We start from the raw sequence: 72,089 nt of genomic DNA, 5'->3' as shown, positions 1-72,089 counted from the left end.
CAGCACAAGTTCAATTACTGCACCAGCTGAGGTCAACTTGGGAAATCATGTCTTATGAACTTGATTGAGTTTTTTGAAGAAGTAACGAAGAGGATTAATGAAGACAGAGCGGTGGACGTGATCTATGTGGACATCCATAAGGTGTTTGACAAGGTTCCGCATGGTAGACTGATTAGCAAGGTTAGACCTCACAGAATACGGGGAGAACTAGCCATTTGGATACAGAATTGGCTTGAAGGTAGAAGACAGAGCGTGGTAGTGGAGGGTTGCCTTTCAGACTGGAGGCCTGTGACAAGTGGAGTGCCACAAGGATTGGTGCTGGGTCCACTACTTTTCGTCATTTATATAAATGATTTGGAAGTGAACATAGGAGGTATAGTTAGTAAGTTTGCAGATGACACCAAAACTGGAGGTGTAGTGAACAGTGAAGAAGGTTACCTCTGAGCACAATGGAATCTTGATCAGATGGGCCAATGAGCTGAGGAGTGGCAGATGGAGTTTAATTTAGATAAATGTGAGGTGCTGCATTTTGGAAAGGTAAATCAGAGTAGGACATATACACTTAATGGTAAGGTCCCAGGGAGTGTTACTGAACAAAGTAACCTTGGAGTGCAGGTTCACAGCTCCTTGAAAGTGGAGTCGCAGGTAGATAGGATAGTGAAGAAGGTGTTTGGTATGCTCTCCTTTATTGGACATAGCATTGAGTACAGGAGTTGGGAGGTCATGTTGTGGTTGTTTAGGTCATTTTTGAAATATTGTGTGCAATTCTGGTCTCCCTCCTACTGGAAGGATATTGTGAAACTTGAAAGGGTTCAGAAAAGATTTACAAGGAAGTTGCCAGGGTTGGAAGATTTGAGCTACGGGGTTGGGGGGGGGGGGGGGGGAAGGGGGTTGCTGAACAGGCTGGGGCTGTTTTCCCTGGAGCATTAGAGGCAGAGGGGTGACCTTATAGAGGTTTATAAAATCATGAGGGGCAGGAATAGGGTAAATAGACATGGTCTTTTCCCTGGGGTGGGGAGTCCAGAACTAGAGGGCATAGGTTTATGGTGAGAGAGGAAACATTTAAAAGGGATCTAATGGGCAACATTTTCACAGAGTGTGGTGAGTGTATGGAATGAGGAAGTGTGGAGGCTGGTACAATTACAACATTTAAAAGGCATCTGGATGGGTATATGAGTAAAAAGGGTTTGGAAGGATATGGGCCAAGTGCTGGCAAATGGGACTAGATTAAGTTGGGATATCTGGTCAGCATGAATGAGTTGGACCGAAGGGTCTGTTTTCCTGCTGAATATCTCTATGACTCTATGACCTTGAAAACCTTGCCTGAGGCACAGTGACCCTCAGGTTAGCCTCACCATATCTGCATTCTCTACAATGAGAGAACTGACTGTGGTGATGTTCATCTTTCATGTTCCATCAGTAGGATTGTAGTTACACATGCCCTGAGATATCCCAGGCCAGTATTCCAATGTACATTGGCTCAAAGCACAAGCTAACACATGAAGTCAGTCCTGGAGAGGAACCAGAGCAAAGATTCAAAGTTAAAGCAGAGACCAAGAAAACAGTTGAAGAAGGAGAACTCCGAAAGCAGGACATGATTTTGGAAAACGTTGACCAAAAGCAGTTGGAAAAAAAAAAATCAAAATGACCTCAGAAAACTTTGAATACAGCGATACAGAGTGGGAAGTGCGGGAAAGGATCTGGAAGACTTTGAAGTTCCGCTGTGAACTAGAAATACCCTGGAAAACTCAGCATCAGAACTCATCGATAGTAAGAAAGATAAACCCAAGGTCAGTCAGGCATGATAGTTCATTGGGGGAGGCAACTCTAGCAGAAGCATTATATTATCCCAGCCATTTAACAGCACAGAGGGCCCACAATGAAGCCAGAAGTGCGAGATCTCACTGGCACTCACTGCTATAGAACAGCTTTCAGTTTACACATGAAGCACCACCATCAAGTCAGCATGACTTTATATGCTGTAGGTCTGATAGCTGATGATTAAGACAATGTGTGATGGAAAGTACAGTTAAGTATGATGCATTAGTTCAAGCATTCAACACATAGTTTAGCCCTAAAAGCATTGTTATGATAGGTGGGTAAGATTTAATCAGCAATCTCAGCATTTGTGGGGACCCAGTCGTAGCCCTTGTAACAGATTCAACTCATTTGGTAGGATATAGTGGGTACAGAGCTTTGAATAAGACATGATGTAGTAATAGTATGAGGGTTGCAAAGTTATCAGAACTTAGAAAATAGGAGCAGGAGTAGGCCATACCGCCTTTTGAGGTTGTTCTGCATTTCAATATGGTCGTGGCTGATTATCCAATCCTGTTCTGGCTTTCTCTCCCATACCCTTTGATTCATTTTACCCTGAATTACTATGTCTAACTCCTCCTTGAAATCATTCAATGATTTGGCCTCAACTACTTTCTGTGGCAGAGAATTGCACAGGCTCATCACTCTCTGGGTAAAGACCTTCCTCCTCATCTCAGACCTAAATGGCCTACCCCATTTTATTAGACTGTGACCCTGTTTCTGGGCTCCCCAATTATCAGAAACATCCCTCTTGTGTTTACTCTGTCTGGCCCCATTAGAATTTTATAGGTTTCTATGAAATTGCTGACTACGTTTATTAAACCATTTGGGCAGCTTTGACTCAACTGCCTAACATTTGGGACCTCCTCTGCTTCAGAGATTTACCAAAGATGAACATCTGGAATAATAATATCATTGACCTTGTGGATGACATCCTAGAGGGGGTGGTAAAAGAAGGAGGGATGTGATAAGAGAGTCAGTCTTAAAGACACTACATAATGCAAGCTGTAGACTAAATGAGAAATGCCAGTTGTGTAGAATGGTAATTATATGTCAAGGACATACTATCCAAAAACAAGGCAACATGGTGGGTACAAGGAGGATAAAGTCCATCAGTGAATTTCCAGCAAAGAAAAATAGAGATGAAGTACAACTTTTCTTAGGGATGATAAATCAAGTGTGAAAGTTTATTCAAATTAGCCATCACACTCTATCCATAAGAGTGCTTTCGTAGAAAGGTTGGCAATGGTTTATGGATTAGAGTCAGGAACAGATTATAGCTTTTGAAAGGATAAAAGAGAAGCTACTTTTCTCTGATATTATAGTACATTGCAGTCCACTGCAGTAGTCACAGATGTATCATGTACGGGATTAGAAGCAGTCCTTATACAAGGGCATACAGATAAAACATAAACACTGGTCTACTTTACATCAAAAGGCCCGGCAGAGACTGAACAGAGCTATGTCACCATAGAGAAGGCAGTGTTGGAAGTTACACTGGGGATGTTAAAGATTCATAGATGACCTCTTTGGACTGAAATTTCAGGTAGAGATAGACCAAAAAGCTTTCAGTAATATTATTAGGGTCAAGAGATAGCTCAAAAATGCCTCCACCATTTCAAAGATTCAGGCTCAAGCTATACTAGGCAAAAGGGAGGACTGCAGATGCTGGAAATCAGACTCTAGATTCGAGTTGTGCTAGAAATGCACAGCAGATCAGGCAACATCCGAGGAGCAGGAAAATCCCTAGGATGCTGCCTGACCTGCTGTGCTTTTCCAGCACCACTCTAATCTAAACTATACTATTCAGGCAAGGTGTACAGGTAATTGCAGGTACACTGAAGGACATTGGTGGATCAATCAGGCAAATAGCAAGAGTTTATTATTGTAGATGAAGTAGAGTCTTATTTTTCTGTGTTTTGAATTGTGGACTGAAATGGGAAAAGGATTGTTTTAAAAATCAAAGGTTATGGAAGGGATTACTGCATTTTTTAAAAGCGAATGAGCTACAGGTTGCTCTGTGCCTCCTGTAAGTGAAGGTATCTGGAAAAGGGACCTGGGGGGAACAACTAGTCCTGACAAACTAAAAGGCAATCCTGACAGTGACTGTTGAAAACCCTTCCCACTTTTACCCTCCATTCATGATAGCAATGTTACTTTTTCTCTGTCTTTGTCTGCATGTGTGTAGGGGGAGTTTTATAAGGGAGTTAGCATTGTAGCTAGTAGAGTTAAATGTTGACCATTCATAATTGTTTACCTATAGCTAAAGTCTACTTATTTGTAGTAAATGGTCATTCTTGTCAAGTACAGAAACCTGGTCCGTTCTTTGTCAACCCTGGTCTAAGCAAACTGGTAAATTTGGGAGTTTTGATTATCTGTAAGAAATTTTTAGCTTTTGAGATGGGAATAGTGGGGATTGATTTCCAGCATGTTGCCTCAGTGAGGCATGACAGTACAGCAATAACCAACACTTACCCGGCAAATGGGGGCAAACTCAGACAAATTCGTGAAGCTCAAAACTCTGACAAGAAATCCATAAAAGGTCAAACAGGTCTGACTGTGGCGGTGGTCAAAATATAATCCAACAGACCGAGTACTGAGAACATTTTACAGACAGAACAAAGACTTGATAATAATAAAAAGATTTTAGAGACGTGCAGACTTATACTCACTAGGCCAATATACTCTGAGGACATGAGCTTAAATGCTAGTACTTCAGATTAAATTGGTACACAATTAATAAACTTGGAATTAAATGGTGACCATGAAACTGTTGTCATAAAAAACCGAGTTGGTTCCATACTGTTCTTCAAGGAGTGAAATCTGCCATCCTCACCCAGTCTGGCCTATATAAAACCTCAAATCTACAGTAAATAGTTGTCTCTTCAATTACATAGTTATATCTAATGGTTGCAAAGCCTAATAAAAGGAATGAGACTGGAAGGACTGTCTGGTGTCAACTACGGCTCTGGAAACAAGATGGAATTGCCAATAGTGCAAAGTCCTCCTTATGAACATCTGGGGTCCAGTGCCAAGATTGGGAACAGAGTCCCACAGACTAGTCAAGCAACAGCTTGATGTAGTCATTTGCACAGAACCTTACCTTGCAGACAATGTAACCCCATTCACCATCACCACTCTGTGTATCTCCCATCCAGAGGTGGCAGCAGTGGGAATTGCCATCAACATGAAGTTCATGGAATCACATCAAACACGGACAAGGGAACCTTCTGCTGATTGCCACCTACAGATCCGCTCAGTGGGCGAATCAGTTCTCTTCCATGCTGAACACCACTTGGAAGATATGCAGAAGATGTCCAGGGCACAGTATGTACTTCAGTAACTATTGTCAAGAATAGCCTTTCTGGTGACCAAGCCCTCTCTTCACACTAAGAATTTTCTCCATTGTTGTCTGGTACTACCAATGTGCTAAATGAAATAGATGTTGACTAGACCTAACATAAAGCGCTCAGGGCCATTAGCAGCAGCAGAATCATATTCTAACACACTCCGTAATCCCATGGCTTGCTATGTCCCCACTCCACCATCACTATCAAAAGAGGGGATCAACCCTGGTTTCATGAAGAGTCAAGGAAGGCAGAGGCAGAGCTGTACCAACATACCTACAAATGAAGTGTCAGTGTGGTGAAGCTACAACAAAGGACTACTTGTGCCAAACAGGGAAAGCAGCATGCAATGAATAAGTTAAGCGATTCTGTCCAAGGAATCAGATCTAAGTTCTACAGTCCTGTCAAATCCAATTGTAAATGTTGATTAACATAGAAACATTGAATATAGGAGTAGGCTAATTAACCCTTCTAGTCTATTCCGCCATTCAATTTTACCATGGCTGGCCATTCAATATGACCATGACTGAACATCCAACTCAAGAGTTTCTGGTTTACCTCCATATCCTTTGATCTCTTTAGTCCTACATGCTAGATCCATCTCCTTCTTGAAATCATACAATAATTTGGCCTCGGTAAAATCTTGGTAGTGAATTCCTAAGGCTCACCGAGGAAGTTTCTCCTCATCTCGGCCTAAATGGTTTACTGTGTATCCTTAGACAGTGACCCCTGGTTCTGAACTCCTCCGCCATCAGGAATATTCTTCATGCATCTAACCTGCCTAATCCTGTTAGAATTTTCTAGATTGCTATGGGAACCCCTCATTCTTCTCAACCCTGGTGAATATAATCCAACAGATTAAATCTCTCCTCACACTCCAGTCCAAGCAATCAGTAGAGTTAACTTTTACTGCATTCCTTCTGTGAAAAGAGCTTCCTTCCTCAGCTAAAGAGACCAAAACTGTACACACTGTTCCAAGTGTTGTTCACGAAAAGGGCTGTATAATTACAGCAGGACATCCCTGCTCCTGCAAATGAATCCTCTTCTCTATTAATGCCAACGTACCTCTTGCCTGCTTTATTGCCTGCTGCACCTAACTGTTTACCTTCAGTTAAGAATATTAAACAACTCATTGGAGAAGGAGACCCCCACTAATATCGCCATCCTGAATATCGCATGAGCCCAGCACAATGGAGCAAAGGTAAGGCTACAGCATTTGCAGCAATTTTCAAGCAGAAAGTGCCAAGTAGCTTTGGCCAGAGATCCCCAGCTTTCCGTCAATTCGGTTCCATCCATGTGATATCAGAAAATGGGTGGCACGGTGGCACAGTGGGTAGCACTGCTGCCTCACAGTGCCGGAGACCCAGGTTCAATTCCCACCTCAGGCGACTCTTTGGTGGAGTTTGCACATTCTCCCCGTGTCTGCGTGGGTTTCCTCTGGGTGCTCCAGTTTCCTCCCACAATCCAAAAAAATGTGCAGGTTAGGTGAATTGGCCATGCTAAATTGCCCGTAGTGTTAGGTGAAGGGGTAAATGTAGGGGAATGGGTCTGGGTGGGTTGCGCTTTGGCGGGTCGGTGTGGACTTGTTGGGCCGAAGGGCCTGTTTCCACACTGTAAGTAATGTAATGTAATCTAATCTAATCTAATATAAAAATGGCTTAAGTCTATGTATGTGACAAAAGATGTTGGGCCTGACAACACTCCATCAATAGTACTGAAGACTTGTGCTCCAGTAAAAGCAACATCCCTAGCCAAGCTGTTCTAGTACAGGGTCAAAACGTGTGGTGCTGGAAAAGCACAGCCGGTCAGGCAGCATCCGAAGAGCAGGAGAGTCGATGTTTCCAGCATAAGCTCTTCGTCATTCCTGCTAAAGAGCTTATGCTCGAAATGTTGACTCTCTAGCTCCTTGGATGCTGCCTGACCGGCTGTGCTTTTCCAGCACCACACTTTTTGACTCTGAACTCTAGCATCTGCAGTCCTCACTTTCTCTCTGTTCTAGTACAATTACAACTCTGGCATCTACGAGGCAATTTGGAAAATTGCTCAGGTATATACTGTCCCCAAAAAAACCAGACAAATCTAACCTGGCCAATTAATGTCTCATCAGTCTACTCTCAAGCATCAGCATGGTGTATTGAGAAAATTGGTTAGCACACAGCAGACGGTGAGTCTTTTTCTGAATAGCAGGCAGTGACTACTGGGGTACCATAGAGATCAGTGCTAGGACCCAGCTATTTGCCATACATGGTAATAATTTAGATGAGGGAACTAAATGTAATATGTCAAAATTTGCAGATGAGACAAAGCCAAGAGGAAGGGTGATCTGCGAGGAGGATGCAGAGATGTTGCAGTCTGATTTGGACGGGTTGAGTGAGTGGGATAAATGCATGATGCAGTATGATGTGGATAAAGGTGAGGTCTTCCACTTTGGTAGGAAAAATAAGAAGGCTGGCTTATTACTTGAATGGCGATAAATTGAGAGAGGGAAATGTTCAGTGAGACCAGCATGTCCTTGTGCACCAGTCACTGAAAGTACATGCGCAGGTGCACTAGGCAGTGAAAAAGGCAAACTCTATGTTATCGTTCATAGCATGAGGATTCAAGCACAGGAACAAGGATGTCCTCTGCTACAGTCTTTGTCTTTTCTATCCCCCAAAGAAAAAAGCTTGACTTTATGCGATCAGTGAAATGACATTGTTGCACCTTTTTTAAAAATTGTTTGACCTCGCCTTCTTGAATACTTAGGTGGCCATGATCTATGCCTTGTAAAAAGGATCATTGGCAAGAATGCTTTTGAATTATTCTGCCGCTACCTGAGTTTTGAGATGCTATTTAAAAGTCATTGGAACTACTTTGAATACAATTTCCATGGTTATCCTGCGGCAACTGTCTCATGTAACATTTTGTTAATCCATGCAATTTTGCAAACCTTGTGTTAGAATATACAGCAGTGAATCACTTCATCCCATTTTATTCCAAGCAAAAGAAAATAATTTATTAAAGGTGCCAGGAATGGTAGATACAAACTACTCAGTGCAACAGCTAATGTAGCTCTTGTCCGTTCTGAAGAAGGTTCACTGGATCGGAAATACTAACTCTACATTCTCTCCACAGGTGCTGCCAGATTTACTCAGATTCTCTACCAACTTCTGTTTTTGTTTCAGATTTCCAGCTTCCGCAGTTATTTGTATTTTTAAGATAATGTAGCTCCCCCACCATTGTAATTCATAGATTTAATTTCCTGTTCGGCCCATTGAAATAAGGGGACCATCAAATCCAATGATAATGTAAGTCTTCATCACGGTAATGCCTTGGATTCTGTCCAGTTTTTTTTTCCCAAGGATGAGGCATTTTGCCAGTTTGATCCATAATTTGAAACAGATGGCAAATGTCAAGCTGAAGCTGACAAATAATAATATCACCGAGCAAAATATCTTTTCTTTCATTCCCACCTGCCCACCCCCACTCCCCGCTGTTTCTGAGAACATTGCACCTGGTCCAGACCAACCGTGATTATTATGTTTTGGAGAGAAAAAAAAATCAATGGTAAAATGCAACATTGAATAGAGAATATAACTGTATTGCAACTTGAAATTGAGAGAATATCAGTATTTCAGATGCAATACTGGCATTTTTAACTCGTATTCCATAATGGATCAAGAAATTCTTCAAAGCTTTGCTGATAGGTCAGAGGACAGCATTCTAGGTGCCTTTCCAAAGTTATCATAGAAACCAGAGGAATCTCACAAAGCTGGAAGTTATGTAAAAATCCTAAGATTATTTTACAATTTCACCTCAGCAGTGAGAATAAAAGCAACGTCCACCAGGTTCAGTTGTTTTAATGTTTTTCAACAAGACTTCACAGTTAAAGTCAACTTCTCAAGGGAAATCTTCCTTTTATCATTGTTTCTCCTCATTTTTAAAAGTGTCTTCTTAGGATTTGATTGATGCTAGGTGCTGAGTCCTGTAGTATGTGCATCAATGAAGCATGCAGTTTTATCCTCAGGGCTAACGACTCGATTGAATGCTATTGGAGCTGCAGTCCTGTGGGCAGCTGGGAGATATTCCTTCATATTGCTAATGTGAATGTTTGAAGGTGATGAAGAGGCTTAAAAAGTTCAGGAGGTGAGAAACTTATCATGGATTTTCCAACATCTGCTGTGCCTTTGTAGTGCTTGCTAACTGAGTTCAGCCTTTTGTCAGTGCTAGTTCCCATGAGATGGTGGGGAAGGGCTGCTGAATGAGATAAATTGGATTGCTTTCACAAAGAGACAAACAGCCACAAAGGGTAGAACACTCCAGAATTGAAAGTGGGTGCCAATCCTGCTTATTGGTTTGGTGCCAGTCCACATTCATGTGTTCCAAGTGCAATTGCATAGTGGCGGTGGGCAGAACGCGTTTATCTCTGTTGTTAGTTGTCTCGATTTCTCGTGGTTAAGTCGATGGGAGAGGGAAGGTGATACAGAAGGGCTATCTCTGAAAGCATCCAGTCTCTGAAGTCAGAAGCACTAATGTCCATGGGAGAAGTGATCTACCTGCAGGATCATCTGGAAAGCTTTTGTGTGGCTTACAGCTTCCATCACCCACTTAACACCTTCCAGTAATTAACTACCAACACATCTCCCTGTCATCTGTTAAGTTATGTTCTTGGAGCCCGCAGCACTCCCCACCTTCATACGGATGGTTATCATCCCAGGCTACCATCACAAACTCGCTTTAATAAAAATATCCTGTCACTAACAAAAAATGCTCCCATTCTTTAGTGATGCTTTCCTAGGGGTTCTCCACGCTGTCTGGGAATAGTGGGTGGTAGTTGTCCTTGACCAGGGAAGCTTGGATGCAGTTTACTGAGGAAGGGAGCTGCAGTTGGGCCAACCCAACATCCTGGGTCCAGTGCTTCAAATGGATGAATGATCTCCCCAGTTCAAACCAGGATAAGTGGCAATGTAGCACTGTTTCAAAGGGCCTCTCATGAAGCTATCAATCCCAGGGACTTCGCCATGCCAGAAAAGTTTTGTTCAACATTGATACAACATGACCAAAGAGATCAGACCAAGTGACAGTTGTTATTGTGTGGCCAATGTGCAGCATGAGAATGTGTGGAGAATCGGGAATTAGATACCTTTCGGCTTAGTAATAATTCTCTAACTTCTCGTGCAGAAGAGGAGACATTCAATTGTAGAGAGAAAACCAAGATATAACATGGAGTGATAGGCACTGAGAAGGATCAGAGGGTTTGGAGAACATGGAGTCTGCCTGAAAAATAGAACAAGATTTGATTAGCCAACCCACAGCCTCCAAGCCGGTGTTGAGAAATCTGCACAGTAGAGGAAGATGTAAACCTCTGGGTCTCTGATAAACTGAACTACTCCTTCATGTTTTTTTGTTATTTCCCATCACAGGTCATGACAACAGGCTGAAAATACCAAAGGCGATAGGGGTCAACCTGCAAATCCAGGCCTGGAAAATGTAAAAACCACCAGAGGATGTAACATCTTCTATCTCTCTCTCTCTCTCTCTCATTTCCTGACAGCACAGCAACACAGAGTTTTCTTAGGGATCATGTGTAGAATGGTGGTCACATGCTAGTGATCACCTCATAGATATAGCATAGTAGCTGAGGTCCCTGACAGTGCTAGGTCTGTTTGGGCATCAGGCCCATGTTGAGCCCAGTAATGCCTGCTGGATATGGCCAAGGGAAGTTTTGACAGTGAGAGCCAGACTTCACCAACAACCTTGTGAACCTTCCAAAACATCCAAGCCTTGAGGTCTGCCATGGTTCCAGCATGTGAACATGCCTCCAGCTATGGAGAAGTTGCTAACCGTAATGGAGAGCTAGGTTATCATACAACCAACATGTTCAAAGGTCTGCCTTCTAGTTCTATACCTTGGGCTCTGAATACAGCAGTGTCATGGCAAAAGCTAAATAAAGTATCTGTCCTCCCTGCAGCATCCCTTTTCCATAGAGATAGAGGAATGTGTTATTAAATGCAGAGAGAGAGGTGTGAGGAGGGCCAACCAGCTTCTCATTTGGATCCTCCCAGGGAACTCTCAGGGTGAATGCCCACCCCTCATGTCCCCTGAAGAGAGCCCTCTTGCTGTTATTGTTGAGCTCAGTTATGATGCATCTGCACCAGTGCAGGAAATCCAGGAGATCAGGGCCCCAAAGGCATAAAACAACCAGAAAGGGCATGCCCAAGTCATTACATTTAGAGTCATAGAGTCATGGAGATGTACAGCATGGAAACAGACCCTTCGGTCCAACCCGTTCACACCGACCAGATACCCCAACCCAATCTAGTCCCACCTGCCAGCACCTGGCCCATATCCCTCCAAGCCCTTCTTATTCATATACCCATCCAAATGCCTCTTAAATGTTGCAATTGTACCAGCCTCCACCACATCCTCTGGCAGCTCATTCCATACACGTACCACCCTCTGCGTGAAAAAGTTGCCCCTTAGGTCTCTTTTATATCTTTCCCCTCTCACCCTAAACCTATGCCCTCCAGATCTGGACTCCCCGACCCCAGGGAAAAGGTTTTGTCAATCTATCCTATCTATGCCCCTCATAATTTTGTAAACGTCAATAAGGTCACTCCTCAGCCTCCGACACTCCAGGGAAAACAGCCCCAGCCTGTTCAGCCTCTCCCTGTAGCTCAGATCCTCCAACCCTTTTCTGAACCCTTTCAAGTTTCACAACATCTTTCCGATAGGAAGGAGACCAGAATTGCACGCAATATTCCAACAGTGGCCCAACCAATGTCCTGTACGGCCGCAACATGACCTCCCAACCCCTGTACTCAATACTCTGACCAATAAAGGAAAGCATACCAAACTCCTTCTTCACTATCCTAAATACCTGATACTCCACTTTCAAGGAGCTATGAACCTGCACTCCAAGGTCTCTTTGTTCAGCAACACTTTATTGTAGGTTTAGAAGAAAAAAAAAGCTTCAGACATAACTAACAACAATTGTATCGACAATAATTTTTTTTTCAGATTTTAGAAATTCAAATTAAAGTTCAAGTCTATTTCAGGATGCACAAGTTTGAGTTTATATCATACTAACAAAAGCCAAATTCTATCCAACGTAGAGTTGGGGGGGGTGGGGGGGGGGGGCGGGGGAGGGGAGGGTTAGGGGTCCTGCCCCTTTAAGGAAGCTAGTCAGTTGACCCAGAGGAAGGAGCTTCGGTTCTGCCCAGAACTGGCTATGGAGGTAGCAGCACTGTCAATAAAGTGTTCCTGTTCAGACTTACCATTTGTCTACCTGGTATAGAATTCCTGGTTCCATCCTGCTGAGAGAAAACAATTATCCTCATCTCAATCTTAAAGGGGAGACCCCTTATTTTTAAACTGTGTCTCCTTATAAGAGGAAACCTCTCAGCATCCACCTTGTCAATCAGATCACCTCTTATTCTTCTAAATGTCAATGCATATAGGTCCAAATATCTCCTTTAATTTGAGTGGGTGAACAGAATTAGTTTGACATGAATGATTATAGTGGTGGGGTTTTGTGGTAATGCTGAAAAAGGAGATTTTCTCATTGTTTTTGACTGACAAGTCTCTTCTATTTTGCACTCCACTAGATTCCACAACATTTAAGAATAAGGTTAAATGAGGAGAGACTTACTCCTGTTCATTGCTTCATACTGTACCACTATTTTCAATTGGAATTTAAGTACTACCATGTATACTCTGTTTCCCAGCAGATGGTTAATGCAAACCATATCCAAGCAAGTCTTTGCCATCAAATGTTTACTTGTCTGAAAGACTCAACCTTGCATCATCTCCTTCCACATTCAAGAGATTTCACAGACCTGATTATTTGATATGCTTTTTGTCATTTCTCCTTAACTTTTGTTAAAAAAAAAACAACCTGCTCATGATCCAAAATTTTTATTGCAGGCTGAAAATTTACTGAATAAATCAGCACCCATGACAATGTAACTCACTAATCCTCAGCGACAGAAATAGTTGTGTGTCACAGCGAGAAAGCAGTTTGTACCTTGACAGGCACTGCTGGAATGAAAACTGCTCAGAAATTGATGAAACCACATAACCATGAATATATTATAGAAGAAATGAAAGCTCAGAATCACGGTATGGCAGCTGAACTGGTTAGATGCAAATTGGACACTCTTGCTTGTAAGTAGATCTGAATCATGTTATACTGATTCACAATGTCACAATAACTCATTTTCTGTTCTTTGCTCAATACTGTCACTTTAGAAAAATCGTAGCTGGACTCACAAAATGATGAAGAATTACACTTGGATTACTAAGCTATCTTTCTGTTTTGCAGATGCTGACAAGTTTACTATGTATTTCATTTAAAATATGAAGCATTTGCGAGTTTGTTTCATCCTTTCTATTTGTTAAATCCTATATGCCTATGAAATTAAGCTCATGAAGGGGAATTTAAATGACTATATTAGAGGTGGCAATCCCTTCTAACTTGTATGACCGACATTCAACCATTTTCTGCCAATTAAACAGATAGAATAATAGTCCTTAGGCTTCACCTCTTTCTCCAAAAACATGATATGAATATGTCAGAGACAAGAAAAAGTCAACTTAGGTAGACTTGACGCTGCTTTTGCAAAGCAGCACGCAGCAGTCAAAGAATGAGTGGGTGAATTGGAAACATGAATATGTAACTGGAAAAAGAAATGGGTATTGCACAGTGGAAAAAGCTACAAGAAATGAGTATCAATGCTGTGTCAAGAGTGGGAAACATATTGATACCAAGAGTACAGGTATTTGGAGAAATGCAACCTGATTGATATTCCTTGACACCACTACTGAAGGTAGGAAAATAACAGCCCATAAAGTAATCATCTAAACCAATTTATTATCTTCGAAAACTGAAAAATTGGAAAAAGTAAAGATTAGCATAAGTTTTAGAGAAAAATCCCTAATCCCTTCAAATGATGATGGGTTTATGCCCGAAATGTCGATTCTCCTGCTCCTTGGATGCTGCCTGACCTGCTGTGCTTTTCCAGCACCACAGTCTTGACTCTGATCTCCAGCATCTACAATCCTCATTTTCTCCTGCAATCCTAACAAACTCAATCTCTCCTCATATGTCAGTCCTGTCAGCCCAGGAATTAATTTGGTAAAAGTGCACTGCATTCCCTCTGTTACAAGAGTATTCTTCCTCAGATATGAAGATCAAATATTCTAGTCCCATTCGCCAGCACTTGGTCCATATCCCTCCAAACCCCTCATATTCATATACCCATGCAGCTGCCTTTTAAATGTTGCAATTGTACCAACCTCCACCACATCCTCTGGCAATTCATTCCATACATGCTCCACCCTCTGCATGAAAAAGTTGCCCCTTTATCTCTTTTATACCTTTCCCCTCTCACCCTAAACCTATGCCCTCTAGTTCTGAAATCCCCCACCCCAGGAAAAAGACCTTGTCTATTTACCCTATCCATGCCCCTCATGATTTAATTAAACTCCATAAGGTCACAATTAAGCTTTCAATGCTCCAGGGAAAACAGCCTCTCCCTATAGCTGAAATCCTCCAACCCAAGCAACATTCTTGTAAATCATTTCTGAACCCTTTCAAGTTTCACAACATCCTTCCAATAGGAAGGACAACAGAACTGCATGCAATATTCCAACAGTGGCCCAACCAATGTCCTGTACAGCCGCAACATGACCTCCCAACTCCTGTACTCAATACTCTGACCAATAAAGGAAAGCATACCAAATGCCTTCTTCATTATCCTATCTAACTGCGACTCCACTTTCAAGGAGCTATGAACCTGCACTCCAAGGTCTCTTTGTTCAGCAACACTCCCGAGGACCTTACCATCAAGTGTATAAGGCAAAAGTGAGGACTGCAGATGCTGGAAACCAGAGTCTAGATTAGATTGGTGTTGGAAAAGCACAGCAGGTCTGGCAGCATCCAAGGAGCAGGAAAATCGACATTTCGGGCAAAAGCCCTTCATCAAGAATGGAGACAGGGAGCCTTCATTCCTGCTGAAGGGCTTTTGCCTGAAACATCCATTTTCCTGCTCCTCAGATGCTGCCTGACCTCCTGTGTTTTTCCAGCACCACTCTAATCTAGACATCAAGTGTATAAGTTGTGCTAAGATTTGCTTTCCCAAAATGCAGCACCTCGCATTTATCTGAATTAAACTCCGTCTGCCACTTCTCAGCCCATTGGCCCATCTGATTAAGATCCTGTTGTAATCTGAGGTAACCTTCTTCGCTGTCCACTACACCTCAAATTTTGGCGTCATCTACAAACTTACTGACTATACCTCTTATGCTCGCATCCAAATCATTTATGTAAATGACAAAAAGTAGACGACCCAGCACTGATCCTTGTGGCACTCCACTGGTCACAGGCCTCCAGTCGGAAAAACAACCCTCCACCACCACCCTCTGTCTTCTACCTTTGAGCCAGTTCTATATCCAAATGGCTAGTTCTCCCTGTATTACATGAGATCTAACCTTGCTGACCGGTTTCCCATAGGGAACCTTGTCAAACGCCTTACTGAAGTCCATATAGATCACATCTACCGCTCTGTCCTCATCAATCCTCTTTGTTACTTCTTCAAAAATCTCAATCAAGTTTGTGAGACATGATTTCCCACACATGATTTCCTTGCCTTTCCAAATACATGTGCATCCTGTCCCTCCGGATTCCGTCCAACAACTTGCCCACCACTGAGGTCATGCTCACTGGTCTATAGTTCCCTGGCTTATCCTTACCACCCTTCTTAAACAGCGGCACCACATTAGCCAACCTCCAGTCTTCCGGCACCTCACCTGTGACTATTGATGATACAAATATCTCAGCAAGAAACCCAGCAATCACATCTCTAGCTTCCCGCAGAATTCTAGGGTACACCTGATCAGGTGCTGGGGATTTATCCACTTTTATGCGTTTCAAGACACCAAACACTTCCTCCTCTATAGTATGGACATTTTTCAAGATGTCACAACCGATTTCCCTACATTCTATATCTTCCATGTCCTTTTCCATAGATATTTTTTCACTCCACCCGTAATATTGTTTCTTTGTGTGTATTTGCTTACTTGGGTCACCTAAGTCTATTTGATAGATATGTTGGGATCTTTGGGTAATTTGATAAAATCTTTAACTGTTTCGGTGACTCTGGGAATAGCGGGGCTTGATTTCAAGTGCACTAGCCCAATGGGACATGGTGCTTAAGGGGCTCCTCAAATGGGTAAAATGTCCATATTTTATTCTGGGTATTATGAGTTATACTTCAGACATATAGAAAGAAACACCAGTTTCTATGAGTGTAAGAGTTTTGTCTGTTGTTTTAAAAAGTCTGTTCTTATGCTTCCAGCTGCTTACTGCAGCTGTATTTCGTTTTCTCAGTTGCCACACCCAGAATTAACTGATTGTGCAAAGTAAACAGAGGTACCAAACATATATAATCAACCTCAGTAAAAAAAGTATGGTGCTGGGAAGGCACACTGGTCAGGCAGCATCCGAGGAGCAGGACAGTCAACATTTTGAGCATACACTCTTCATCAGTAATGTTGGGGGTGCCCAAGGGGGCTGAGAGATAAATGGGAGGTATGGGGCTGGGGAGTAAGATAGCTAGGAACCACTGAAAACGTGAACAAGTGGACACTGTGCACATGGCCATCTGCAGGCACTATTTAAATCACCGTTAAAGATCACAACTTGCAATTAAACTTCTTTCATCTTTTGGGCTGGTTTGACAAATTACATTGAGATATACAATGCAAAACCTAGGCCTCTTTTTTGTAAACTGCAGCTTTTGAAATATACCTCTTTCAGCATTGATTCAGCATCTTTTTGAGGGGTTAATTTGATACTTCCTCAGTTTTATATGTATTAACCTCAGAACATGTCTGATGTTTCCATAGAAACAAAAGCATCTGTATATTGCTTACAAGGACCTTGGGAAGGGTAGTGTGACTTAAATAGTGATAACAAATAGAAAAAAATTCAATATATGTGAAAAGAGCTATTACAATGTAATATTACATTGCAGTTCAGAGAGCAACAACTTATCTAATTAAAGCTGGATAAACAGTTTAAAATGGTTGAAAATGGTGATTGCTTTGAAAATGCCTGAATCATATTAATTTAAGGTTGAAGTCATGAAAACTGACAGAATAAGAATAATGTCAGATCTGGTTCATGCACACTCACCATTTTACAAACTACAGTCATAAGTATTGACGCCATCTCCTCGACAGAGTTACAGTAGGTCATTGACTCTGTAGGCTTTCTGTTCAGCATTGAGCTAGTAGCAGGATTGTTGTCGTTGGCTGCCATGACACCCACAATCCTTCATCTCCAACATGAAGCAGTTTTGCCTGTAGCAAGCAAACTCACTTATAAGATGTTTCCCCTTATCTCATTGAAGGCCAGCATAAGGTTTATCTAAAACACCAATGGAAATTTGAAAGATAATAGCTCTGGAATGTCTGTATCAACTTCTCCTAAACTAGGATATTACAGAATCTTTGGGTGGAAAAGAAGGAGTCGAGCCTGAGGTTCTGATGGAGACAGATATGTCATTGCTGTCTCCAAATAGTCTTTGTATTTATGCCTAATGAGTCAATGTGACTTACAGCTGTAACAGAAACTGAAAATGCTGAAAAACCTCAGCAGGTCGGGAAGTTTCTGCAGAGAGAAATCAGAGTTAACATTTTGGGTCCAGTGATCCTTCTTCAGAACTTCACTGGACCTGAAACATTATCTCTGTTTTCTCTCCACAGCTGCTGCCAGACTTGCTGAGGTTTTCCAGCAATTTCGGTTTTTGTTTCAGATTTCCAGCATCCATAGTTCTTTCAGTTCTTTGACTCTGTACCTGTTGCTATCATTTGTTGTGTAAGACAAATAATTCTTCTTGTTAAAACTCAATGATGAGGTCACCTTCAATGGGGAGATGATGCAGTAATAATAGCATTGAGCTGGTTATCCAAAAGCTAAGGATCTCAGGATGCATGTTCAAATCCCTCTATGGTAGCTGGTGAAATTTTAATTCACTTATTAAATATAGAATATGAAGCTAGTCTCAGTAACGTTGATCATAATAACTATCATTGATTGTTGTAAAACCCCATTGAGTTCACTAATAGAACATAGAACAGTGCAACACAGGGACAGGTCCTTCAGCCCACTATGTCTGTGCTGACCATGATGCCATTCTAGACTAATGCCAAATGCCTGCACATGGTCTGTATCCCTCTATTCCCTGCCTGTTCATGTGTCTGTCCAAATGCCTCTTAAATGTTGCGATCGTATCTGCTTCTACCATCTTCCCTAACTGTGTAGTCCAGGTACTTACTATCTCCCATGTAAAAAAACTTGTCTTGCACGTCTACTTTAAACCTTCCCCCTCTCACTTTAGACTTATGCCCTCCCAGTATTTGACATGTATACCCTGGGAAGTTTACTCTAAGAGTCCACCCTATCCATGCCATTCAATTTTTTAAATTTCTATCAGGTCACCTTCAGCTTCCAATGCTTCAGCAAAAACAACTCAAGTTTGCCCAGCCTCTCTTTATAACTAATACATTGCAATCCAGGTAAACATTGTTTGCATCACCTCCAAAGCCTTCACATCCTCCCCATAGTGTGGTGACCAGAACTACACACAAACTAGACTAATTAAAAAGTTTTATGCAACTGCAATATGACTGGTCAGATGTTATGTTCAATGTCATAACTGAAGGCAAGCATTTACTGAAATAGGAACCACCTTATCCCACTTGTGTTGCCACGTATAGGGAGCTATGAAATTACACTACAAGATCCATCTGTACATCAATGCTCCTGCTATTCACTGTAAGAGGAACCTAGATTATCCGAATACCAATTATCCGAAAATCAGATTATCCAAAGGAGATCTCAAGGTCCCGGCAGAAACATTACATCAAAGACATGTGTCCAACAATGATCACGTTTTTTGTTTACAGTGATTAAAAGTGCTGCTGAGAACAGTCCTGGACTGATGGGAGTGCAGGCAGCGTCTCTAAATGTCTGACCTCCCACCCTCTCTCACTCTCTCTCTCTCTCTCTCTCTCTCTCGCTCTGTCCCTCTCCTCTCTCTCTCTCTGTCTTTCTCCCTTCACTTACTTTCCCTGGAGTTCTACACAGGGGTGTACACTAAACCCCCACTTCCCCAGATGATCTCTCCAGCATTGTCCTGTACAGGGCAAAGATGGAACCTGTCAAAAAGTTGGAGTAAAATATTGTGTGAGAGTGTGTGTGTGTGTACGTGCATGTGTATGTGTGTGTGTTGTGCATGTGTGTGTGTGTGTGCACGTGCGTGTGTGCGTGTGCACGTGTGTATACATGTGCACATGTGTGTACGTGCACGTGCGCGTGCGTGTGTGCGTATATGTGTGAGTGTGTGTACGTGTGCTTGTGTGTTGTGTGTCTGTGTACGTGCGCATGTGTGTGTTGTGTGTGCACGTGTGCGCGTGTGCATAGCGCGTGCGTGTGTGTGCACGTGTGTGTTTGTTGTGTGTGTGTGTGTGTTGGTGTGTGCTTGTATGTTGTGTGTGTGTACGTGTGTGTGTGTTGTGTGTGTGTGCGCGTGTGTGTGGGTGTTGTGTGTGTGCACGTGCGCGCTCGTGTGCGCAGGCAGGGGTGGTTTTGGACGGGGTTGGGAGGCGGATGGGGGTTGGTTTTGGATGGGGTTGGGGGTGGTGGGTGGTTTTGGACAGGGTTGGGGGTGGGGGATGGTATTGGACAGGGTTGGGGGGGTGGGGGGTGGTATTGGATGGGGTTGGGGGGCGGGTGGGGGTTGATTTTGGACAGGGTTGGGAGGTGGGTGGGAGGTGGTTTTGGACGGGGTTTGGGGTGGGTAGGGTGTGATTTTTGGACAGAGTTGGGAGGGTGGGGGTTGGTTTTGGACGGGGTTTGGGTTGGGCGGGGGGTGGTTTTGGACAGGGTTTGGGGGTGGGTGGGGGTTGGCTTTGGATGGGGTGAGGGGTGGTTTTGGACATGGTTGGGAGGCGGGTGTGGGGTGGTATTGGACGGGGTTGGGGGGGCGGGTGGGGGGTGGTTTTGGTTGGGGTTGGGGGTGGGGTGGTGGTATTGGACAGGGTTGGGGGTTAGGGGTGGTATTGGATGGGGTTGGGGGCGGGTGAGGGGTGGTTTTAGATGGGACTGGGAGGCGGGTGTGGGGTGGTTTTGGACGGGGTTGGGGGTGGGTGGGGTGTGGTTTTGGACGGGGCTGGGGGTGGGCGGTGGTATTGGACAGGGTTGGGGTGGGGGGTGGTTTTGGAAGTTGGGGGCGGGTGGGGGTTGGTTTTGGACGGGGTTGGGAGGCGGGCCGGAGTGGTTTTGGACAGGGTTGGGGGGCGGGTGAGGGATGGATTTGGATAGGGTTGGGAGGCTGGCGGGGGGTGGTTTTGGACGGGGTTGAGGGTGGGCAGGGTCTTGCTTGCACTGTGCTGCTGCCTTACCTCCTGAACAGGGAGCAGATCTTACAGAAAACTCCGAGCCCAGAGGAAAGACATTGAATCGATTAACTGAATAATCTGAACAAACTAGTGTCCGCCCACCTTGTTCGGATAATAGAGGTTCCTCTGTGTACCTGTACTTTCCTCTTGCATTTGACTTCCCAAAACACATCACCTCACACTTGTCTGGATTAAACTCCCTCTGCCATTTCTCTAACCAACTTTCCATCTGATCTATATCGTGCTATATCTTTTGATCACTTTCCTCACTATCCACAATTCACTAATTTTCATGTCCTCTGCAAACAAAGTAATCAGAGCACTGACATTTTCATCCACATATAAAAAACAGAGGTCCCAGCACTGATCTTTGTGGAACACCATTGAAGACCCCACCTCCCAACCCCGTCCAAAATGACCAATCTGAATAACATCCCTTGCACATCAATCCTTAGTCTTCTGTGATGAAGCAAGTTTGCATTCAATTTTCCAACTCACCATGGATTCCATGTGACTTAATCTTCTGGACCAACCTCCCAGGAAAGTCCATGAAGACAACATATACTTTCCTACTCTCATCAATTACCTTTGTCACTCCCTTGGCAAACTCAATTAAAGTTGAGACAAGACCTCCCCTTCATGAGTTAAAAATCACACAACACCAGGTTATAGTCCAACAGGTTTAATTGGAAGCACACTAGTTTTCGGAGCGACACTCCTTCATCAGGTGATTCAGTCCAACACCGGCATCTCCAAATCATGTCCCCTACATGAAGCCACGTTGACTATCCTTAAGAAGTCTATTCTTTTTCAAATGTGAGTAAATGCTGTCCCTAAGAATCTTCTCCAATAATTTACCTAACACTGATGTAAGGCTCATCAGTTTATAATTTCCAGGATTATCCCTGTTGCCCTTCTTAAACAAAAGCACTACAATGGCTATTCTCCAGTCTTCTGGACCTCAAATGTGGCTAAGGAGGATACAAAGATTTCTGTCAAGGCCCTAAAATTTTTCTCCTTTACCTCTCTCAATATCCTGGGTAGATCCCATCAGACACTGGGAAATTATCTACCTTGAGTTTTCTAGACACCTCACGCCTCTTCCTTCTTAATATTGACATGCCCCAAATATTTACATATCCCTCCCTAATCTTACCGTCATCCATGCTCCTCTTCAGGATAGGAAATCTACCCTCCTTACATGATATATGTGTACTTGAAGGCCCTCAACAGTGTGGCTGACTCTTAACTACCCTCTGAAATGGCCTTGCAAACAATTCAATTCAGGGGCCATTAATAATAGGTAACATGTCTCTTACAAGAAATGCACATCCCATGAAATAGTAAGAGGACTGCATATTAGATAGGCCTTTAAAGTTAACATTGAAAGGCAGATTAGTGACAGCACCCAATCCCAACCACAAACCACAACCATTGTCACCCCAACATGTGACATTATCCAATATGTTGGCCACATATTTTATCAATCAGGTGATTGATACATGGTTGAGATCTTCTTTCCCACTGAATATCAACACAACGATCACATCCCTAAATGTCACAGCACAGCTTAAATAAGGATGTTATTGATGCATGTAAATGATTGATTTGGACAGAATGATCATGTACCTCCTCCATTTCCACTATTTATCATTCCTCCCTTGGTTTTATTTTCCCACTCACTATGTACATCTATTGCAATGTTGAAGCCAACTTGCAGTTACATATATTGGTGAAAGGGACAAAACATACTGTAGGTTGGAGCAATATCTCGGGAAATGTTTCAAAGCTCTTGTGACCAATTTTAGGGGTTGCCCTTATTTTAACTGCTTGTTTCTTACAAAAACAAAGCATCTTGTCCTTTATTTGCCAGGCACAATGGGAGGATATTTAATTGGGGAAAAGGAAACTATGATGTTATCAGACATGAGTTGGGAAGCATGGACTGGGAGCAATTGTTCCATGGAAAGGGCACTATGGACATGTGGAGACTGTTTAAGGAACAGTTGTTGTAAGTGATGAATAAATATGTCCCTCTGAGATGGGCAAGAAGGGGTAAGATAAAGGAACCTTGGATGACGAGAGCGGTGGAGCTTCTCATCAAAAGGAAAAAGGTAGCTTACGTAAGGTGGAGGAAGCTAGGGTCAAGCTCAGCTCTACAGGATTACAGGCAGGTGAGGAAGGAGCTCAAAAATGGTCTGAGGAGAGCCAGGAGGGGTCACGAGAAAGGCTTGGCAGAACGGATTAGGGAGAACATAAAGGCATTTTACACTTATGTGAGGAATAAGAGAATGGTCAAAGAAAGAGTAGAGCCGATCAGGGATAGCATAGGGAACTTGTGTGTGGAGTCTGAGGAGGTAGGAAAAGCCCTAAATGAGTTTTTTGCTTCTGTCTTTACTAAAGAAAAGGACCTTGTAGTGGATGAAACCATTGAGGAGCAGGTAAGCATGCTGGAATGGATAGAGATTGAGGAAGCTGATGTTCTGAAAGTTTTGACAAACATTAAGATTGACAAGTCATCAGGGACAGACCAGATTTGTCCTTAGCTGCTTTGGGAAGCGAGAAATGTGATTGCTTCGCCGCTTGCGAAGATCTTTGCATCCTCGCTCTCCACCGGAGTTGTACCTGAGGACTGAAGGGAGGCAAATGTAATTCCTCTCTTCAAGAAAGGAAATAGGGAAATCCCCAGCAATTACAGACCAGTAAGTCTCACCATGATTTATGACCGTCTGGGAGAGAATGGCTTGATTAAATGCAGTCAACACGGCTTTGTGAGGGACAGGTCATGCCTCACAAATCTTATTGAGTTCTTTGAGGATGTTACTAGACAAGTTGATGAGGGTCGAGCAGTGGATGTGGTGTATATGGACTTCAGCAAGGCATTTGATAAGGTTCCCCATGGTAGGCTCATTCAGAAGATCAGGAGGAATGGGATACAGGGAAATTTAGCTGTCTGGTTACAGAATTGGCTGGTCGACAGAAGACAGTGAGTGGTAGTAGAAGGAAAATATTCTGCCTGTAAGTCTGTGGTGAGTGGTGTTCCACAGGGCTGTGTCCTTGGGCCTCTACTGTTTGTAATTTTTATTAATGACTTGGATGAGGAGATTGAGGGATGGGTTAGCAAGTTTGTAGACGACACAAAGGTTGGAGGTGTCGTTGACAGTATAGAGGACTGTTGTATGCTGCAGCGTGACTCTGACAGAATGCAGAGATGGGCTCAGAGGTGGCAGATGGAGTTCAACCTGGATAAATGAGAGGTGATGCATTTTGGAAGGTAGAACTTGAAAGTTGAGTACAGGATTAAAGACAGGATTCTTGGCAGTGTGGAGGAACAGCAGGATCTTAGTGTGCAGGTACATAGATCCCTTAAAATGGCCACCCAAGTGGACAGGGTTGTTAAGAAAGCATATGGTGTTTTGGCTTTCATTAACAGGGGGATTGAGTTTAAGAGTCGTGAGATCTTATTGCAGCCCTATAAAACTTTGGTTAGACCGCACTTGGAATACTGCGTCCAGTTCTGGTCGCCCCTATTATGGGAAAGATGTGGATGCTTTGTAGAGGGTTCAGAAGAGGTTTACTAGGATGCTGTCTGGACTGGAGGGCTTATCTTATGGAGAGAGGTTGACTGAGCTCGGACTTTTTTCATTGGAGAAAAGGAGGAGGAGAGGGGACCTAATTGAGGTATACAAGATAATGAGAGGCGTAGGTAGAGTTGATAGCCAGAGACTATTTTCCAGGGCAGAAATGACTAACATGAGGGGTCATAGTTTTAAGCTGGTTGGAGGAAAGTATAGAGGGGATGTCAGAGGCGAGTTCTTTACACAGAGTTGTGAGAGCATGGAATGCATTGCCAGCAGCAGTTGTGGAAGCAAGGTCATTGGGGACATTTAAGAGACTACTGGACATGCATATGGTCACAGAAATTTGAGGGTGCATACATGAGGATCAATGGTCGGCACAACATCGTGGGCTGAAGGGCCTGTTCTGTGCTGTACTGTTCTATGTTCTATGTTCTATATTTAAGAGACTGCTGGACATGCATATGGTCACAGAAATTTGAGGGTTCGTACATTAGGTTTACCTTACATGAGGATCAATGGTCGGCACAACATTGTGGGCTGAAGGGCCTGTTCTGTGCTGTACTGTTCTATGTTCTATGTTTATTTATAAGAGAGCCTATGGGAAATTGAGCCTGGAAGTCTCCTCTGGCCTTTTCTGGTTGTCCTTTTTTTGAGCATGCCCACTGTGGTCATCACAGGAGGAAGGTAAAAATCACACAACACCAGGTTATTGTCCAGCAGATTTATTTGGAAGCACTAGCTTTCAGGGCACTGATCCTTCATTAGGTAGCTACCCGACAAAGGAGCTAGTGCTTCCAAATAAACCTATTGGACTATAACCTGGTGTTGTGTGATTTTTATCTTTGTCCACCCCAGTCCAACACCGGTTCCTCCACGTCATCACAGGAGGAATTATTGCATCATCAGTAGGACTCCAATTCTGTAACATAAAATAATTTACTCTCTGGTTGACGAGTCTCTCATTTTGTTTCAAAACAAATGGTCATTCTAATAATATTGCAGGTCACTAAAAGATTCAGCAACACTTTGCACTTATGTACTGTCATCAATTCAGGGGAAAAAAAAATCCCATGATACTTCACATTGGCACATAAAAGAAATGAACATAATTAAGAGAGGTGACAAAAGCTTGTTTTGTAAATCTTTTTCTGTTATTTTCTGATAGTCCTTACTAACCAGTTTTGCAACTCCTTTTGTTCAAAAATGTTCAGTCTAATTTCCTTTCTTACTCCTTTTTAACATGTTTTGAATGGGCCTTAATGTCACTGTGAAGTTATCTTTGAAATAAATGAACGGATTTAATTTCTCTCCCTTCATTGGTTTGAGGCTTAATCTATTAAAACATCAGCACCAATATCTATGAGAATTCATATTGGGTTATAATGTTACAAAATGTACGATATATGTCACAGTGAAGATGTGGCAGTTACTTTTAACCTTTGTTTTGCCTTTTAGTGGAATTTTTAAAGATTAGTCTCAACCTTTGGGCAAACTTATGAATTTAATATCTATTAAAAATTCAGGCAAAATAATTATTTATAGGTAGATGAGATCCATAATAATTTGCACTAATTTGGTAGTTTCTACAAAGAAGGTATATCACAAGGATACATTCAGCTGAAAATGCCTGCTGTTATCTGATCATGGAAACTAAGCAAACTCAGGCTTGATTAAAACTTAAACAAGACACTGTCTGGGAATGCCAGGGTCAGTGGACTTTAGATCTCTTGTGGCGAACTGGTAATATCTCTATCTCTGAACCAGGAGGTCTTGGTTTAATCCCCACCTGCTCCAGAGGTGTGTATTAGCATCTCTGAACAGGTTGATTAGAAATATGCAAAATTAGACAACAAAATGAATCAAGTTGTTACCACGATCAATAATGTTCAATGAAATGCTATTTTAGCTAATACATTGTGTGGAAAATAATCAGGACACAAGTTCATGTGAAAACATCTTCCAGTTTATAGATGGACATACTTGAATGTAACTGCTGTGCACTTCCAAATTAATACCGTTTGTGTAAACCACCAGAAGGTAAAAGTAGCTCAGAACTTGTTGCAAAGAGCAATTGCATTTTTTGACAATAACATAATTAGTTCAATTACTTTGCTGAGGAAATTAATGAACTGGATCCTAGTGTCAAGAACAGACTTACCAGTCTTACCTGTTCTGGAGAAGGGTCAATGGACTCAAATGATTAGCTCTGATTTCTCCACAGATGCTGTCAGACCCGCTGTGGTTTTCCAGCAATTTCTGTTTTCGTTGCCAGTCTTTATGCCCACTCCCAGACGAATTCCTGATGGGGCTTTTAAATCCTACTGCCGATTTGCAAAAGTAATGTTCCAAATTGGAATAATTGGTCGACATATGCCACATCTTCACTGAAAGATGTGTATTAGTCAGCCAAAGCACTTCATCAGGAACATACCCAAACTTGGATGATAAATTCAGACTGAAATTATTCTGCTTGATTGATTGGCGAGATGCAGCAAGTGACATGCAAATTTTAATGGTCCAGTAGATTGCAAGTAAAACAAAAACATTACTAATCAAACTCATCTGCTTAAGCCTAAAATGTTGAAGGCTGCAAAGTTTGGTTCTGTAGTGCCCACATTTTTGATACTGTGGATATATGTGCACACATCTGATGCAAACTATGCCATATGTGATTAGCATGGGTGCAGGGTACGTGTACCCTGGGTATGCAGTATAGGTAGTTTGAAGTCAACAAACCAGAGAGTCGGCTGCTGCCTGACCTGTTGTGCTTTTCCAGCACCACTCTGATCCAAAAACCAGAGATTGGCTGATCATGTGGTCATAGGTGCACAATTCATGAACAGCCTACATGTCACTAAAATCATGCTGGCATGTGAAAATTGATTGAGCAAACCACTTAGGAACTCAACAATAATTCCATTGCCTATATCACTCTGGAGAAGACATAAACTATTTAACCGACACATGACCTAATTTGTCGTAGCCTGCAGGCTGCTGCACAGCCTCACCATCATCTGAACAAAGCCCTTATTACAAGGTATATGGCCAATCTTGCCACCATATGGTCAACTTTAAAGCCAGGTATGTGGTCACCCTTAACATCAGATATATGGTCAACTTTACCAGTAGGTATATGGTCAACTCTACCACTAGGTATATGGTCAACTCTACCACTAGGTATATGGTCATCTTTACCACTAGGTATATGGTCAACTCTAACACCACCTTTTCATTTAGAAATGGGTCATGGATGTTCCTGGCTCGGCCAACATTTATTGCCCATACCTTGTTGCACTTCAGAAGGTGGTGGTGATATGTCTTCTGGAACCACTGCAGTCAATGTGCTGTGTGTAGACCCACAATTCCATTTGGAAGCCAGATCCAGGATTTTGACCCAGTGATAGTGAAGGTACAGCAATATATTTCCAAGTCAGGATGGTGAGTGGCTTGGAGGGGAACTGGCAGGTTATGGTGTTCTCACATTGCCCCTATCTTTCTAGATGAAATTGGTTGTGGCTTTGAAAGGTGCGAAGGAGCTTTTGATAATTTCTCCAGTATATCTTGTAGATAATGCACAATACTGCTTCTGATCATTGGTGGTATATTTTGTAGCTAAAGTGTCAGTCAAGCAGACTGCTTTGTCCTAAATTGTGTCAATCTTTTTGAGTGTTGTTGGAGATATACTCATCCAGGTAAATGAAGAGCATTACACTTCCCTCCTGATTTGTGCCTTGTAGAAGGTGGACAGACTTTGGGGAATCAGAGGTGAGTTGTAGGATTCCTAGCCTCTGACCTGCTCTTGTAGCCATTATATTTATATGACGAGTCCAGTTGAGTTTTTGCTCAATGGTAACGCCCAGGATGTTGATAGTGGAGTATTTTATGATGTCAAAGGGTAAATTGTCTCCTAATTGAGCCTGGCATTTTGGTGGTGCAAATTTTCCTTGCCACTTTTTAGCCTAAGCCTGGATATTGTCCGGATCTTAATGGATATGAACTGCTTCAGTATCTGAGGAGTCATAACTGGTGCTGAACATTGTGGAATCATCCGTGAACATCCCCACTTCTGACCTTATAATGGAGGGCGGGTCATTGATGAAGCAGCTGAAGATGATTTGGTGGAGGTTCCCTCACTGAGGAATTCCTGCAGAGATGTTCTGGAGCTGAGATGACTAACCATGAACAATCACAACCATCTTTCTGTATACCAGATATGACTCCAACCAGCAGAGAGATTGCCCCACCTGATTCACATTCATTCCAGTTTTGCTGGGGCTCCTTGATGCCATACTCGGTCGAATGGGGCTTTGATGTCAAGGACTGTCATTCTTACCTCACCTCTGAAATTCAACTCTTTTGTCCATGTTTGAACCAAGGCTGAAATGAGGTCAGGAGCTGAATGGCTGTATGGAGCCTAAACTGGGCATCACTGAGCAGGTTATTGCCGGGCAGGTGTGGCTTGATAGCACTGTTGATGATACCTTCCACCTCTTTACTGATATTGAGAGTAGATTGATGTGATAGTTGTCCAGGTTGGATTTGTCCTTCATTTTGTGTACAGGCAATTTTCCACATTGTCAGGCACTTGCTAGCGTTGTAACTACTGGAACAGCGTGGCTAGGGGTACAGCAAATTCTGAAGTGCCAGTCTTCAGTCCTATTGCCAGAATGTTATCAGGGCCTATAACCTTTGCAGTGTCCATTGCCTCCAAGCATTTCTTGATGCTATGTGGAATATTCAGCTTGAGTAAAGGCAGGCATTGTGATGCTGCAAGCCTCAGGGGGAGGCTGAGATGGATCATCTATTTGGCACATTGTTGCAAAAGTTTCAGCCTTAACTTTTGTACTGATTTGCTGAGCTCTCCCATCATTGAGGATAAGGGTATTTGTGTAACTACTTCCTTCAGTGAGTTGTTTAATTGTCCATGACTGCATATGATAGAACTGCAATGCTTAGATCTGATCCATTAATTGTGGAATCACTTAGTTCTGTCTATCACTTGCTGCTTATGCTGTTTGGCATGCCTGATAGGTAGTTACACCAGGTTGACACCTCACTTTTAGGTATTTTTCCAGTTATTCCCACAATCTGTCTACTTCCCGCACTTTGGCAGGTAGAATATCTGACCTTAGGTATTGTTTCCTCTTTCTATAGCATCAAGGTAAAGCACATGGAGAACCTTGGCCTGGATTGACCTAAAGGTCCAATTTCCATTACCAATGACTGAGCTTTCAATAACTCCCAATCAGCTGTTCATTTCAACTCCTCCACCACCACATTCATCTTGGCCAGGCCTTTTTCAACCTCATCCAGCCTGAATTGAGGTCTTTGATGTGGAATCCTGCTTGAATATGTAGCTTTTTCCTCATTGATCTCCTCACAGAGATATCACCTGCAAAACTGCTCATCATGTACAGAAGTGTACTGCCCCTGCTTGTTGTTTACCTTTGTAACTAGACACAGTGTGATAGGGTACCTTGTAGAACTTTGGCACCAATTCAGTTACACTTCAGTTTGATTAGGCCCTGTGATTTGCTTGAAGTGTCTGGTTCACAGCTGTGTGTTTTTCATTGTGTTCTTCTCTTTTAACCTACAGTTCTTCCACCTGCTGTTTGTTCACCCACTGGCACCACATATTATCATCAGTTGCCTTCGACAATTCCCTTTCTGTTGCCAAGGAATACTTACTGAGTCTGCTGCAATTGGATGAAAAACCTTAACTTCTGTGTACAAACTCAACTAACAGTAACAGCAACCAACAGGGACTCTGACTTACCATGAGGGTATAGGAGAGCAAGACCATTCTCATAGCAAGAGACGCTGCTTTACTTCCTCAGAAGATATTTACTTGTATAGTTTGCATATCATATAGTAATCCCTTACACTTCAGTTCTATCATGCACCCAGTATCAGTTCAGTGATATCAGTTTGGAGAGTGATTGATCTTAATGCAACGTTCCAATTAGAATCATACAATCCAGTCAGGAAGAGGCCATTCAGCCCATCAAATCCACACCAACTTTCTGAAGTGCAACCTATCCAGAACTAGCTCCCTACCCTAACTCCATAACTCCACAGTTACAATGGCTACCTCATATAGCCGACCAATCCCTAGACACTACGAACAATTTCGCCTGGCCACTCTACCTAATCTGCACTCTTTGAACCACGGGAGGAAACCGGAGCACCAGGAGGAAACCCATACAGACACAGGGAGAATGTGCAAACCCCATGCACAGACAGTAGCCTGAGGCAGGAATCGAATCCGGGTTCCTGGAGCTGTAAGACAGCAATGGTAACTATTGATGTGCCACGCCCTGAATAATTGGCTGAATAAAGATGCAACTGAAACCCTACAGCCTGTGCTAAATTGCTATGCAAATATAGCATTTTTCTCGCTATTCACAGTTAAAATCTTCACATTGCGTGAAGACTGAAGCCCAAGTTTGAATGAGGAGTCCTCAGCGCACAGTGTTTTAGTTTTGCATATGGACAAATGAAGTTTAGGTGCGTAACTGCTTAGGGATTAGGCATATCACAGAGTTTTTTCCTACATTCAATGAGTCTTGAATGAAAACAATCTGAAATCATGGATAACTGCATCAGAGATTGAATATGGTATTTTAAAATAATCTCTTTTTACTTATTTGAATGGACAATTCATAACGTGATTTGCTATTACATGCAATGTTTGCTATCATCCTGAACAAAAAGAGGACAGCTTGGGTACACAGGATGCTGTAGAGCTACAGTTTTCGGATTACGCAGATTTACTTCCAAAGTTGCTGAGGAATTAAGGAACGGTATTTCGGGAACGCTTACCTCTGTTGGCAACAGTGTGATTCCGGCGGTGATCATTCCGTGCACTGCATACGCCGAAGTCCACGCTAATCTTTGTGCAGTTCTGCACATGTGCCAATATCAGCTGCCCACAGAGCAGCTTCCTGAGGGAGATGCATTGAGCAGCTTCCTGTGAAAGGTACACTACTCCTAGATTATCCCTGTTTTTGAAAAGGTGAAGGGACATAGTGACAAGAATATTAGTAAGAAGCATCCTGGTGATAAAATTGTGAGTGGTGAATGCCAAAGAAAGGCTATAACACTGGAAGAGAAACTAGACATTATTAAGCGTTTTAAGCATTAGGGAAGAATATGTGATGTAGCTCACTTCACATGAATGAGGAGTGGTTAGGCCACTTTTGGAATCTTGCATGGCAATTCTGGTCTCCTTCCTATTGGAAAGATGTTGTGAAACTTGAAAGGGTTCAGAAAAGATTTACAAGAATGTTATCAGGGTTGGAGGGTTGGAGCTATAGGGAGAGGTTGAATAGGCTAGGGCTGTTTTCCCTGGAGCGTCAGAGACTGAGAGGTGACCTTATAGGGGTTTATAAAATCATAAGGGCATGGATCAGGTAAATAGACAAGGTTTTTACCCTGGGGTGGGAGAGTCCAGAACTAGAGGGCATAGATGTAGGGTTAGAGGGCAAAGATATAAAGAAGACCTAAGGGGTAGCTTTTTCACGCAGAGGGTGGTGAATGTGGGGAATGAGCTGCCAGAGGAAGTGGTGGAGGCTGGTACAAGTGCAACTTTTAAAAGGCATCTGGACGGATATATGAATAAGAAAGGTTTAGAGGGATATGTGCCGGGTGTTGACAGGTGGGACTAGATGGGGTTGGGATATCTGGTTGGCATGGATGAGTTGGACCAAAAAGTCTGTTTCCATGTTGCACATCTCTATGACTCTATGAATCGATCTTATGCATCATGATGACCCTCTGTCCGTGTATTAACAATATTTTTTAAATGTACTATGTTAAATTTACTTTTGTTTCATTGTTATGTATGATTTATACTTCCATTCAGGCTGTGCTTTCTTTGTGTTAGTGTTTGGGTGATTTTTGAACATCGTGAGTGATATTCTTTGCTTGTCTGCACCAACCCCACCGTTCCCATAGTTATATTAAGCAATTTTCTATTAAGCGAGGTTTCACTGGAACACAGCTATGGCATTTTAGGAGAACTACCTGTTGTTTTAACACCAGTGGTGAATGAAGTAGAATTTCCAATATTTAATCCCTAGATTGAAAGTGTTTTGAATGCAATGAAAGCTTCAGAATCATCTAAATTCAAAGTGATGTTTATGTTACTGAGACAGTTTTTATTGGATGGTTCAACACTGGCATGTTTATTGTTAAAGATTCAATGCTGTGCTATAAATGATGCATTTTGGTGGATCTGAGCATCGAATTTCTATTCCATTCATCCATTCCTTCGTTTTTTTACAGATGAACAAAAGCACACTCCAAAAAAATCAAACAATTCTGAAAATATGAAGTAAATAAAGAAATTGGGAAAACAAGGGCACGTATAGGAAAGTAAGCAAAACAGAAAGGAATACTGAACATGAAGCAAATAAAGGAACTGGTTAAAGACTGAAAATCTTTTTCTTTTAAAGCATGAGCACTAAAAGATTAGACAAGACAAAATGGCAAATAATGGTGCATGAGAGGCATAAAGTTAATCGGAACTAAAAAGTCTTGAAACTGATATCTATAATAAATTAAGTTATAAGAGAGTATCATGAAATGGCAACAAGTGAAATCAATGAGAGAAATTCGGAATAAGAATAGGCCATTCAGCCCATCCAGCCTTCCATTCAACATGATCACGTCTGATTGAACAATTCAATGCCTCTTACTCACCCCATTCTGTTAGTTTCTATATTCAAATGGAAATTACAAATCTATTAGTCTTTACTTAAGCACACAGGAAAACTGAGTTTCATAATCCGTGTGATAGGGAATTCCAAAGGTTCACCACTCCCTGATTTAAACAAAAAAACATATTCCTCATCTCAGTCTTGATTGGCACGTACTGTATTTTTTGGATTGTCCTCCATGGTTCTAGACATAGGAATAGTGTGTCAGGTTTTCTGAGGAGTGGGAGTCTCTATCAGATTGCCACTTCATTCCTCTTTTTAAATGTAAAGAAATTCAGGAAATTTAAAGAAATGTCAGGAAATTCTAATCTTTCCAATCCCTCAGAAATGCAGAACAAGCATTCAATTTAACAGGTCTCACAGAGTACAAGATTGTCCAGGAAGAGTAATTTCTTTTTCATAGCAGAAGTCACTGCAATCTGTAATTTAAATATTTAGCATCACAGACTGCCGCTTTGAGAGCTCCTGTGAGAGAGTACTTACAGAAGGCAAGTATGAGGTTAGGGGAGGGGTAGGTGGATAGGATACCAGGGTCACAAGGTAGGAAGGGTATCACATAACTGATGGAGTATGAACAGTACTGAAACAGAGAAGGGGGTATATTGTGTCTAGTGTCAGGAACAGGGGAGAGTGCTGATAGATTAGGGGAAGGGTGTAAGATCCGGCAGCCAAGTTGACAGAGCCATTGGCAGTGGAGGGTGATTATTAGATGTGGCAGTGGGGAAAGAGTTGGTCCAGTGGCAGGGATGGGGTATCTGCCTTGTCCAGACTCAGAGAAGGGTAATGCCGAGTCCCAGGGAGAGATGGGTGTCATGTCCCAGGGTGGAGTATTTAGTTTGATAGTGGAGGAAAGAGGCTTGTCTCATGCAGGGAGGTGGTCGGGAAGATTTTGAGACTGAGGTAATGGGGATCTATGAGCTCCTGGAAGCAGGGAGTTGGGTTCAGTTGGGACAGACCTTGATAGACAGGGGGCTTTCAGGTCAGAGCTCTGGTGTTGTAAGCCGTCTGGGGGAGGTGTAAATTTTTCTGGAGGGCTAGTGGTGTGGTGCATCACTTCAGTTGTTACGCGGGAGTTATATTAGATTTTTAAGTGGTCTAACTTTCCCTGTTCAACTGTGAAACACAATCCTTCGAATTCTCTGATTTAAATTAATATTTTTGGAGAGTTCCTGGCACAGGGGAATTACATCATGAAATCTTCAATTTCCTAGGGAATTCCTTTGAAGTCTGACTACAGTGGAGAGGTCAGGCAGGCTCCCTATGCACAATTTTCATCAGCATTTCTGAAATAATTAACTGGATATCGGAAAATCCAAACATTAATTTATAGTTTGCATTTTTTAAGGGAGAAATTAAGGAAGTAAACCATAACTGACTTGGAATTGATGGAAGGATTTGCAGGTTAACAGACAATCTGCCTTCCTTGGCCATTATGTCCTGGATGTAACTCTGGGGCCATGGCTCAGAGGCAGAGGCATGACTGGGCTGCAGCGCCTTCTAAAGAAACAATGCAAAATTTTAAATGCAAAGTTTTAATTGAACTATCAGGCGAGCCTAAAGTTACTGAGAATTTTTATACTGGAGAAGAAATGCCTTCAATTTAATTACAATTTTCAGCCTGTATGTGCTGTAGAGAAATTGATCCCTGTGAGAAACAGAACTCACTCACAAATCAGCCTGAGATAAAGCCTTGGAAACAAAAACAATTTATTACAGCCTTGCAAGTACCGGACGCTTCTGCAATCAAGCAGAAATGCGTGCGAAAACAAATCATGTAAGCACTCTTATTCAGTTTGCAAGTTGCGGAATCACGCCTCCCTTTTCCCATCCTATCATAAGCCGATTACCTCACCTGTTTTTTTTTCTAGTTATTTTCTTATCTGGCCATCCTGCTGTCCTTGTATGTCTGCATTCTTTGTTCCTTGTTTGTTACAGCTTGTTCTTTTATCCAGTTTCTCTTATCATACTATAAGCTTTATTGTGAAATGCCCCTGCTGCTTCTTTTTGTGGTCAACTACAACACTTTAAAGTTATTTCCTAGCTTAAAACTATTTTCTTTAAAAGACCCTCTATATTCATTAAAATCTTAGCCTTAAGTATGCTACATGCTACAAGAATTCCGTGACCGTTTGTGTAATGTCCCATCCCCTGCAACACCCCACTCCCCCCGACCCCCCACCTGCAGAAACTACATTTCTAACCTCCCACATCCCTAATAAAGTGTTGGATACAATAGTAGGCAATTTTCCCATGCTCTCCTTAGTGTTTGAATCTACATTCACTAGTTACAGTAATTTAGATTTAATTGCCTCACACATATGGTGCTGAATGAATGGTAAATTCTACATTACTAGACAGTGGAGGGAGTTAATGCCATGAGATTCAGGAGGGAAGTGGACATTTATTGAAAGCATAAGAAATTAAGTGCCAGAATGAATCAAGGGCAGAAATTGTAACTGTGGTTGGATTGACCATTAGAACAACATATTATTATAGACGTAGAACATAGAACCTTGCCAAAATTTCTATTCAATTGACTTTAACTAGAGAAAGAAATTCAGGCAGAATGCATAATGGGTGGTCTATCAGTTATTATCTATACTACAATCTTGGCAGATTTGAAAGACCCACCAAAAGTTATGTAATTTTTGTTTTGAACTTCTAGACCAATGGACCACAATAATTATCCCATTCTTGTAAAAAATTACATCCCAAAGCATTAAAATTAATAGTATCAAAAATTGCAATGAAAACCAAATCTTAGGACCTATAAACTAATAATTTTGTAAAAGTGCATTTAAGCATTTGTAATGAATAAATCGTCACTGCTAATTTTCAACTGTATCATCTGCAGTAACCAGGCAAAATAACAGAGTCAGAAAGGTTCTACAATGGATGGCCAAATTAGTTCCCCAAGGTGACCAGACTGACTAGAATGTGAGATTTACCTACATGATCACTGAATCTGAATGTATCTGTGTCATTTGTCATCTGCATTTCTTATTCCATGTTGCTTGCTGCGTTTTCTCTTGATCATTTTGGATTACATTCTATTGGGCCGTGCCAACTGCAGTTTTGGAATAGTGTCATGTAAAATGCTGTTGATTGATAAACATACTAATCTGTGGATGTTTGTTCCTCTTTATGGAGATGATTATTTTCATTAATAATGTTTATTATTGCCACGTGTCAATTTGCATGTGGTATGAAATGTTGCATTCATTTGTCAGGTTTGCTCCGTTGTTGCGCTGGCTGTCTGCTTGATATTTGAAATTCTCATTTACAGTAAGTTTTTCAGAGATATGGTTGAGTCTGTCACCTCATATCATTTGAGATAGCATTTAGGATTTTTAAAATAGCCTAATTTCCTAAAAGCAGCATATGCACTGGGCACACTTGTTTTCTGACTTTTGATAATATCTCGGATTCATATTTTTTGTTTTTATTTGTTTCCCTAACTATAATGCCTGAATGTCCTTATAATTTGCTTCCCCTGATTTGACAATTGAAAGCACCTTGACAACCCTTGCCTGACCAAAATTGATAACATAGATTTCTGTATAATCTTGATAGTCTGGGAGCAAGCATTTTAGATCTTTGTGACTACTTTTGAACGATAAATCCTGTAGATTTTGCTTCACTCTTTACATTAGCCCTTATGAAATATGTGAACTTAAGTATGACTTAGAAAATTAGCAACTTTCAACTGCTATTCTTCTTTCCACATGTTTTTCAAAATCATTTTTAGCAAATGAAAATGACGTCATTGTTTCCAGCTTTGTGAATCAAAGGCAGTGTTTAAAAGAAGATAAATATATTGTGTCCATGTTTTAGCTGACTCTCCACAGTATCGTGCTTCAATCTCATTCCCAGTTATATCCAATGGCCTGTCTCTGTTCTATAGTGGAGTGCTGTGATAATATAAATTTTTTCAGTGTCTATTTGTGTTATGTGGGAAAAGTTGCTGGTTCTTATCCTGACTGTGACATGCATTTGGTGGTTTCATCTGAGATTGTAACTATGTAAACACCTCCATACCTGAAGGTGTATTGGAACAGATGTTTTCAAATACAAAATGGTGGCTGATACATTTTATATCTAGATTATTTTACTTAAACTATGTCAGCATTTTCGAATGATCACATTACATTTATCATTTTGTCAAGAAGGTTCTAAACATGTCAACATCCATTGCATAATCAGTGATTTTTGTTATTTCCATGTAGACCTCATTTACAGGCTCTTTATGGAAAAATACAGATTGAATATAAATATTATATGAATTCGAAATTTGCTCTCCAGCTTTCCTTCAAATAATTTTGGTTAGTGGGAGTATCGTAGGAACCCATAATATTCTTACAGGATGAGATAAAGTAAACACAGAAAGGACTTTCCTGATGACTAGAGAGTCCAGGACCAGAAATCACAGTCTAAGAACGCAGGGTAGGCCGTTATTTAGGACTGAGATAAGGAGAAATATCTTCACTGAGAGAATTGTGAACCAATGGAATGCTCTGCTACAGAAAACACTCGAGGCAAAGACATCAAAAGTTTCCAAAAAGGAGTTAAATATATTTCTTATGATTGAAAGGATCAAATGGTGTGGGGAGAAATTGGAAACAGAATATTGAGTTGCGTGATCAGCCATGATTATATTGAATGGTGTGGGTTTGAAGGGCCAAATGGCTTAAAGCTGCTCTTATTTTCTATGTTTTTATATTCCTATGTCAAACAGAAACTACTTTCATCAGTGCAACTAACTGAATATTTTCATTGGCATCCAGGAACCTAGAGTTTATGTTACAAAGAACCACAGTAGATTTCAGAGGCTACCTTTGTTGCTGAGATGCCCAGCAGGCCAGATGAAAATCTGACTCAGTTAGTTTCCAGTGACTCATGGGTGACCGTCTAAAATCATGAGGAACATTGATAAGGTGAACAGCCAAGGCGTTTTCCCAAGGGTAGGGGAGTCCCAAACTAGAGAACATAGGTTTAAGGTGAGAGGGGAAAGAATTTAAAGGGACCGGAGGGGCAGCTTTTTCACACAGAGGATGGTGCGCAAATGGAATGAACTGCAAGAGGAAGTGGTAGAGGTGGAGACAATGACAACATTCAGAAGGCATTTGGACAGGGACATGGACAGGAAAGGTTTCAGGAATTTGGGCCAAACACAGGCAAATGGGACCAGTTCAGTTTAGGAAGCCTGGTTAACATTGACAAGTTGGCACTAAGGGATTGTTCCCGCTATGACTCTTAAACAGTCAGTCTACCTAGTTTTTGCATGCAGCATTGTTAATTAAAATAAACTCACTGATGTCATGTAATTTTGCTCATGAAGTGATGCACTGCTCTGAAAGTCTAAAATTAACTTTAGCTTAAGCCATCTAGAGATTACACTTTACAGTTTAGCAAATAGCAGAAGACTTGTATTTTTCTGTAAATGACCTTTGGCATAAAACTAGTGTATAAGAGAATCCATTTCGAGCTTTCCATTTTCCATCTTTTTTTATATGAACATCAAATCATTTTGTTTTATGCTTTTCATCTTATCCCATTCTCATGTTCAATAATGTGTTGAAACATTATTCAGTAAAATTTAGAAAAGATAGACAAATGGCTTTGTATTAACTGTGTTGTGAAACAGGGCAGAATTTTTTAGGAGTCTGAGCGATGTGCGTTAAAGTGGGATGTGTGGCAGAATTGGGCAGCAAGGGAAGTAAGGGACGCCTCCAAGTCAAGAGAATCCTGTGCTGTTTTTAATGTGTATCACAAGCAGTGAGATGCCAATTGAGGGAGATTAACACATTAAATATCATGTTAGCAGCACAACTTGCTTCATTAATATTCAGCCTCCGTACTTGCCAAGCAAACTAGATGACAGGATGTGGCCAAGCGACGACGGGTCCAAATTCAGACATTCAAACTGAGTCACAAGTGGAGAAATCAAACCTGACAGAAAATTGGCCAAATTAAATTAACCAGCAGCTAGCGGCTATAGAGAACAGTGGAAATCAAGGTCAAAGCTGTTGCAAAGATCCAGGGCAAACCAGTTTCAACCAGTCCAAGGGTTGGGTATTGGAGAAGTATCAATCAGACTTTCTGGTACCTTGACTTCTAGCCAGTGGCTGAGGACATGCAACTTCCATCTCCCCAACACGGCAACAGTGAAGAGTGTTGGCATGACCCCATTAGATACTTAGAACCCATCTTATGATTCCATTGGCCAAAAGCCACAGAACATTGTGGAAGGTGAGGGGCAAGCAGGGATAAGGAAACAGACTTTGCAATGAAGTATCACAGCAAATATTCATGGCAGAATGGCAGAATAACAAACTAAGTAGATCCAGGAAAAGACCTGCCCTGATCTGGGTGATCCACCTTTGTGGAAGGGAACCAGAGAGGAATGAGACTTCAATGGCCCAGTTCAAACACATAGATTATTTCAGGTATTATCCTTTATCAGACAGATAGAGCCAGATAAAGAGCAAATATCATGGAAATTTGGTAAATGCACACATGATGTTTTTAATAAGGACTATTTTAAATAAAATCAAGTTAAGCATAAAACTGAATTTCTTGTGCCTTTGTCCATCTCTCTGACAAGAACACTTGGGTAAAATGTTTTTTAATAAATAAATTGATTAAAGTGTCACAGCATGGACAAAAAGCAAAAGCTGACAACAAACCAAAGCAAGCACCTGGCAAAATCTTGCTCTGAATGACCTCCATGTTAGAAACTGGGCAACAATATTTCAGGGCACATTGCATGGAAACCATCCACAACATGCACCCCATGTTATAGTCATTGACACCTGACATTTGCCAGCCATTGAGAATCCTCAAGGCACATTTCTAAACTATTTACAGAATACATCTGCACCTCAGTGCTACAGCTCAGATTGTTCCAGCAAATGTATAGATTAGATTAGATTACAGTGTGGAAACAGGCCTTTCGGCCCAACAAGTCCACACCAACCCTACGAAGAGCAACCCACCCAGACCCATTCCCCTACATTTATCCCTTCACCTAACACTACGGGCAATTTAGCATGGCCAATTCACCGAACTTGCACATCTTTGGATTGTGGGAGGAAACCAGAGCACCCGGAGGAAACCTACGCAGACACAGGGAGAATGTGCAAACTCCACACAGACAGTTGCCCAGGGCGGGAATTGAACCCGGGTGCCTGGCTCTGTGAAGCAGCAGTGCTAATCACTCAAGGATATGTACTCAACTCACACTGGACCTGATTGCATCTCTGGGCTTTTCACTTGCTTTCATAGCTCACTCACTCTGAACCTACCTGGATGCTCATAGCCTTCCTACCTCACATTGCCTTGCCTTTTTACATTTCTCCACCTCAGCCAGAGTTACTAGGCTCATATTAACCCCGTCTTTCCATGCCATTTAGCAGGGAGACAAAGGAAGGAAGCTTGTTGTAGTTGTCAGGTAGAGTCTGAGCTGGAGTCTGAGCTTCAAACATTGCTACACATCAGGGAGGGGGAGAGTTACTTGGACGCTGTGTTTCAGAAGACAGTCACACCCCTTAGACAAACTCACTCGAATTCGGTGAGTGGTCGGTGACAGGAGGGTGTGGTTGTGAGTGAGGCAGGTAGAGGGATCCAGGAGGGAGAGTTACAGGAACTGCAGCCCCTGAGCTTGTCCAACAGGTTCAAGAGTTTTGCTCCCTGTGTGGACAGGAATAGGAACAATAGGGAGGATGAGCTGACTAACCGCAGCATCATGGTGCAGGGACCCATTCAAATGGGGGGAGAGAAGAGAAATGTCATTGTAATTGGGGATATTATAGTTAGGGGCCATAGACACTGTTCTCTGTACTACTTGGGACTGGGATTGGGATATCTCATCTGGGCTGCAGAGCTATTTGAAGTGGGAGGATAAGGATCCAGTGGTCGTGGTCCTCGTAGGTACCAACAACATAGATAAAACTAGGGCAAAGGTTCTGCTAAGGAAATATGAACAGCTAAATTAGAAAGCAGAATCAAAAAGTTAATAATCTCTGGTTTACTACCTGAGCCACGAGCTCATTGGCACAGGATCAGTAAGATTAAGCAGATAAATGCATGGCTCACAGAATGATGTGGGAGAAATGGGTTTGAATTCATGGGACATTGGCACCAGTACTGGGGAAGGAGGGACCTCTTCCAATGGGACAGTCTTCATCTGAATTGTGCTGAGTCTTGAGTCCTAGCAAATCGCATGGCTACAGCTGTAGGCAGGGCTTTAAACTAAATGGGGTGGGGTGGGGGAAGGTGGGGGAAGGGTTCAGTTGTAGGGGAAATTAGAAAACCCAAATTAAGGGAGGAAATAAAAGTACAGGTCAGACATGTGGCAGATAGTTACCAGACAATAAAGGTGAGAGACAGAACAAGTGAATATCTTTATGCACCAAGGAATTATAAAAAAAAGTAGGAAAATTTATTAGTGGAACAAATTTAAAAGCTTTGCATGAATTAATCATGCAGATAGATGTAAATGTGTAGGATATAATTGGGATTACAGAGACATGGCTGCAGAGTGACCAGGGATGGGAACTGAATGTCCCAGGGTATTCAGTATTTAGGAAGGACAGGTAAAAGGGAAAAAAGGTAGTGGAGTGGCATTGTTGGTTAAAGAAGAAATGAACATGATAGTAAGAAAGGATATTCGCTCTGACAATGTGGGGTCTGTATGGCTTGAGTTGAGAAATACCTAGGGGCAAAAAACATGAGTGGATGTCATATATAGACCCCCAAACTGCAGTGGTGATGTTGGGTATGGCATGAACAGGAAATCAGAGATGCATGTGGTAAGGGAGTATCAGTGACCATGGGTGATTTTTATCTGCACATAGATTGGGCAAATTAAGTTAGCCACAATGCCATAGAGGAGGAATTCTTGGAATGTGTTCGGGATGGTTTTCTTGACCAATGCGTGGAGGAACCAACTAGAGATCAGGCCATCTTAGACTGGGTACTATGTGATGAGAAGGGAATCATTGCCAATCCAGCTGTAAGAGACCCCTTGGGGATGAGCGACATGATAGAGAGTGAGATAGTTGAGTTCGAGTCGACGCTGCTGAATCTTAATAAAAGGAAACTATGAAGAGATGAGGCCTGAGTTGGCCTTGATAGACTGGGGAGAGTTACTTAAAGGGATGATAGTGGATAGGCAATGGCAAACATTCAAGGAACACATGGGGGATCTGCAGCAATTGTTTATTCCTGTCCAGCACAAAAACAAAATGGGTAAGAGGGCCAATCCATGGCTTACAAAGCAAATTAGAGGTAGTATCTGATCAAAGGAAGAAGCATACAGATTGGCTAAGAAAAATAACAGGTCCGAGGATTGGGAGCAGTTTAAAATTGAGCAAAGAAGGACCAAGGGATTGATTAAGAAAGAAAAAATACAGTTTGAAAGTATGCTTGCAGGGAACGTAAAGACTGACACTAAAAGCTTCTATAAGTATGTGAAGAGAAAGAGATTACCGAAGACAAATGTAAGTCCCCTACAGACAGAAACAGGTGAATGTATAATAAGGGGACAAAGAAATGGATGAGCAACTGAATACATACTTTGGCTCTATCTTCACAAAAGAGGATACAAATCAGATTCCAGAAATGATGGACAATGCACGTTTGAGTGAGAGGGATGAACTGAGGGAGATCAGTATTATTAGAGAAATGCTGCTGGGAAAATTGAGAAGATTGAAGGGGGATAAATCCCCAGGGCCTGATACTCTACATCCCAGAGTGCTTAAGGAAGTGCCTCTAGAAGTAGTGGATGCATCTTCCAGGATTCTGTAGACTCTGGAAGTGTCCCCAATGATTGGGAGATAGCTAATGTTACTTCAATATTCAAAAATGGAGGTAGAGAGAAACCAGGGAATTATAGACCAGTAAGCCTAACATCGATTGTGGGGAAAATTCTCAAATCCATTACCAAGGACTTTATAATGGAGCATTTAGAAAGTAGTGGCAGGATTAGACAGAGTCAGCATGGATTTATGAAGGGGAAATCATGCTTGACAAATCTATTGGCACTCTATGAAGATGTAATTAGCATAGTTGACAAGGGGAAGCTAGAGGATATTGTATATTTGGACTTGCAGGAAGAGTTTGACAAAGTTCTGCATAAGTTTATTGTGCAAGATTAAAGTGCATGGGATTTGGGAAAGTATATTGAGATGGAGAAAAGACAGGTTGGCAGAGATGAAACATAAAGTAGGAATTAATGGATCCTTTTCAAATTGTCAGTAGTTACAGGGATGCCACAGGGATCAGTACTAGGACCCCAGCTATTTATAATATATATTAATGATTTGAATGAGGGAACAAAACGTAACATCTCAAACTTTGCAGATGATACCAAGTTGGATGGGATGGTCAACTGTGACGAGGATCCGTCAGCGTGATCTGGACAGGTTAAGTGAGAGGGCAAATTAATGGTAGATGCTCTATAATTTGGATAAGTGTGAGGTTATTCACTTTGGAAGCAAAAACAAGAAGGCAGATTACTATCTGGCTACAAATTGGGAGAGGGGAAGGTGCAGCGAGACCTGGGTGTCCTTGTGCACCAGTCTCTGAAGGTAAGCATGCAGGTGCAGCAGGCGGTGAAGAAGGCAAATGGTATGTTGGCCTTCATTTCGAGACAGCTGGAGTACAGGGGCAGGGATGTGTTGTTGCAGTTATACAGGGCCTTGGTGAGGCCACACCTGGAATATTGTGTGCAGTTTTGGTCTCCTTTTCTGGGGAAGGATGCTCTTGCTCTGGAGAGAGTGCAGCAAAGGTTTACCAGGCTGGTTCCAGGGATGGAGAGACTCCTTAGGTTAGAATTGTTTTCTCTGGAGTTCAGACGAGTGAGAGGGATGGGGTACCTCACAGAGACTTATAAAATTCTAACAGGACTAGACAAGGTAGATGCAGGGAGGATGTTCCCGATGGTGGATGCATCCAGAAACAAGTTTCACAGTCTGAGGATTCGGTGGACCATTTAAGACAGAGATGAGGAGACATTTGTTCACCCAAAGAGTGGTGAGTCTGTGGAATTAATTGCCTTGGTAAGTAGTTGATGCCAAAACATTGAATGTATTTAAGGGGTGGCTAGATATAGCACTTGAGACAAATGACACCAAAGGCTATGGGGAGAAAGCAGGATTAGGCTATTGAGTTGGACGATCTGCCATGATCATGATGAATGGCAGAGCAGACTCAAAGGGCCAAATAGCTTCCTCTTGGCTCCTATCTTCTGTGTTTTTATCCTCAGTCAAATAAGTCAAAAGGATAGTTTTCATCCAGGGTTCAGTTCATAGTTAAGTCAAGGTCAGCCTCTGATACCAGTCCAGTACCGATTAGAGACAGTCATAGCCAGGACCCTCTCCTCATAAGGGTCAGGTGCTGAGTGGTAGGCAATGTCTTGATTTCTATCTGGACTATCTGCCCAATTGTGAGCAGTTTTCCTCATGGAATGAGAGAAACTATATTAAGGAGGATGAAAGTGGGTGGCACACCTATTACTGCTGGGGCTTTTTGGAGGTGTCCTCAGTCAGTGAGTAGACAGCACAGAGGGTATGGCAGGCTTAGTGATGTCAGGGTTAGGGGTGGGTGAGAACGAGTGAGGCAAGGTGTTGAAGGTAATATTGAATGAGTTAGAGCATGAGTCTTGCTCGGGGATGGGTACAATAGCAGAGATAGTGTGAGAATGGGTTATTGGAGAGAAGATGGTGTACTTATGCTGACAGAGGGGAGAAAATCATTGACCTTCTTCCAACAGCGCTGAGCGTTCCTCCAGATGGCTGAGAGTGCTGTAACCCAGGTGGCAACCTTGGACCAGGCTGGTGTGGTCTGCTGTCAACAATGGCCTTCTCTGCTGCTCTTGGGGGAGGAGGAAGTCCCACATCTGCACCACTCCATCCAGCAGAACTTCCAGAACCCTTCCTACAAAGCAGGCAAGCTTGTTCCACCTGTAAGCCACACCTGGGGCAAATGTCAGTGACTATGTAGGGCAGCTGTGGAATGTACTTGTCTGGGTGATGGTCTTGGTAGTATGGTGTTTTAAAAAATTCTCAAGGTCAAGGACCAGGCTCGCAGGAAAGTAGTCTGACACAGAACAAACAGCCAAGAGGCGAGTCTGCTAGAATATAAGTGTTTTATTCCCCGCAGTGTCCCCACAACCAGTCTCGTACTTACAACGGGTCTGGCTTATACTCACTCTACATGTTACCAAAACTGGGAGCCGTCAGTTCTCGTAGAGCGGTTGCCAACAACCCACGCTCGGCGGTTAAACGTAACCCCGGAGCAGACTCTACCGAACTGGAGACTTCTCCAGCTGATATACCCTTTTCCAGATATAAACATTCATGTGAACAGCAGAGCAAGGCTAAAAAACACATTCCATTCTGGTTACATACAGATAAGAAGATTCACACGGGAAGGTGTATAACAAGATTCACACGGGACCAAGCGACACCTTCCATTTTCGGTTAGATTCACACATGTATTGGGACACAATTTTAACCCTTTCACCACATATGGACATGTGGTATGTATGCATATGTGTTACATTATTTGGTGAGCTACTCAATTAGATGATACAAAATGTTGACATGCCTCAACGTGAACTTTATATATGTTTGCACAACATTCAGTTTTACAATAAAAACTCCTAAGATGGGAAATGCTTTAAATATTTTAGTAGTACGCAGGTGTTAATGTCAGGCAAAGGAGGTATTCTAATTGGAAAATAGGATACACTTGAATCTCACAAGACGAAATATGTATTTTTTTCAGTACTTTGGCAAAGTGTCACATACACACGCTTCATGATTTTTTAATGAGCCTTATTGGAAATATGAAAGACTTGAAGGATCTAAGAAGGTTGTCCATCAATTCATTCTACACAACAAGGTAACAGGAAATTATTGAAACTAAACTTCTCTTGATGAAACTAGAAGTTGGAATGTTCAGATGACAACAATTGTTAGGCATCCATGCGGAATCAGTCGATTTCCTGATGAAGGGCTTTTGCCCAAAACATCGATTCTCCTGATCCTCGGATGCTGCCTGACCTGCTGTGCTTTTCCAGCACCACATTCTCCAACAATAGTTAGGTGCTTGCTATCTAATGTTATTCATTTAGTAATTGCTTTTATTCAGTTTTGCAATTCTTGTACCTGTCTTGCCAGCATTAGATCTGATTTGTTTACCAGATGCTTTCTGGAGGGATCATGTATATCATTTGAGCAAAAATAAGACTTGTGAAAAGCTGCACAATGCCCCTGTATTGTATCATCTAACTCTGGATGCAGTTTAATGCTGAAAGTGATTCGCAATGGAGTTTGAATTTCTCTGGTGGGTTGTCTTTGCATGATCAGTTCAAGACAATGTCCTTAACCTAAATGTTCTTAACCTAACCTGACCTCATCTTACTTAAGGGAAAAGGTGAGGACTGCAGATACTGGAGATCAGAGCTGAAAATGTGTTGCTGGAAAAGCGCAGCAGGTCAGGCAGCATCCAAGGAGCAGGAGAATCGATGTTTCGGGCATGAGCCCTTCTTCAGGAACCCTCCTATGAGAACTGTTTAAGTAAGATAAGGTCAGGTTAGGTTAAGGACATTTAAGCATGCAGAAGATACAAGTACAGTGATTTGTCTGTTTTTACTGGAAACAGGATGGTGGGATAATTGGTAATACTGATATTAATTCCAACTTTGTAACGTGTTTGTTTATTTTACCAATAAACATGTGCAATGACACAATAAACTCACATGATAAGCGGCAATTCTTGGCACCTATCAGTTTCATTTGTGCCTCTCAATGCATGACTCATCCTCATCACAATTTTGTGTCATTTTTCATGTAAGATTCTTACATCACTACTCGCACATATTCTGATATCTTTTCCAAAATATAAAATATAAGTACATTATGTTTTCAAATGAATTCACTCTTTTGACTGATATCTTTGAAACTCTGTGGCGAGAGGAGGAGTGCACAACCAATGGGAAAGAAAGATTCTATTTTAATGGTTTACATATTAAAGTGAAGGTAAAGTTACCATTGTCCCAGAGAGCCACAGAGCTGCTCTCTAATGAGAGAGAGAGAGAGGGAAAGATGGTGGTTTTACCTGACGGTTCCCATGCCTCAGACGAATGACAAAGTTGAGAAGGTGGGACCTTCATGGTGACCTCAGTTGATGCAGGGACTGAATCTACACTGTTAGTGTTGCAAAACAGCCATCCAAACTAACCGACTCCTTGCAAGGTTTGTGGAGCCGTGAGAGGAAAGGGGGAGTTTGTGGTTTAGATTACCTACAGTGTGGAAACAGGGCCCTTCGACCCAACAAGTCCACACCGACCCTCCGAAGAGAAACCCACCCCCCTATATTTACCCCTGACTAATCCACCCATCACTATGGGCAATTTAGCATGGCCAATTCACCTAACCTGCATATCTCCGGAGCATCCGGAGGAAACCCACGCAGACACGGGGAGAATGTGCAAACTCCACACAAACAGTTGCCCGAGGCAGGAATTGAACCCGGGTCCCTGGCGCTGTGAGGCAGCAGTGCTAGCCACTGAGCCACCATGCCACCCCATTATTTACTTTGGTAAATAATGATGGTTGCCATCCAGACAACATGTCCAAGGTTCTTACTCAAGCCTGTGCAAAGACAAGGACCAATAGTTTGGCCTTGTGAATGAAATAATCTCAAAGAGTAACTGCTGGTAAACAACATGCCTTTTATTCATTGAGTAAGATAAAGACTCTGATTTTACAATTACCACTTGAACAGATTCAACTGATAGTAATCCTTTTTAAAATTACCCACTTAACAGTTGGCAATTTTCTGGCTTGAATTCTGAACTTGGCTAGTCTGGAATGTATTCAGCAGAGGAAACCAGGGTGAAATCCACGCAGCTCAGAATTTATTGGAGGCAGTTCACCCACCATGATTTTGTCTCCACCTCTTTGTAGGACTGTAATGTTGGCTGATAACCTCTGGGCTACGTAGTTTTCCAGTGTTGCACTGCATCTTGTAGATGATACAACTGAAACTGCATTGCACTAATGTGGAAGGAAGGAATGCTGAAGTGCTAGATGGGATACTAATCAAACTGATACCTTTGTCGTCATGGTGTCAAGCTTCTTAAGTGTTGTTGTAGTTGCATTCATTCAGAGAAGTATGAAGCATTCCATCACACTTTTACTGTGTTTTGTGGAGTAATATAGGTAAAACCAATTTGTTGTTACAGAAAGAAATGTAGTTATTTACCAATATAATTGCACAAAATGGTAATCATTTTCAATAAGTGGATCTGTCACTGGCTAACCTAGCTAAGAGTATAATTTTACAGAGACACACATTACAGATAATTACCAGTAAGCATACTTTAGTAATGGTTACTTTCAAACATACTTTGTTTTCATTGGGGATCACATATACTTTACCAGCAAACAATGTAATCAATAGTCACCTTGCATGTACAAAATATGAAGTATAAATGAGATGATATTGCAACCAGAGCTATACTTCTACCAGTGTATGTGCTCACCAGCAATGAGCACCGTCTGTAACCATAGCAACTTTCACCTAGAAACTGTCTCACTACATGGTGCTCCTTGCTGCTCAGAAGACTGGGTTAAAGCTGTACTTAACTCAAATGAGCTCACGTTAAAACCTTCCAGGAAATAATAGAAATCTGGAACATCGATGTTACATAAGTCAAATGGTGAAAATAGTAGTTGGTTCGATTATCACAGAGGAACAGATAACTAATTTTGACTCAACCTCACTGAGGGAATAATGATCTCGTGCAAAATTGTTTTCATTCGTATCCAATAAACATTCATTCCTTCAGCAGTCAGTACTCAGTCGCCTGAAATAGTTTCTGACAGCTCCCAGTTTGCATGCAAGGTTTACATCTTTTTATTTAGGCTCAGGGTCTCCATTTATTCTTCATTCACCAAAATGACATTCTGTAAAAATAAAAAGGAAAATTATATAGAATTTCAGAGGCATTTAATTTGACAACACTTCTCTACATTATTCTTTCTGACTTGGTGGTACTTATTGAAATAGTTGATAAAATGTTGAAGTATTTTTGAGAATGAACTTAGACCATAAGAAATAGACATAGGAGCACAAATTAGGCCATTCAGCCCATTGAATCTGCTCCGCCATTCAATCATGGCTGATATGTTTCTTAACCCCATTCTCCTGCTTTCTCCCTGTAACCCTTGATCACCTTGATACTCAAGAATCTATCAATCTCTGTCTTTAATATACTCAATGATCTGGCCTCCACAGTCATCTGTGGCAATGAAATCCATAGATTTATCACTGTCTGGCTGAAGAAGTTTCTCCTTATCTCCATTCTAAAACGTCTTTCCTACCAATGGAAACATCTTCCCAACATTTACCCTGTCCGGACCATTCAGTTTTCTGTATGTTTCAATTAGACCCTCCCTCATCCTTCTATACTCCATCAAGTATAAACCCAGAGTCTTCAAACGTTCCTGATATTGCTAAGCTTTTCATTTCTGGGACCATTCTCGTGCATCTCCTCTGAACACACTGCAGGGCTAGTACGTTTTTCCTGAGATATGGGGCCCAAATGTTCATCAAGATGTAAATGTCTGATGCTCCCAAATGGTAGCTTTCAACTATTCTTTGCATTAAGAAAAGGCCTCAGCATATAAGTAAGTGAATCCTTAATCATTAACATTTATAGAGTAACTTGAGAAAGTTGCATTTATGAAATAAGGCTTAGAACTTCTTCTTCATTTCTAAGCTATTTTTGTGCTTTTATGCTGCAGACAAGAAGAAATCTGTCTCCTACAATACTAAAGAGGAGTGGAAACTGAGTCTAAATCCATTGTGCCAACCATTTTATGACATCAGGAATCAAAAGGCAATAGAGAGAAATACAGAAAAGTTTTCTTCTGATCAGAAATGGTTGAACCAAGCATAAATCATAAGTTAATGATTTCTAGTGCGGTTGCATAACTGTGGACAAAGAGAAGGATTGAATGTTTTGTTTCAGTTTCTCTTCTGCCCAGACCCCATGTTGAGCTCTAGTGAATTGACAATTTAGTTGGCTGTGGCTAACTGTGTGGAGTTATGTAATCATATTTCTAAAAGCACTGGATATATTTTCACAAAAGTTTTACACACTAAACTAAAAGTTGCTGTAATAAAGAGTAGAATTTGGGGAATGGATAAGCAATGTGACGAGTTGAAACCATGGTAACCAGTTAGAGAGGGAATATGAGAATGAGTGAAGTACAGGGTTCCAAGTGATCAATTGTGTTAGGGCATTCTCCAGTCTGAGGTACAGACAGACGTTTTTGTGGCCAGCAGTGAAAAAGCAGAAAGGTGTGTTGCTTCCCTGGTGCCAGGATCAAGGATGTCTCAGAGAGGGTGCAGAATGTTCTCACGGGGGAGAGGGGCCAGCAAGAGGTCATTGTCCACATTGGAACCAACGACATAGGAAGGGACAAGGTTGAGATTCTGAAGGGAGAGTACAGAGAGTTAGGCAGAAATTTAAAAAGGAGGTCCTCGAGGGTAGTAATATCTGGATTACTCCCGGTGCTATGAGCTAGTGAGGGCAGGAATGGGAGTATAGAGCAGATGAATGCATAGTTGAGGAGCTGGTGTATGGGAGAAGGATTCACATTTTTGGATCATTGGAATCTCTTTTGGGGTAGAAGTGACCTGAACAAGGACGGATTGCACCGAAATTGGAAGGGGACTAATATATTGGCAGGGACATTTGCGAGAGCTGCTCAGGAGGATTTAAACTAGTAAAGTGGGGAGGTGGGACCCAGGGAGATAGTGAGGAAAGAGATCAATTTGAGACTGGTACAGTTGAGAACAGAAGTGAGTCAAACAGTCAGGGCAGGCAGGGACATGGTAGGACTAATAAATTAAACTGCATTTATTTCAATGCAAGGGGCCTAACAGGGAAGGCAGATGAATTCAGGGCATGGTTAGGAACATGGGACTGGGGTATCATAGCAATTACAGAAACATGGCTCAGGGATGGGCAGGACTGGCAGCTTAATGTTCCAGGATACAAATGTTACAGGAAGGATATAAAGGGAGGCAAGAGAGGAGGGGGAGTGGCATTTTTGATAAGGGAGAGCATTACAGCTGTGCTGAGGGAGGATATTCCCAGAAATACATCCAGAGAAGTTATTTGGGTGGAACTGAGAAATAAGAAAGGGACGATAACCTTATTGGGATCGTATTATAGACCCCCTAATAGTCAGAGGGAAATTGAGAAACAAACTTGTAATGAGATCTCAGCCATCTGTAAGAATAATAGGGTGGTTATGGGAGGGGGTTTTAACTTTCGAAGCATAGACTGGGACTGCCATAGTGTTAAGGGTTTAGATGGAGAGGCATTTGTAAAGTGTGTACAAGACAATTTTCTGATTCAGTATGTGGATGTACCCACTAAAGAAGGTGCAAATCTTGACCTACTCTTGGGAAATAAGGCAGGGCAGGTGACTGAGGTGTCAGTGGGGGAGCACTTTAGGGCCAGCGACCATAATTCTATTAGATTTAAAATAATAGAACATAGAACATAGAAGAATACAGCGCAGTACAGGCCCTTCGGCCCTCGATGTTGCGCCGATCCAAGCCCACCTAACCTACACTAGCCCACTATCCTCCATATGCCTATCCAATGCCCGCTTAAATGCCCATAATGAGGGAGAGTCCACCACTGCTACTGGCAGGGCATTCCACGAACTCACGACTCGCTGAGTAAAGAACCTACCCCTAACATCTGTCCTATACCTACCCCCCCCTTAATTTAAAGCTATGCCCCCTTGTAATAGCTGATGGAAAAGGATAGACCAGATCTAAAAGTTGAAGTTCTAAATTGGAAAAAGGTCAATTTTGACGGTATTAGGCGAGAACTTTCGAAAGCTGATTGGGGGCAGATGTTTGCAGGTAAAGGGACGGCTGGAAAATGGGAAGCCTTCAGAAATGAGATAACCAGAACCCAGAGAAAGTATGTTCTTGGTAGGGTGAAAGGAAAGGCTGGAAGGTATAGGGAATGCTGGATGGCTATGGAAATTGAGGTTTGGTTAAGAAAAAGAAGGAAGCAAAGGTAAGGTATGGACAGGATAGATCGAGTGAATCCTTAGAAGAGTATAAAGGAAGTAGGAGTATACTTAAGAGGGAAATCAGGAGGGAAAAAGTGGACATGAGATAGCTTTGGCAAATATAATAAGATGAATCCAAAGAGTTTTCACAAATACATTAAGGACAAAATGATAACTAGGGAGAGAATAGGGCCCCTCAAAGATCAGCAAGGTCGCCTTTGTGTGGAGCCGCAGGAGATGGGGGAAATACTAAATAAGTATTTTGCATCAATATTTACTGTGGAAAAGGATATGGAAGATATAGACTGTAGGGAAATAGATGGTGACATCTTGCAAAATGTCACTGTTACAGAGGAGGACGTGCTAGATGTCTTGAAATGCATAAAAGTGGATAAATCCCCAGGATCTGATCAGGTGTACCCTAGTGCTCTGTGGGAAGCTAGAGAAGTGATCGATGGGCCTCTTGCTGAGATATTTGTATCATCGATAGTCACAGGTGAGGTGCCGGAAGACTGGAGGTTGGCAAACGTGGTGCCGCTGTTTAAGAAGGGTGGTAAGGACAAGCCAGGAACTATAGACCAGTGAGCCTGACCTCGGTGGTGGGCAAGTTGTTGGAGGGAATCCTGAGGGACAGATGTACATGTATTTGGAAAGGCAAGGACTGATTAGGGATAGGCGACATGGCTTTGTGTGTGGGAAATCATGTCTCTCAAACTTGATTGAGTTTCTTGATGAAGTAAAAAAGAGGATTGATGAGGGCAGAGCGCTAGATGTGATTGATATGGACTTTATTAAGGCGTTCGACAAGGTTCCCCATGGGAGATTGATATGCAAGGTTCGATCTCACAGAATACAGGGAGAACTAGCCATTTGGATACAGAACTGACTCAAAGGTAGAAGACAGAGGGTGGTGGTGGAAGGTTGTTTTTCAGACTGGAGGCCTGTGACCAGTGGAGTGCCACAAGGATCGGTGCTGGGTCCTCTACTTTCGTCATTTACATCAATGATTTGGATGAGAGCTCAAGAGGTACAGTTAGTAAGTTTGCTGATGACACCAAAATTGGAGGTGTAGTGGACAGTGAAGAGGGTTACAACAGGATCTTAACCAGATGAGCCAATCGGCTGAGAAGTGGCAGATGGAGTTTAATTCAGATAAATGCGAGGTGCTGCATTTTGGGAAAGCAAATCTTAGCAGGACTTATACACTTAATGGTAAGGTTCTAGGGAGTGTTGCTGAACAAAGAGACCTTGGAGTGCAGGTTCATAGCTCCTTGAAAGTCGAGTCACAGGTAGATAGGATAATGAAGAAAGTGTTTAGTATGCTTTCTTTTATTGGTCAGAGTATTGAGTACAGGAGTTGGGAGGTCATGTTGTGGCTATACAGGACATTGATTAGGCCACTGTTGGAATATTGCTTGCAATTCTGGTCTCCTTCCTATTGGAAAGATGCTGTGAAATTTGAAAGGGTTCAGAAAACATTTACAAGGATGTTGCCGGGGTTGGAGGATCTGAACTCTCGGGAGAGGCTAAACAGACTGGGGCTGTTTTCCCTGGAGCATCGGAGGCTGAGGGGTGACCTTATAGAGGTTTACAAAATTATGAGGAGCAATAATAGGGTAAATAGACAAAGTCTTTTCCCTGGGGTCGGGGAGTCCAAAACTAGAGGGCATAGGTTTAGGGTGAGAGGGTGTTTTAAAAAAATTCTCAAGGTCAGGTTCGTAGGAGAGTAGTCTGACACAGAACAAACGACCAAGAGGCGAGTCTGCTAGAATATGGGCATTTTATTCCCCGCAGCGTCGCCACAACGGGTCTGGCTTATACTCACTCTACATGTTACCGGAACTGGGAGCCGTCAGTTCTCGTAGAGCGGTTGCCAACAACCCACGCTCGGCGGTTAAACGTAACCCCGGAGCAGACTCACCGAACTGGAGACTTTTCCAGCTGATATACTCTTTTCCAGATATAAACATTCATGTGAACAGCAGAGCAAGGCTAAAAAACACATTCCATTCTGGTTACATACAGATAAGAAGATTCACACGGGGAGGTGTGTAATAAGATTCACACGGGACTAAGCAACACCTCCATTCCGGTTAGATTCACACATGTATTGGGACATAATTTTTAACCGTTTCACCACATTCCACTGCTTGGAATTTTACACCACATTCCACTGCTTGGCCCAATACATGTGTTACATTATGCTTAATTCAGTTCAATTCGTTTCAGTTAATTTCAGTTCAGTCAATTCAGTGTAGTTCAATTCAGCTCAGTTCAGGTCTGTTCAGTTCAATTCAATTGTGTTCAATTCAGTTCCGTCCATTTCAATTCAATTTAGCTCAGTTCCATTTTGTTCCGTTCAATTTGATTCACTTCAGTTCCACTCAGTTCAGTTCAGTTCAATCCCATTCAATTCTGTTAACTCCGCTTACATGCCCACATCCTCCGCTGTACCCCAGGCAAGGGGTTCTTCGGCAGGACTGGGATCCTCTCTCAAACAAACTGCCACGTACATGCCCACATCCATGCCATCCCGGGACGGTCGGGACCTCCACAGTTTGTTCTTCTGGTTTCTTAGTCTTTTTCCAAAACATTGTTCTGTATCAAAATCTCTCCTCAATTGCGATTGACCCTGCTCGACTACGCCAAATGTTTTAAAAAAATTCTCAAGGTCAGGTTCGTAGGAGAGTAGTCTGACACAGAACAAACGACCAAGAGGCGAGTCTGCTAGAATATGGGCATTTTATTCCCCGCAGCGTCGCCACAACGGGTCTGGCTTATACTCACTCTACATGTTACCGGAACTGGGAGCCGTCAGTTCTCGTAGAGCGGTTGCCAACAACCCACGCTCGGCGGTTAAACGTAACCCCGGAGCAGACTCACCGAACTGGAGACTTTTCCAGCTGATATACTCTTTTCCAGATATAAACATTCATGTGAACAGCAGAGCAAGGCTAAAAAACACATTCCATTCTGGTTACATACAGATAAGAAGATTCACACGGGGAGGTGTGTAATAAGATTCACACGGGACTAAGCAACACCTCCATTCCGGTTAGATTCACACATGTATTGGGACATAATTTTTAACCGTTTCACCACATTCCACTGCTTGGAATTTTACACCACAGAGGGGAAAGATATAAAAGAGACCTAAGGGGCAGCCTTTTCATACAGAGGGTGGTACGTGTATGGAATGAGCTGTCAGAGGAAATGGTGGAGGCTGGTACAATTGCAACATTTAAGAGCCATTTGGATGAGTATATGAATAGGAAGGGTTTAGAGGGATATGGGCCAGTTGCTGGCAGGTGGGACTAGATTGGGTTGGGATATCTGGTCGGCATGGACGGGTTGGACCAAAGGGTCTATTTCCATGCTGTACATCTCTATGACTCTATGACACTACAGGATGGATGCAAGAATGCTCTGTGAGGGGTCCACTGCTATTTCCAATTATTATCAAGGATATAGATTTAAAAATTTTATCAAAGGACTTTTGGAAGTCCATCAATCAGACCTAACCATTGCAGATGAAATCCAAAACAGATAAATGCACGATATTAGCAAAGTGAACAACATGCATCGAGATTAAAACTGGCGTGCTTCATTTCATACACATCAGGACTGAAAGGCAAGAAAACCAATGCAGAAAGAAAATGACCATTTTTGTAGCACGAGAAACATAGTGATTGAATTGTGGTTGGCAAGGAGATGCAGCAGGAACTGATAACTGTCTTAGTTAACTAACTAAATTCAAACCAGGCTAGTTGACTCTGATTGGTCAGGGAGTTGCCATGGGGATGTGACAGGGATTAGCTATCTCTTCAGTACTTTACACATTGCAAAAAATACATATGTGGTTGTATTCTTTTTGTTCAAAAAGAACAATTGTGTGAATAAATGCAGCTTCTACGCACACAAACGTAAGGAATGGCTGTAAAAGTGATTACGGTCATTGCATTTTTCAAATTGGCATCATGGTTAGATTAGATTCCCTACAGTGTGGAAACAGGCCCTTCGGCCCAACGAGTCCACACCGACCCTCCGAAGAGTAACCCACCCAGACCCATTTCCCTCTGACAAATACACCTAGCACTATGGGCAATTTAGCATGGCCAATTCACCTGACCTGCACATCTTTGGACTGTGGGAGGAAACCGGAGCACCTGGAGGAAACCCACCAGACACGGGGAGAACATGCAAACTCCACACAGACTGTCACCCGAGACGGGAATTGAACACAGGTCCCTGGTGCTGTGAGGCAGCAGTGCTAACCACTGAGCCACCATGCCACAAAAGTTAGGAAGCAATTAGCAAGGTAAATTGTATATTAGCCTTCATTGTAAGGAAATTTGAGTACAGGAGTGAAGACATCTTGACGTAGCTGAGGCAGAACTGCACCTGGAGTACTGTTCACAATTTTGGTTCCATATTTATAACGTGACACAAAGGGAGTGCAATGCAGGCTTCCGAGATTAATCCAAGGACAGCAAGATGAGGAGACTAAGTTTGAATTTCAAGAATTCAAATTCCATCATCTGCGTTGGTGGGATTTGAACCCAGGTCCCCGGAACGTTACCTGGATCTCTGTGTTAACAATCCAGTGATAATATCACTGGGCCATCACTTCCCCATCCAGGAGATATTTCCAAGATCATCCAGTTCAACACCCACTGTTGCACAGGGGATGTCACTAATAAATTGTACACTAAGGAAGCTGAGCACATTTCATTCTTTCCAGAAGTAGTCAGAGAAGGTATGATCTTTATCAGGTTACAGGTACATGATACTACAGACTGCACCTATGTTGCTCACAGACTCTGCATGTTACCTCAAATATACTGTAACCAGAATGGGTTCCTTTCCCTCCACATCTAGCTGGTATATAATAACGCTCAGTCCATCATGCAGGTCAGCAGCTGGTATTCTGGAGGCAGTCACCATCCCTCATCATGCAGGACTATAGTTCTTTCAGCATTTGAGTCACCACAAAAGATGAAACAGTGCCAACTGCATGACAAGAAATAATTGCCAACCACCTGGCTGATGACGTTGATAAGTAATCATATTTAAGTAGGCAGTGTGCCTATATTGTGAGGACTACCGTCACACATAATAGTATTGAGTAGACCATTGAGCTGCTTCAGTATTGGGTAAAAACAATGACTGCAGATGCTGGAAACCAGATTCTGGATTAGTGGTGCTCTATTGTGCTCTATTGTACTCTATGCTACTTTCTCCCCACCCCCACCCTCCTCTCACTCACTTCTCCACCCTTCAGGCTCTCTGCCTGTATTCCTGATGAAGGGCTTTTGCCCGAAACGTCGATTTTACTGCTCCTCGGATGCTGCCTGAACTGCTGTGCTCTTCCTGCTTAAGTATTAGTCTACTGCCTGGACTGTGCAGCCCTGCAGTGTACAACACAGTGCTTCACTCAGGCCATGATAATATCCTGCACAATCTATCCATCAAGAGGGCTGTGTACCTGCCATTCAGTATATGGTGAAGGGGAAGAATAGGTGGAAGGGACAAAAAGAGGAAGACCTTTAATTGTCTTTCCAGCCAGACTGTCTATGAACATCTCATCCAACTGTGGTACAAGAGACCACAACACAAATCTCTTGTCTTCTCTCTCCTGTCGACAATTATTATCAAGGATATGGATTTTAAAATTTTATCAAAGGACTTTTGGAAGTCCATCAATCAGACTTAACCATTGCAGATGAAATCCAAAACAGATAAATGCACGATATTAGCAAAGTGAACAACATGCATCGAGATTAAAACTGGCGTGCTTCATTTCATACACATCAGGACTGAAAGGCAAGAAAACCAATGCAGAAAGAAAATGACCATTTTTGTAGCACGAGAAACATAGTGATTGAATTGTGGTTGGCAAGGAGATGCAGCAGGAACTGATAACTGTCTTAGTTAACTAACTAAATTCAAACCAGGCTAGTTGACTCTGATTGGTCAGGGAGTTGCCATGGGGATGTGACAGGGATTAGCTATAATCCACTTGAACTATAACAAATGTACCAAAGCAACTTTCAAAATGAAAGCGTTCAGTATTTCACCCAAAGGCCTACCTATTTGTATTTTCTCTTACCATGTCTTCCATTTGTCTGTACCTATCCTAATGTTCCTATGCTGTGCTATCCTAGTATCATGGTTGGTGGGAGATTGTGGATGACCTTGAGAGACACCCTTAAACAGCTCTAACCTTAGAAGGTTGTGTTTCAGGATGGGTGGTAACAGTCTGGGCTGGATCATAGGAGGACACAGACTGACAGACAGCAGTTTGAGGCTCTCCAGAGAGGACAGAGAAGAAAGGCTCAATGGCATGGTTATAGTGTCAAAAGTGGGATGAAAGTAAGATGTAAGCGCTTACACCATTTGTAGTGTAAATCAAAAGGTGTTGGACCATGTGGTACAAGGGGTGTGAGTAGGAGCATCATACATCAGCATTTTGTAATCTACATTACCGGCCCTGCTCGTCGTGTCAATCAGGTCTATTGTCATGATAATGATGATTGATTCCTTCATCAGGGTGAAACATCCAGCCAAGCCTGTCGCCTGCTAATTATTCTGTTGTGTCTGGTTGTATGTCAGTTAATGAACTGCAACCTGATTAGCTGATGTATCTGTTATGAGTGAGTAGCTGCAGGGACCTACCTGTTTCTCAGCTTCTGCAATGGCTCAGTGAATTACATCTGAGGAAAAAACTTTAGCAAGGAAATTGTCCATTGGGTACAGGCATATCAATCGAGGGCAGTATCCAGGGTCAGTGAGTCATGGTTGAGAGTAGCCTCAAAAAGCTCTCTGTACCTGGTCCTGATGAAATCACTGACTGTGAGTAGGGTGGACCTATCAGCAGCGAGAACTGGTGTGGGACCAAATGGGTGTGGACAATCAATGGCTTTTGTTACCTGGTAGAAACTTATGTAATTCTTGTCAGTACACAACTGGATCTGCTTGACTATATTTTCTTACCAATTGCATTTGATCTCTCCTCTAGGCTTCAATATTGGTTTGTCAGCAGGAGGCGTTTAAGGAGTTGATAGTTGCAGTTTGCAAAGTATTTGTTATCCAGAAACTCCAACATCGCTGCAAAGCCTGCATGGTGCAACATCAACGAATGAAAGAGCTTCAGACATATTATTAGCATTGCCAATGAAAGAACATACACATCTTCTGGTTGGACTACCCTGCAAGCAACAAAGATCCTCCAGGAAACAGAACCCTGAGCAGGGGGACAACCTGGCAACTGTATTGGGTAGGCCATCATATCAGAATCTGAACACTCCCTTTCAAGCTGCTCTCGTTATTCCCAGTTCATGACTGACCAAAGATCACTGAGCAGACTACAGAAATGTGAAAAGAAGATTGACTTTAACTGGCAGGTGAGAAGAGAGTGTACTGGATATACATGAGATTCAGCCAGGCTTCACCAAAGGCTTTGGTGGTTTTGAAGCAGGGCTAAGGAGAAGGGTGAAGACATGAGAACCAGAGGAAAGTCTAAGAAGACGCACAATCCCTTCATCAAAGCTATGGATGGAGCAATGGACTAACAGCAGATGTAGAATGTGAATTTTTGATTTTTTAATGACTTTTTCTTCCTTCAGCTTTTTCAGTTTCCCATTTCCACTTCTTGTGTCTTTGATTGACTTCAACCCAAACTCTTTCAGCCTCTTTGTCTTTCTTTTCCCTTTTGTGTTATTTCACTCTATCGCTGTCTCTTTGCTCTGGGACTCAGTGATGGACACCCTCTTCATTTTGGGGGCTGCAGAGAAGGAAGCGTGGGTATTAGTTGTGAGGTTTGCAGAATTTTTGGATCATTGGAACCTCTTCTAGGATAGAAGTGACCTGTACAAGAAGGATGGATTGCGCCTGAATTGGAAGGGGACTAATCTACTGGCAGGGAGATTTGCTACAGCTGCTCGGGAGGGTTTCAACAAGTAAGAAAGAGGGGGAGGTGGGACCCAGGGGAATACTGAGGAAAGAATTCAATCTGAGATTGGTATAGTTGACAAAAGAAGCGAGTCAAATAGCCAGGGCAGGGAGAATCAAAGCAGAAAACAAGGCAGGACTGATAAAGTAAACTGCATTTATTTCAATGCAAGAGACATAACAGGGAAGGCAGATGAACTCAGGGCATGGTTAGGAACATGGGACTGGGATATCATAGCAATTACAGAAACATAGCTCAGGTACAGACAGGACTGGCAGCTTAATGTTCCAGGATACAAATGCTACAGGAAGGACAGAAAGGGAGGCAACAGAGAAGGGGTGTGGCGTTTTTGATAAGGGATAGCATTACATCGGTACTGAGGGAAGATATTCCCAGAAATACATCCAGGGACGTTATTTGGGTGGAACGGAGACATAAGAAAGGGATGATCACCTTATTGGGACTGTATTATAGACCCCCTAATAGTCAGAGAGAAATTGAGAAACAATCTTGTAAGGAGATCTCAGCCATCTGTAAGAATACTAGGGTGGTTATGGTAGGAAATTTTAACTTTCCAAACATAGACTGGGACTGCTATAGTGTTAAGGGTTTAGATGGAGAGAAATTTGTTAAGCATGTACAAGAAAATTTTCTGATTCAGTATATGGATGTACCTACTAGAGAAGGTGCAAATCTTGACCTACTCTTGGGAAATAAGGCAGGGCAGGTGACTGAGGAGTCAGTGGGGGAGCACTTTGGGGCCAGCGACCATAATTCTATTAGATTTAAAATAGTGATGGAAAAGGATAGACCAGATCTAAAAGTTGAAGTTCTAAACTGGGGAAAGGCTAATTTTAACAGTATTAGTCGAGAACTTTCAAAAGCTGAGCAGATGTTCGCAGTTAAAGGGATCGCTGGAAAATGGGATAATGAGAATTCAGAGAAAATATATTCCTGTTAGGGTGAAAGGAAAGGCTAGTAGGTATAGGGAATACTGGATGAGTAAAGAAATTAAGGGTTTGGTTAAGAAAAAGAAGGATGCATATGTATGGTGTAGACAGGATAGATCATGTGAATCCTTAGAAGAGTATAAAGGCAGGAGGAGTATACTTAAGAGGGAAATCAGGAGGGCAAAAAGGGGACATGAGATAGTTTTGGCAAATCGAATTAAGGAGAGTTGATAGGGTTTTTACAAATACATTAAGGACAAAACGGTAACTAGGGAGAGAATAGGGCCCCTCAAAGATCAGCAAGACGGCCTTTGCGAGGAACCGCAGGAGATGGGGGAGAAATTAAGTGCATCATTGTTTACTGAGGAAAAGGACATGGAAGATATACAATGTGGGGAAATGGATAGTGACATCTTGAAAAATGTCCAGATTACAGAGGAGGAAGTACTGGATGGCTTGAAATGCATAAAAGTGGATAAATCCCCAGGACCTGATCAGATGCACCCTAGAACTCTATGGGAAGCTAGGGAAGTGATTGCTGGGCCTCTTGCTGAGATATTTCTTTCATCGATAGTCACAGGTGAGGTGCCGGAAGACTGGAGATTGGCAAACGTAGTGCCACTGTTTAAGAAGGGTGGTAAGGACAAGCCAGGGAACTATAGACCAGTGAGCTTGGCGTCGGTGATGGGCAAGTTGTTGGAGGGAATCCTGAGGGACAGGATGTACATGTATTTGGAAAGGCAAGGACTGATTAGGGATACGTGACATGGCTTTGTGCGTGGGAAATCATGTCTCACAAACTTAATTGAGTTTTTTAAAGAAGTAACAAAGAGGATTGAAGAGGGCAGAGCGGTAGATGTGATCCTTATAGACTTCAGTAAGGTATTCAACAAGGTTCCCCATGGGAGACTGATTAGCAAGGTTAGATCTCATGGAATACATGGAGAACTAGCCATGTGGACACAGAAGTGGCTCAAAGGTAGAAGACAGAGGGTGGTGGTGGAGGGTTGTTTTTCAGACTGGAGGCCTGTGACCAGTGGAGTGCCACAAGGATCGGTGCTGGGTCCTCTACTTTTTGTCATTTACATAAATGATTTGGATGCAAGCTTAAGAGGTACAGTTAGTAAGTTTGCAGATGACACCAAAATTGGAGGTCTAGTGGACAGCAAAGAAGGTTACCTCAGACTACAACAGGATCTTGACCAGATGGGCCAATAGGCTGAGGAGTGGTAGATGGAGTTTAATTCAGATAAATGCGAGGTGCTGTATTTTGGGAAAGCAAATCTTAGCAGGACTTATACACTTAATGGTAAGGTCCTAGAGAGTGTTGCTCAACAAAGAGACCTTGCAGTGCAGGTTCATAGCTCCTTGAAAGTGGAGTCGCAGGTAGATAGAATAATAAAGAAGACATTTTGAATAGTTTCCTTTATTGGTCGGAGCATTGAGTACAGGAGTTGGGAGGTCATCTTGTGGCTGTACAGGACATTGGTTAGGCCACTTTTGGAATGTTGCATGCAGGTCTGGTCTCCTTCCTATTGGAAGGATGTTGTGCAACTTGAAAGGGTTCAGAAAAGACTTACAAGGATGTTGCCAGGGTTGGAGGATTTGAGCTATTGGGAGAGGCTGAATAGGTTGGGGCTGTTTTCCCTGGAGCGTCGAAGTCTGAGGGGTGACCTCATAGAAGTTTATCAAATCATGAGATGCATGGGTAGGATAAACAGACAGTCTTTTCCCTGGGTAGGGGAGTCCAGAACTAGAGGCCATAGGTTTAGGGTGAGAGGGGAAAGATATAAAAGGGATCTAAGGGGTAACATTTTCATACAGAGAGTGGTGCGTGTATGGAATGAGCTGCCAGAGGAAGTGGTGGAGGCTGGTATAATTGCAACATTTAAAAGGCATCTGAGTTGTTATATGAATAGGAAGGGTTTAGAGAGATATGTGCCAAGTGCTGACATGTGGAACTAGATTAGGTTGGGATGTCTGTTCAGCTTGGACTAGTTGGACCGAAGGGTCTGTTTCAATTTTCCTGAGCACTGCCATTGCAGGAGCAGTTTAGCCAACCTGAGAGAAGCTGATATATGTTTTGGGAATCTCTGTTCCCATGGTTTTAACTGTTCACATCCACAGGACATAAAAGGACAGCTACTTTGACCTGCAGGCTTTTAGACTCCAAGGGTCACTCACATGAGCAGCATAAATTGGTTTAAGTCATCTCTCCTCTGTTTTTTAACCTGACATTCACTTGTTAGACTACCACCTGATGAAGGAGCGACATTCCGAAAGCTAGTGTGCTTCCAATTAAACCTGTTGGACTATAACCTGGTGTTGTCTGATTTTTAGCTTTGAACCTTGAAATGTACACTCCATGTTTTTGCGCCATATTTGTATCTTTTCCAGGTCAAACTGACTTTTAGAATGACTCCACGCACCAACTTCAGTGAGCTGCACCACTCCTTTAAGAGATACAGGCTAGCTTTCAGTAGTGCAGGTTGATTTGAGTTCACCCTTGTTTAGGAAATCTGCCAGTCAATAGGATGTTTAACAAGGTTGCATTCCGGATTCACGTAATTGAATTCTGAGGAAACATTGTTGGTTAATTGTATAGCACAATCCCTGTGCCTGTTTTGGGACTTATCTACTTTTACCCTGGAATAGATTATCTCTGAATTCCTTTATTCTCACAGTTTACAGGCTTTTAGACTCCAAGGGTCACTCACATGAGCAGCATAAATTGGTTTAGTCATCTCTCCTCTGTTTTTTAACCTTGACCATTCACTTGGTTCTTCCCATAGGTTTCTCAATTTCAATGAAAGAAATCTTTAGCTGCAGACTGTGAACATCATTTTTTTCGATGAAGACTTTAATAGAGCATGCTTGACTGAGTGCTGGCATAGCTATAACTTTAATGATTTTGACCTTCAGAACTGGCTGCGCTTTTTCATTGCTTCATAACTGAAACAGCCTTGGATATTGGCTGTTATTCTCAAAGCACATGAATGCATGTCAAAATAGCTGTCCTTTTATGTCCTGTGGATGTGAACAGTTAAAACCATGGGAACAGAGATTCCCAAAACATATATCAGCTTCTCTCAGGTTGGCTAAACTGCTCCTGCTGTGACAGTGCTCAGGAAAATGGATCACATTATTATCTGCTGAACTGCTGGAAATGCTAATAGATTAAAACTCTCAGGACAGATATGGGTTTATGCATAAAACATTAAATGTTTGTCAAAAACAACTGAGAAGCCAATCATCTTTCTATTTCTAACTCCACCCTCACTCCATCCCTACTCTGACCCCTGCTCTGATCTAAACAGTTTTCATTCCAATTCAGACTTCATTGAATATTTCTCCCACCAGGGTTGTACACTCATCACCTTCCTGAGGAAGGGTTATAGCTAAAACGTTGACTTCTCCATCTCCTGATGCTGCCTGGTTTGCTGTATTCTTCCCGCCTCCTGCATTATTTACATCTATTTACAGGATGCAAGTCAGTTTAGATTCGATTAGATTCCCGAAAGTGTGGAAACAGGCCCCTTAGCCTAACCAGTCCACACCGATCCTCCGAAGAGTGAACCACCCAATCTATTTCCCTCTGCCTAATGCATCTAACACTACAGGCAATTTAGCATGGCCAATTCACCTGACTTGCACATCTTTGGACTGTGGGAGGAAATCGGAGCACCCGGAGGAAACCCACGCAGACACGGAGAAAATGTGCAAACTCCACGCAGACAGTCGCCCGAGGCTGGAATTAAACCTGGGTCCCTGGCGCTGTGAGGCAGCAGTGCTAACCACTGAGCCACTGTGCCGCCTGTTGTAAGAAAGAAAATAGGTTGAGGTTTACAAATCTGAGATCCAAACAATTAATTCAGGTTTAAACATTAATTGTATGAATTCCCAAAGGAAGATTCATTAGTATGCTTGATAAATAACTTGACTTGAATCTAAGGTTTTATGATTACATTGTTTTGGGGTGGTTCTAACCAATACAAATTGAACTCGAAGCAACCACTACTGGAGATCACAGTGGGTCAGGCAACATCCATGGAGAGAGAGCAAACAAATGTTTCAAGTCCAGATGATTCTTCAGCAGAGTTGAAGTGAAGTGTGGAGGGGGCAGCATTTATGCTACAGTTTGGGGTGGAGGGGTGTGGGGGTTGTAGGTGTAGGGTGCTGGTGGAGATAAAATATTGACAGTTCAGATTAAGTGATCGGAATGTGAGAAAGGCAGCACAATGGTGTGTCTCCTGCTAGACTTGAAAGGACAAACAGTCCCACTTGGATGGGGGGAGGGGAGAAAGGACACGATAACATATTGCAACAAGTTAAAAGAAAGGGAAGAAATTGAATTGAATTGAATTTATTGTCACGTGTACCGAGGCACAGTGAAAAGCTTTGTCTTGCAAGCAATACAGACAGATCACAGAGTTAAGTAGCATAGTTAAATAAATAATAGGTAAACAGCGGCAAAAACAAAAACACAGGTACAGGTAAATGTTAAGAGTTTGAGAGCCCATTCAGTATTCGAACACAGTAGTGGAGAAACTGTTTCAAAACCAGTTGATGCATGTGTTCAGGCTTCTGTACCTTCTCCCTGATGGTAGAGGTTGTAAAAAACACTGCCAGGGTAGGATGGATCTTTGAGAATATTGGCAGCCTTTCCTTGACAGTGGGCCTGGTAGATGGATTCTATAGATGGGGGGGGTTGGCCTTTGTGATTGTCTGGGCCGAATTCACCACTCTCTGTAACCGTCTCCGATCTTGAATGGTACAGTTGCCATACCAGGTAGTGATACATCCAAATGGTCTCGATGGCGCACCTATAAAAGTTGGCAAGGATGTTCACCGTCATGCCAAATTTCCTCAGTCGCCTGAGGAAGAAGAGACGTTGTTGGGTTTTTGTAACCAGTGCATCCACTTGAAGAGTTCAAGAAAGCTTGTTGTGGATGACCACTCCCAGGAGCTTGACACTCTCCACTCGTTCCACCGCTGCGCTGTTAATGTGTAGAGGGGGCATGAGTAACATCCCGCCAAAAGTCAATAATGAGTTCCTTGGTTTTGCCGGTATTGAGAGCTAGGTTGTTCTCAGTGCACCATTTTTCTAGGTCTTCCACCTCCCGTCTGTGGTGTGTTTCGTCGCTATCTGAGATTCGACCGACTATGGTGATGTCATCAGCGAACTTGTAAATGGCATTTAGTCTAGTATTTGGTGACCCAGTCATGGGTATACAGTGAGTACAATAGCGGGCTAAGTAAGCACCCCTGGGGGGCTCTAGTGTTGAGAGTTAGTGAGGATGAAATATTATCCCCAATCTTTACTGATTGTGGCTTGTGGTTCAGGAAACTGAGGATCAGTTGCAGAGAGTGGGGCTTAGTCCGAGATCACTAAGTTTACTAATCAGTCTCGAGGGGATAATAGTGTTGAAGGATGAATGTATTTGATGAGTAAGATTCTTACATAGCTCTTCTTGGTGTCAAGATGTTCTAGGGAGGAGTGAAGGGCAAGTGATATGGCATCTGATGTGGATCTGTTTGTCTCATATGCAAATTGGAATGGGTTTACAAATGGTTCACAATTTGAAGATGTTGCACTGTGATTCACTGGAACATTGCAGCATGGTGAGGACAGACACATGGGCATGCGAGCAGACAAAATGCGTCCAGAAACCCTAGCCACTCTCCCCTACATCAAAGATATCTCAGAAAAGACTGCCAGAATGCTCAGACCTCTTGGTATCATGGTAGCCCACGAACCCACCTACACACTAAAATAGCAGCTAATGAATTTGAAAGACCCTACACAGGACAAGCAAAACTAATATTGACAAAATACCTTGCAAGAACTGTAACAAACACTACATTGGACAAACAAGCAGAAAACTAGCACCAGGATACGTGAACATGAACTAGCCACAAAAAGCCATGATCCTCTCTCACTAGTATCATTAATACAGATGAGGAAGGACACCACTTCGACTGCGACCACACATCCATCCTAGGACAAGCCAAACAGAGACATGCACGACAATTCCTAGAAGCATGGCATTTCAACCAGAACTGTATTAACAAACACTGACTTCGACCCCATTTTCACCTTCTGAGAAAAAGAACAAGAAATGACATCACTACAGGAAATGACATCACCAATCCAAGGAAACCTAAACACATGAAGAGAATGCGGGTCACTATCACCAGTGCTTCACCAGAGGCTCACTGATGACGTTACCTAGTATGGTGACAAAACATCTGAAAATGACCCTTCCAGCTCAGCGAGCAAAACTTACATCCAGAACCTCAACTTTAGTTATAAATCTTCTCATAACTCACTAAATCCTACATTTTGCAAGGACTCCATCCCATTCTTCCAGATCCTTTGCCTACGTTGCATCTCTTCAGATGATGCCACCTTCCAAAACAATGCTGCTGCCAAGGCTTCCTTCTTCCATGGCCGTGCTTTCCTGCCCGCTGTGGTTGACAGGGCGTCAACTGCATCGACCTATCACCTGTGCCTCCATCCTTGCCCCTTCCCATCACTCATAACAGCGTGATCAGGTCTCCTTTGTCCTCACTTTTCATCACACCAGCCTCCGCATTTAAAGGATCATTCTCCACCAGTAGACACCACCAGCAGAATGCCACCACATCTTCCTCTCATCTCCCCCATCTGCATTTTGCAGGGATCATTCTTTCCAGGACACCCTAATCCATTCCACAACCACCAATATCTAACCCTTCCCAACAGTAACTGTAGAATTTGCAACACTTGCCCCTTCACCTCCTCTCTGCTCACCGTCCAAGGGTTTAAACAGTCTTTCCAGATGAAGCAGCATTTCACCTGCACCTCCTCTAGTCTTGTGTCTTGTATTCGCTGCACCCAATGTGGACTATGCTACATTGGAGAAACCAAACACAGGCTGAGTGACCGCTTTGTGGAACACCTCCAGTCGTGCACAGGCATGACCCTGACCTTCCCATAGCAGATCATTTTAATGCAGCATCCTGCTCGCATGCCCACTTCTCTGTCCTCAACATGCTACAATGCTCCAGTGAATCACAGCGCAAACTAGAAGAGCAACATCTTATCTTCTGGCAAAACTTTTTGCAGCCTTCTGGACGTAATATTGAGTTCAACAACTTCAAATTGTGAACCATACCTTTCCTTTCTTTTAGCTTGTTACATTCTGTTATCATATCTTCTCTCTGGTTTTCTCCCACAATCCAAAGATGTGCAGGTTTGGTAGATTGGCCATGCTATAGTGTAACAGGGATGTGTAGGGTGTAGGTTTGCTCACTGAGCTGTAGGTTTGGTATCCAGACATTTCATTACCTGGCTAGGTAACATCATCAGTGGCAACCTCCAAGTGAAGCGAAGCTGTTGTCTCCTGCTTTCTATTTATATGTTTGTCCTGGATGGGGTTCCTGGGGTTTGTGGTGATGTCATTTCCTGTTCATTTTCTGAGGGGTTGATAGATGGTATCTCAAACTATGTGTTTGTTTCTGGCATTGTGGTTGGAGTGTCAGGCCTCTAGGAATTCTCTGGCATGCCTTTGCTTAGCCTGTCCCAGGATAGATGTGTTGTCCCAGTCAAAATGGTGTTTTTTTTCCTCCGTATGTAGGGCTATGAGGGAGAGAGGGTCATGTCTTTTTGTGGCTAGTTGGTGTTCGTGTATCCTGGTGGCTAACTTTCTTCCTGTTTGTCCTACGTAGTGTTTGTGGCAGTCCTTGCATGGAATTTTGTAGATGACGTTGGTTTTGTCCATGGGTTGTACTGGGTCTTTTAAGGTTGTTAGTTTTTGTTTGAGAGTGTTGGTGGGTTTGTGTGCTACTAGGATTCTGAGGGGTCTTAGTAGTCTGGCTGTCATTTCTGAAACTTCTTTGATATATGGTAAGGTGGTTAGGGTTTCTGGCTGTGTTTGGTCTGCTTGTCGTGGTTTGTTCCTGAGGAATCTGCGGACTGTATTTTTTGAGTATCCGTTCTTCTTGAATACATTGTATAGGTGGTTCTCCTCTGTTTTCCGAAGTTCGTCTGTGCTGCAGTGTGTGGTGGCTCGTTGGAATAGTGTTCTGATACAGCTTTGTTTGTGTGTGTTGGGATGGTTGCTGGTGTAGTTTAGTATTTGGTCAGTGTTTGTTGGTTTTCTGTATACGCAGGTTTGTAGTTCTCCGTTGTCCTTTCTTTCGACTGTGACGTCCAGGAATGCCAGTTTGTTGTCGGTTTCTTCCTCCTTGGTGAACTTTATGCCTGTGAGGGTGTTGTTGATGATGTTAAATGTCTCTTCTATTTTGTTTCGTTTTGTGATGACAAAGGTGTCATCTACGTAGCGGACCCAGATTTTTGGTTTGATGGTTGGTAGGGCTGTTTGTTCTTGTCTTTGCATTACCGCTTCTGCTATGAATCCTGATAGCGGAGATCCCATGGGTGTGCCGTTGGTTTGTTTGTAGGCTATGTTGTTGAAAGTGAAGTGGGTGGTGAGGCACAGGTCCACTAGCTTCATGATGTTTTCGTTGGTAATGTGATTGATAGTGGTTGGTGTGTGTGTGATTGTCTCTTCTAAAAGTGTGGTAAGTGTTTCTTTTGCCAAAGAGCCACCACACACTACAGTCCAGACGAACTTCGGAAAACAGAGGAGAACCACCTATACAACGTATTCAAGAAGAACGGATACTCAAAAAATACAGTGCGCAGATTCCTCAAGAACAAACCACAACAAGCAGACCAAACACAGCCAGAAACCCTAACCACCTTACCATACATCAAAGAAGTTACCATACATCAAAAAGACCCATTACAACCCACGGACAAAACCAACATCATCTACAAAATTCCATGTAAGGACTGCCACAAACACTACGTAGAACAAACAGGAAGAAAGTTAGTCACCAGGATACACGAACACCAGCTAGTCATAAAAAGACGTGACCCTCAGAAAACGAACAGGAAATGACATCACCACAAACCCCAGGAACCCCATCCAGGAGAAAGATATAAATAGAAAGCAGGAGACAACAGCTTCGCTTCACTTGGAGGTTGCCACTGATGATGTTACCTAGCCAGGTAATTAAATGTCTGGATACCAAACCTACAGCTCAGCAAGCAAACCTACACCCTAAACCTCAACCTGAGCTACAAACCTTTACAAACTTTGCAGGCATGTGTAGGTTACATGGACCATGGGAAATGCAGGCTTACAGATATAGGGTGGGATGCTCTTTGGAGGGCATGCATCCACACTGTAGGGATTCTACGATTCTAATAGGACTTGATCTGGGCCCTCAGTTCCCATTGCAACCAGGTGACACAGGCTTATTATAAAGCGACAAGTTAAAATGAGATAACATACCCCACTCTTATTCCATTTACCGTGAATTAATAGAGTCATAAAACATAGTGGGCAGATGCTTATAGGATCCCGAATGTTGTGAACAAGACATAAAATCTCTGAGAATTATGTGAAAAGCCTTTCCTGATGCCTTTCTCAACATTGACAGCAAGCAGGAAATGGAATTTCCTATTGTAATATAAAGTGGATAGAAATATAATAAAAAATAAATCAATAGCTTACTTTGTTTTCACAAAGGAACGTGTCTTCCTGCTGTTCACCAACATATTTGCTATCTGGATTGATGCAGAGCGCATGGAGAGAGGGGCGTTAATGGTGGCTTAATGAAGTATCGAATGTAATGGCGATGAGTTTGACATGCACCTCCCAAGCTAATGATCTAATCTGCTGTTGCAACAAGTCAAATTATACCGTCCTTCACATGGAGGACACACTTGGCCTCTCTATTTGTGAGACATAGACTGACAAATGTTTCCATTGTGACATATTCAGTAACCTGTACATCTATAATTACTTGTGCCCATTGTCACCTTTCTGAGTCTTTTCACCCTCTAGATCTTTTGCTTCTGTATTTTAATTTGCACAGTAATAGCTTAGAAAATACCATTGCTATAATGCACATATATCTCCATGAAAGGAAGCCATACAAAGTCATAATCTAAAAGCCAAATTGGTTCTTTTAGAAATAATTATTTCATATCAGTGAGGTCTCTTCTTTTACCTCTTACTTCTGTTTGAATTATATCTCTTGGAATCTCACAGTTGCTTTACCAGATTCAAATGACCAAAGCTATTTAGTATTCTTGAAAACAGCTACTGGGCTGGCTGATTTTAAATGATTATTAGTCCATTTGAAAATTGCTAACTGATGTAGTTGGACAAATCACATATCTTGTGTATCTCCAAAAGCTGCTTGATACAATCCCACTCCGATGTCAGCAAAGAAATATTTAAGAGGATATTGAATGATTATTTGGATCAAAAATATTATGCAGAGGTATGGGGAGAAAGCAGGAGATTGGCACATTGGACATTATGATCATTTAATGAGCCAGTGCAGGCACAGTGGGCTGAATGACCTCCATCTGCACTATAACAATTCTTTGAACTAATAAAATTGATCATATTTTTACTAAATTTAGCTTCACACGGGCATTTGGCCAAAGTTATCTCACTCCTTACAAAGATGTGCAGGTTAGGTGAATTGGCCATGCTAAATTGCACATAGTATTCAGGGGTGTGTAGGTTTTGTGCATTAGTCAGTGGAAATGTAGAGTGACAGGGGAATGGATCTGGGTTGGTTACTCTTTGGAGGGTCAATGTGGACTTGTTGGGCCAAATGGCCTGTTTCCACACTGTAAGGATTCTAAAAAAAACTACTGATAAGGGCAAATCGACTTGATTTTGTTGTCTCAGTATTAAAAGTAAGAGCTGACTTTGCAATAAAATAAGCACAAAACTTTAGTGACCTCTGTGGCAGAAATTGTCCCTTTCTTGACAATAGTTTGAGTCGAGCACAAATTCAACATGATCTCAATTCAGTTCAAGCAACATCTAGCAGGAATGATATCAGGATATAGAGTGAATATCCAATCACATTACAGTATTCTCATGAATAGCAGACCAGGACATTAAGAATGTTTCGTCTTTAACTCTTAATTTAATTTTCCAGACAATAAAATAAACAATTGGATTAAGAATCTAAAATATCTATATATAAATATTAAAAATATTCTGGAAGTTTTAATATTTTTTATCATTAAGGAACAGATATAATAATCCACAAATGTAAGATTGGCTCTTCAAGGACGGTAACAAT

At 42.3% G+C, this 72,089-nt stretch overlaps 1 long non-coding RNA gene across 1 annotated transcript; it reads right to left on the bottom strand.

Annotated features, from left to right (window-relative positions):
- Positions 1 to 47,700: 47,700 nt before the first annotated feature.
- Positions 47,701 to 64,726, bottom strand: LOC148147969 (uncharacterized). Its single transcript, XR_015759272.1, has 3 exons — positions 64,570 to 64,726; positions 59,019 to 59,141; positions 47,701 to 48,887 (listed from the first exon to the last, which is right to left on the bottom strand). It is a non-coding gene; the product is annotated as an uncharacterized LOC148147969 (long non-coding RNA).
- Positions 64,727 to 72,089: the final 7,363 nt, after the last annotated feature.

Source organism: Chiloscyllium plagiosum, unplaced genomic scaffold (assembly GCF_037043375.1).
Source record: "Chiloscyllium plagiosum isolate Xiang-an unplaced genomic scaffold, Cpla_swu_hap1 HiC_scaffold_14, whole genome shotgun sequence".
NCBI lineage: Eukaryota > Metazoa > Chordata > Chondrichthyes > Orectolobiformes > Hemiscylliidae > Chiloscyllium > Chiloscyllium plagiosum.
Note: the sequence above shows the minus strand (reverse complement) of the source record. Positions and strands in the feature narration are given on the sequence as shown.